The sequence below is a fragment of the Neopelma chrysocephalum genome, unplaced genomic scaffold (genome assembly GCF_003984885.1).
Source record: "Neopelma chrysocephalum unplaced genomic scaffold, ASM398488v2 Primary Assembly neopelma1_22, whole genome shotgun sequence".
NCBI lineage: Eukaryota > Metazoa > Chordata > Aves > Passeriformes > Pipridae > Neopelma > Neopelma chrysocephalum.
In genome coordinates, this window is record NW_020897689.1 from 21022711 (window position 1) to 21089822 (window position 67112).

Below are 67112 nucleotides of genomic sequence, written 5' to 3' on the forward strand. Positions count from 1 at the left end.
AAATTCTAAATTCTGAGTAATTTCAAACTAAAATCTGAAATGAAGCCAATAAAGCAAGTTCTCCATATCTTCACATTTAGGTCATATACATGTCTTTGAAGTCAATTGTGTTACAATCCTCTAAAACAGTGTTACTGGCCTAATTCTAATTTAAAATCCAGTTTTATGACATTCCATTCATTTCCATGATGTTTGCTTCTCATTTTTAAAATGAGATTAAAATCAAATCCAGTGAGGTTTGCTGCAGAAGGTCAGATAACACTGAAAAAGTATCTCCAGGCCTTTTTTCCTATGGAAACAAGTCTTCTAAATCATGTTGGTTCTTGCAAAAGTATCAGGAATGATATTAAACAGCAGTTGTATTGTCTTAATTTTACTTGTTTGGTTTGTGTCTTATAGAACGATCAGAATCTCTCCACAGATATCTAAGGTTGTAAAAGCAACTGTACTGAATTCAACTACATCTGGCCGAGTTCCCTCTCTCTTATAGTGGCCAATAATGGATCCAGGGAAGTGTATATCAACAAAGTAGGTGTATAGTGTGTTAGAGACGTTCCTAACGAGCTTATGCAGCCTACAGCAATCTTTGGCACAGTGACTTCCTGAGGAAAAATATGACAAGCTTGTTTCTTATGGCAGAGTGCAAATCAAGAGTAATTGTACTGAAGTTTTGTGGAGTTATAAGGGTATACAACCAACAACAGTAGGTGTACTTTTTTTTTTTTTAATAGGTCTAGGCAAAACACTTGATTTAAACATCTTCCTGTCCTTGTGAAGTTCAAATTATGTTTAAAAATACAACATTTTTATGACAATATCTCCTTACTTTATGGTGGTAGTAACACGACTAGAAAAATAAATAGTTTTGAAACATAAATGATAGTTATACTGAAGTCTGCTTGCAGTTATTACATTTGAATTAAACTTATTGATGTAAGAATTAACATTAAAATATCTTTAGTATCAGTATCATTTTTATGTTCCAATCATAACTTATATTGTAAACTTTAAAAGATGATTATTTTTTAAATAAGTACACTGAAAAAGAGTTTTAGACATATCTGTTATTCACTAAGAAGGTTCATGATCATTTACTGTCCATATAGTGCCCCAGATGCAGTGTGTGGACGGTGCTTTACAAATACAAATATAAGGTTCCTGCCCTGAGGAATTTGGAGCTTACTTAGAAAAACTACAAGACTAAAACCATTTAAGGATTAGGCACAGGAATAGATATAAAGAGACAGAGGAGGTCAAAAAGGTTACCTGAAGGAGGTGGGGTTTAATGGGACATTTGAAGCTCACTTGACTAGCAGGTAAACTTGTTCCAAAAAGAAATACTGCCATGCAAGATTTCTTCAAAATATTTTTTGAAGGCCAGTGACCTTCACAAAATACAGGAGATGGGAATTGATGTGCATGTGATCTGCTCATATCTAAAAATGATGACTTCCTATGACCCGAATTTCATTCCTTTTTGCTTGCAACTGGCTGGCAAGTTAGTTCCTGAATTTATAGCTTTTGCCTTGCACCAAACTAGTAAGCATTGCATGATTAGAGTTTTAATTTGCTCTAATCTAACTGTTTCTATTTACAACCTTGAAGCCAAATTGGAGTAATTGCAGGGAAAGTCACACTTTTCTAGAAACAAAAGACCAAAATTGTGGGACAGTCCTAAAACATCTCTTTCCTCTACAAACATGCAATGGGATTTACACACTCCGTAGCCTTTTCCTTTGCTCTCCTTACTTTGTGAATTCATCCTCTGTCCCTACTTAGAAAGAGATGGCTGTACCTGGTGGCCAGTACAGCACACTGGAGAGCTTTCAGAACATACCCTCTTGCCCAAGGGCCTTACGATGCTTCAGGCACTGATTGGGTTTTGTCATGGCTAATCCACTGAACAGCTTGGACATGGACTCTGCAAACCTCTATGTGCTCCCAAGGCCACCCAGATAAGACATTCACAGCCATGTGTTGTCTGCTGGAGCAGCTAGAATTTGTTACTAAACATTTAAATCACTGCTAGCTCATACAGCATCTATAAATCACTTATTCACCCGAAAATATAGTGCTGACCACAATTCAAGGGTTTTTTTTGTCATGAAATTTATGACTCCAGTGTTTTAGAGCTTAATCTATTTAAAAAAGAATTCAAGCCTGTGCTTTTTTTTCTTGTTACAATCGTCTTCCTTCTCAGCATGAGCAATTGATTTTGGTTTTGTTTTTTTAGCTAATATGCAAGACACCTGCAGTTAGCAGCAACAACCATGTCAGGTGCGACTGTGCCAAAAGTGTTGTGTAACTTCAGAAAGAAAATGTATAACTTGCTAGTTTGAAAGTATCATTTCATTATTTGATTTTTTATTAGCAAATTAATTTTACATGATGAATGAGTAATTCAGGTTAGTTTTAAAGGTATACAGAGATGAAAGGAAATCCCCTAGTTAAGAGAAATACTGAACTATAACAAACCATCTCCTGAAATGTATTTTGTTGGAAATGTATGAGAAACAGAACAAATGCAAGCAAAAGCACATACCTATCATGTTAATGAGGTACATTTACTACCTGGGTGAAGGGTATGCAATGCTGTATAGTATAGTAGATACTTGCAATCTTTGCTTTTGCTTTTCAGTATTTTATTGCTGACTTTAGAGAGTTTGAAAAAAAATAAAGCATGAAATTACATAACTAAATCATAACTGGACCTCAATATAAAACTTAATCCTTAGAAAAAACTATCATGACCGAAATGAAGTTAATATCATGAAAGCAAGTAGGAACCTGTTAAATTATGCATTTTAACACAGCTGTCTTCAAAAGGACATAAATGAAAAGGATACAAAAAATTATACTTAAAACCAGAAAAAATGAGTAAAAACTACAGACATTGTAAATCGTGCTTCTTTGGTGCCACCCAGACTATGGTTGGAAAGATGAGATTTCAGCTAATAATTATAGAGACTTATTCTTTGTTATAGGTTGGTATTCATATGAGAAACAAAACAACAAAGAAATAATTTAGAATGGCCAACAGCACATCATTCAGTCTCTATACTTCAGAAGGTACGCAAAGACTCACATGAAATGTGTTTACTTCACATTGCAGCCAATGAAAGGAAGGAAATATAACCTAATAAACACCTGCATTTCCCACGATATACTGTGTCTGTAGAAAAAGAAATAACAGAGGAGTGGAAATGTCTTTTTTTAAAATCATATCTTCAAAGACTGTGTTGGTATTTCAAATCAGATCAGAGAAACAAAACAACAACAAAACCAAAACCAACAAACAAAAAAAAAGGATGAAACGTGAAGAAGAAATGCTGAAAAAAATACAGGATTCAACTAATGGCAGTGGAAATGAAGATGAACAATAACCACAATGCCAAATGACAAGTACAGTTGCTTTCTCTGAGTAAACTGAAACAAGCCAAGACAGCTCCAGAGCATAATCCTGTGAAGCTACAGATCTGGCAAAGGTGGTGCTTCAAACACAGGGCTAAGGAGGAGCAAGCACAGCTGCAGCATACGCCCCAGTTCTGAGAAGTGGCCTTAAATATCCTTTCTGCACTCCAACCCAGCTTGGCTCTCCCTCTTAAGAACTGAAGCTGTTTCTGCAAGTCTGTAGTGGAAAAGCAAAAGCAAAAGGACTAGAAAGTCACTCTCATTGACAAAGCAGCCATAAAAGCAGATAATAAACCTTTAACTATATTTAGTTAAACCACACAAACCATTTTTTAAAACAGAGTTAAATGGGGTCAAATCTATTTCCCATATATGAAATTAATAAAAAGAAAATGCACCAATGGAAGTATCACCTTCTAAGAGGAGCTTAGCTTCCCTGTCAAGAAACACAAAACTTGCCTGTATGTTCAGTTTCTCCCAGCCACTTTCTAACCCAGTCTGAACTCTGATTTTATACTTATGTATAAAAAATAAGCTCCATGTGAACCTGTAAAGACCGTCTCTTAATTACCCAGGGCTGGAAATGGAAATGCACGTCTCCATAGCTGAGGTCCATCCCTACAGACCCGAATAAGCCCTTCAATACTGGTCTCTCTCCAATAAGGCAAAAAGCTGAACATGGCTCAGCTCCCACATTCCCAGGGCTTTCCCATGTACCTGCGTTTCTCTCTTTATTTTTCCCATGTTGAGCCTTTTTTTTCAACACACCTAATAAGCAGGGAGAGAGATGCACAGTTTCCATCAAAGTGACCCAGGAAACAGGGATAATTGCCATAGGAGAAAGCCAGGAGATGGCATCACTTCCTGTCACTTATTTTCTGGCTCACTAGAGGAGAATTTGATTCCAGTCAAAATGGGGATCTCAGGGTGAATTTCTAAGGGAGTTAAGGGCAGGGAACACAGGGGCCTGGGGCAGCAGGTGAACACAATACCCTCCAATTTGGGAGAAAGATGGAGGATAGAGAGATGGTGGACTGTTGGCAGGGTTACAAGAAGAAACTTTGAGATCTCTGTTACTGTTTTTTTCTCTGTGAAATTTTGTAATACTGTGGGAAATCTGGGTTTAGGTTTAGGGAGGATGTGTATGTGTGAATGTAAAATGTGAAAAGCAATGCATGCCTGGAAAATGATGACAATAACATAATATATATCACAAATCTTTTTAAGTAGAATTGTCTTATTATTTCTTCTGAAAGTTACCTATGAAATACATTTAATTTGTATCTCTGTTTGAAGCTAATTGTGAAGCTTCCTCACAAAGCCAAAGGAATAAAAGCATGCCTCTGTTTTTGACAGATGTGGAAATAGGATTGTAATCTTCAATATTGAAAGCAGTAGGGTAATGGGAGATAGAAACTAGCAAAAATCTTAAAAATAAAGAAATATTTTAATATTTATAAAATACTCCCTCACTTCCCCCTGAAAATCATTAGAACTGTATGAATTGTAGAACTGTCATTTTCAAACTACTGAACTTCAATGTCCATGACTTAAAGATGCTTTAAGAGTCCTACTTTGGTAAGAGAATCTATAATCAAGATTTTTAAAGAGTTTCTATCCTAAAGAACCTGTGTTGCCAGAAGGTATATTTTTTGGCAAAGAAGTTATTTACACAGACTGTTTACCATGGTGTTTACTTCTACTGATTAGTGAGTAGTGACTTCAGAGTTAGCAACTGGGTAATAGGACTGCTATTTAAATAGGAATTTCATGACAGTTTTCCAAAGCATGTATCTTTCTTGATCTCATGCATATATTGTAAAAGGTTTGTAGTTGGTCCAAAATTGTTGGCCCTAATTAATAGGAAAAAATATAATGGTAGTTCTATATAAGTAGGTCTAGGTAGACCCTACTGATCTGTGAATAAAATTGGATCTCTGAGAGATAAGTACTGTAACACAGGAGTCACTGATCTTGCTTTGTCTGTTGTTCCTTTAAGTAGGAACACATGAGAGTTTGCAGATCTAATATTTGAAACCCTACAGGAGTTTACTAATTATTTTTCAGAACCTTGATATGAAATGAAGAGATCAAAAGCTTTAAAGTACTAAACACAGTTAGGAAATACTACAACACATGAAATTTCCTCATGAATCTGAAATATCTGATAAAATATTTCTGGCATGTATATACTACTATTATTATTTCAAAATCTGGTCTTGCAGAAGTGAGAGGCAAGGCAAACTTCTGTACAGTGACTACACCTACAATGAATAATTCAGTTGCAAGAGCACGTGAGTCACCTTAAGATTTCACCTGACTGCCTGTTCCCTGGGATAAAGATTTTAGCAGATGCACTGCTACCCAGGGGAAGGTGTGGCTGCCGTCTTTATTTTTTACAAAATAGAAGTATTGATGTGGTTTGATCGGATTAATGAACCCAGATATAACTAGACCAGACCATTGGTAAAAAATTCCTTTGGGGGAATGGAACAGAATTATATTCTGAGATACCACAAGAACACCCCCCCAATAGCTTATTGGAGCTATAAATAGTCTCACTGAAAAATGTGGCATAATTGCTTTCAGATGGTACACTGCTCTGGTCCTGGACTAGGGAAGGTAGCTGGGTACAGAATGGCTGCAGAAGTAACATTCCGCTTTTCCACTGAAAGAAGAATCACATCTGCTATTACACAGAAGGAGCACTTGATTACTCCTTCTCCTCACAGAGATGGCTAAACTCAACCTGACTTCAAAGAGTCAGGACACCAATGAATTGTAATGGAGAGGACTGGATCCCTGACAGCTTCTGATAGATCTCCACAGAACATTTCCTGGGCAAAACACAAGGCTGCCAACAGACTCTTCACCTTGAAAAACAACCTTTCCATACCAATTTAGAGGCTAGAATATTTGCTAGAATAGCATTTATTAACCTTAAGATTCAAAATTCAAAAGATTGTTTTTCTGGCAATCTGAGGTAACTGGAGTGAGTCCAGAGGAGGGCCACCAACTTGATTAGAGGGATGGAGCACCTTTCCCATGAGGAAAGGCTGAGAGAACTGGGATTATTTCAGAGTGGAAAAGAGAAGGCTTTGGGGTGACCTAATTATGGCCATTCAGTACCCGAAGAGAGCCTTCAAGAAAGATGGAAGGAGGCTTTTTACAAGTGCTCGTAGTGACAGAACAAGAGGGAATGGCTTCAAACTGAAAGGACGTAGGTTTAGATTAGATATTAGGAAAAAAATTTTACTGTGAGAGTGATGGGGCACCGGAACAGGTTGCCCAGAGAAGTTGTGGATGCCCTATCCCTGGAAGTGTTCAAAGCCAGGTTCAATGGAACTCTTAGCAGCCTAGTCTGGTGGAAGGTGACTCTGTCCACAGTAGGGGGGTTGGAACTAGATGATCTTTAAGGTCCCTTCCAATTCAGGCCATTCTATGATTCTATGATACTACCCAAAATTTATTTAAACCTGCTGTACACTTCTCACAAGGATTTGTAACTCTTTGAATAAAATGGACATTTAGAAATCTTGGTAGATGTGCCACAAACTACACTTTTGTTTTGAAAAGCCCTAATATTCATGTTGATGTATAATGTAACAGGCATATCTTCATATACCAAATGTCTAAACCACTCTGTTGCATATATGCCAGTAAGTTCAGTGTGTGTGGGTATGTTGATGTGCATATGTGAGTGTTCACACAAATGGAATGGTACAGCTTACCTTACTTTACAACACTTTACTTGTCAAGATAAACAGTTGTTTGGGGAATATACTGTAAAAATACTTATTTTTATGAGGGTTGTAGGTGGACATTTCTGTCATCTTCAAGATTTTCTTTTTCAAGTACAGGACACCTTTCTCAAAGGTGTTCTTTTTAAACATAGCCAATTCCGGAATCACAGAATTGTTACATTTGAAGGGACCACAATGATTCATCTGGTCCAACCTCTGTGCTCAAGGAGGGTCATCCTACAGCACATGGCACATGATTGCACCCAGTCAGTTCTTGAATATCTGCAGCGAGAGAGACTCCATGACCACTCTGAGGAATCTGTTCCAGTGCGCAGTCACCCTCACAATAAAGAAATTTTTCCTCATGTTCAGTTTCTGCCCATTGCCTCTCGTCCTATTGCTTGGCACAGTTTCTGCACACCTGCTGAGATTCAGAATAATATGACCCTGAAATACAGCCAACAACTCACAATACGACAACATACATTTAAATGTTGAATATATAACATTGCTTAATAAGAAATGTCAAATAACTTCTTCATTCTTATTAAAGGCAGAGTGCAATTGACCTTTTCTTAGGGGACAAGGTAGATATTACTGTGTGGTTCTATCTCATGCCTGGAATAACCATGTTCCCAAAACCATTATCCCAAAAACTTTCAACATGCTATGTATATTCCCGATTTTAATACTGGACACATACATTTCTTCCCTTCTGTGGTGAGTGGGCAAATCAAAGGCCATTATTACTTCCTATCATGGAGATATAAGGGAGTGCATGGGACTACTTTTGTATAACAATACATGTCCTTTTAGGAAAAAGTTATACATTTAAATACAGTAAAAACTGTCTACTTACAACTGAGTATATAAGCAGATAAATGTTATAAAGATCAAGAATATAACTGTAATCTGATTTTGGTTTCTGAACTCCAGTTCTCCAACCAAATGCAATGCAAGTGTGGATCAGTAGAGTAGACAGATAATTTTCCCATTAATCCTTAGATAAAAGGAAGGTCTAAGTTTTGTGCTGTGCATAATATCGCCAACGACTTCATTTACATTAGCGGTAAAACTATTCGCTTAATTCACAATACTCAGATGATGTGACATCAGTGCAGTGCTCTTGCCTATCCAATAAGGCAGCTAAATTACTGATCAAATACTCCTTCTAGTATTACATTAAAAGTGTAACCACTTGCCTATTTTTTAATTGAAAATCCATTTTTGACTGTAATCTCTAGTTTACAAGTAACTATACCATGGCAGATACCTCTTCACATTTCTCTAACAGTGAGAAGAAAAAGAGTTTCTAGAGTTGTATGTATCTAATTTCAAGGCATTGCAGAATATTTCTCATTCCTTTTGTTATTACTAGTCATACGAATGTGAAATGCAACTATTTTCAAAATTTCTCAGTCCCTCTGTGACATTTAGGTTATGTGTTCCACACAACATATTTTTTCATCACTACTCATTTTTTGATTCAAGTCATGATAAGAAAGGCAGATATTTCATCACGGATTCTCACTGTCACTGGGTACACATGTTCTGCCAATATCTTATTCGGCTTTGTATGTTATGCAATATAAGAATACTTGTTAAGCGTATGTAAATAATCTTTTTGAATTCCCTAACCAAAAAAATGTCCTAATCTTGAAAACATTTAGTGATATGCATAAGAACTACTAGTAATCTCAATGACTTACAGTTTAGCATGTGAAGAAATGTTTTTGAAGCTAGAGGACAAGAGTGTGCTTGAATTTAAATTGCATTAATATTCATAGCATATAATATACAAAACGTATAAATTATAAAATGGACTATGCATAAGCTTTCACATGTGTGAGCTTGCAGCCCATGGGAAACATCAATAACAAACTTTCTTCCATACCATAGGGCTGCTTTCTTGCAGGAAAAGATCCTCAGCATACTGTGATTCTTGTAACTATTCATCTGACACTGTAAGAAACTTTCAAATCAAGAAGGTAGTATGTACAAGCATGCAATTGTTTGACATTGTTTCTTCTTAGTCAATAAAAAGTGTAATAATATAATAATGGCCCATCTTCGCGAATGAAGATTTGGGGAAAGGTCTTTTACCTTTCCAGCCTGCGCAATGGATTTTTTAGGTGAGACACAGCATGCGCTGAACTGAGCCCACCCTTTAATCCTAAGGTTCATCTGCCGGGGCCAAGCAAGCTTGGACAATGGCAGTGAGGTCCTCAGGACGTAGGTTTGTTTAGAGTGACCTTCTCATAGATGGATGGCCTCACAGGGCTAATGGGTTCCATCTGCCTGGGAGGGACTGGGAATCGAACCTGGGTTGTAGCCGTGAGAGTCCCGCATGCTAACCACTAGGCCACCAGGGGTCCCTATAAAAAGTGTAATTTTTTTATATTAGGTCTTTTACATAAAGTCTTCACTCCTGTCCCTCAACAATAAATCCACAGAATGTTGAAGAAACCTCAGTTCTGTAGAACTTTAATGAATTATAAATATTGGTTAAAAATGTCTTGCAGTGACAGATTCACTATGTAAACCCAGTTGTTGTGCACATTTTTTAAAAAAAAAAAAAGAATATATCAGATATGGTGCTTTTGCTGACTACAGGAAAAATTTTCTAAAACTCCTTCACAATTTCAGTTTATTTACATTGCAATTTTAAACCTCAAACAAATAGAAAGAAAGCAGCAATGGATGTTTGATCGCAGACCCACTTAAATTCAATAAGTAGATTAAAACATGAATTATCACATTACATTTTCATCTTGTTTAGAAAAAATTTTAGGAATTTAGGAGCATGACTGATTCAAAGGTATCAAACTATCATAGATTTTAAGGTCAGAAGGGACTATTATTTCACAAAGGTCAAACTCTGTAATCTGCATCAAGCCCATTACTACTATTTGAAATATGTTAGTGTCAAATAATCCTTAAATTAAAAGCAGAGAAGGTGCTGGCTATTAGGACTAGGACACTCTGAGTGCTTTAATCACTAAGCTCCCGCTTGATTCCTTTCATTGTCCATTCCTGAACAAGTTGGGCCCAACCTCAATAGGAAAAGTAGCTCCACCCCAATTAACCTGATATTTAGAACAGTTGCAGAGGAAATAAAAAATATGTGGCCTTAATTCTGCTAAGGCTGGTCAAGACATTAATTTAGGATTCCCTAGTACTATTTTAGTTAAGTACATGCCTACTTGCCTTGGTCTTCTGTGGGTACAGTGTGTTGTCAGCCCTGCTCAGGTCATCCATGGAGCTCTTAATGTGCCTGCTCCCAAATTCATCTTGGCATGAAGGGTTTGGGCACTTCTGGGAAAGTAAAAGCTCAATGTTCCTCAAACTAGCAAAAATTAATATTTCTAATGCCGTTTGTATTTAAATATAAGTTAACATTAATATTTCAAACACTCCATGGTAAAGTCTTTTAACATCTTTGATACAAGATTGAAAAACATTGCCTTGTAAAAATTAAAGTTGTATATCACGTTTGAAAGCTAGAGTGTGACTTCATAAGCTGATTTATTTATACATAGCCATGTGTTTATTGCATAGCCAGCAACTTTAGCTATGGTTTGTTATGAATGTTTTGAACTGGTGACTGAGTGTCCAATAATAGGAATTCATCATTTTGTTTTCAGAACATACTGAAAGTAAGAAACAGTACTATTGTTCTAATTTATTTTGTGTGAAGAGAAAGCTCTCCTGAGGGCATGCAAAAGTAATAATTTATATTCATACAAATTATTTTCAAGGCACTAGCATTTTCAGACTATTAAAGGTATTTACAGACATAAATGAAAGCTATTTGGAGAAAGCTGATACTGAACTACCTACTAATAGAATAAAAAAATAAATTAGAAGTATGCATTATGTTGAAATAATGTAAACTCACGTACCTTTCCTCATCTCCCCTTTAATCATGCAATATTATCGCATGCATATTTCTGTGCAGGTATATAGTCTTTAATACCATATTTACAACATAAACAATTTTAAAATTGTTCAGATCTCATAAGAGACAATAAAAAGAATGATTATATTAGCTTTTCTATTTTTGGGAAAAAAACTTACCAAATGTGTTATTACTCTGTTGACAGTATAAATGTGCTATTTTAAAACTGAACACTTCTAAATGACTACATTTTTCCTAAGGAATAGTTCTTCTGTGTAGAGTTATTTTTTAAAGAAAGTAAACCTTATATATTTTGTCAATTAGGAGAACATTTTTGAAACTTTTGTTGCAATGGAAAGCTGTTCAGTGATAAACAGTTGACAAGAAGGAAGCCGATGAAGACATGGTGGTTGAAAGGCAAATGATTGTGGTATATCTGGTGCAATTATGTATTTTCCATTCAGTATCAGATTCTAACTGTTCCATTTCTATACATATGCTAACCTGGATATGCAACTTTCCTTTCACTGAAAGGTATTTTATAATTTAATGCAAGAAGAAACTATATATTTCAGCCAAAGTTTTAAAGGGTACATGACAGCTAATGGAACACTAATACATACTAAACACAGAAGACTTCATCCAAAAATCTGTACCAGGTGGTCTAGCCTTTGCACTGAAGCATACTACTGCCAGGTAACTGCTTAGCAGCAGCACTTTAAAGTAATGGTGCTGATGGTAAAAAGAAATAAAAAAGAAATAATAATAATAATTTAAAAAAGTTGCTTTCAAATTACACTCTTGTTATAATTCTGATCTTTAATAAGCATTTGCATTCACTTTCTTCCTGCAATCAACCACATGGAAAGAGTCTATTATTTTGAAGAGACTTTTGAGATTTTTCTGCCTAACTGTAGTCAACCAATTGTGTTTTTATCTCACTTGAGATAATACTATGATAGTCGATATTGCTGATATGAGTAAGGCCTTGGAATGAACCTACATCAAGCAGTTACACATTTCAGAGGAATTTGATTCACTTTAAGTCTTAAGGAATGTTTCTTAATACAAATATATTGAATTTATTTTCAAACAGATATGTCTGAATGTTAGCTTTTGACACAGAAAACGTGAAAGGATGATGACTCAAAGATTTGAAAGATGATCCAAAGAAGTGAAAGTTGAGAGTATGCATTGAACCAGGTATTTTTATTCTGCTCACTCAATTATAGAAGTCAAAATCATAACTACTTTGCTCTTATTTTTCTTAATAACATTGCTTGACTACTTTGTTGATGCTGACCTGTAAATACTTCTCTTATGTACCTACATGATTGCCCTGGAAGAGAACCAAGTATACTACAGGTGTTTAGGCATTTTCCACAAAAATTCTAGCTGCCTCTCGAAAGAAGGACTTAACAGATAGGTTAGTAGGTATTCACTCAAGTGAAACCATAAATTACTGGAAATATGGCAGCTCTCAAAGATATGCTTTTGTCACATTACTCTGCATTTGCAGGAAGCCTCTGCTAAAAGTTGCTTCTAAGTGCCATAAATACCTGCCTGGATGTTTCATCTTTTTTTTTTTCTGGAGGACTACTTTACCACCAGACCACATCACACTCAGCCTTCAAAACAGGGAAACTTGGCAGCTCTGCTTCTTACTGTTTTTGTAGAAGGCTAGCTCTTAAAACTGTTAGTGGCGCAGACTGTGTTTACATGCAAGCAGGATGTCTTGTAAGCAGTTGGTGCTGTTCTTGCACCAGACTTGTGTTTGCCTCCATTGCCACAATCTGTGCTGGTCCTCCCTCCACTGCCACCCCAGGCGGGTGAGCCAGGCTGGCTCTGGAATGGGAGAGCAACCCCCAGCCTCTCTTGTACACCCGTGCAAATCCTGGGCATGTTTCATGTACACAGAAATAAATGCTTAGGGTAAAAAAATAACCACAACACTTAAGCTAACTTTAAGTAGATTGTTTTTTCACCCATACCAAGTATTTTGCTGTTTTAGCTACAATGATTGCCCACATTCAAACGTAATTGCTCATGATGCTTTGAGGTTCCAGTGCAAAATCTCACAGCTGGGTGAGGTTCAGCTTTCTCACCCAGCTGGCATGACTGAGCTTGCCTTGCTGAACTCATCAGAAATCATATCACTTGCTGCAACTCTCTTAAATTTATTCAAAACATCTTTTCACCAATTGGATGCATTTGTTTTAAAATGATATATTTTAGACAATTAAAATAAATAATACAATACACTTATAAAATCTTATCAAGGTATTCTGCTGTTAAAGAGTGGAATATTCAGATGTGATATAGCACATTCAAAAAGATGATAAGCTTATGGAAACCATCTATATATTTTCCCAGTTCTAGTAAGTGTGAGATGACAGGTTCACTTGCATCCACATGCCTGAGGTATGTGGGGAGTTTGACGTTCTTAGGTGGCTAAACACTGTTCACATGAAGATCAAGCAAAAAAAACATGAGAAAACCCACACAGTATCATGTCTTTCTTTTTTGTTTGTTTGTTTGTGTATTTTTGTTTTGTTTTTTACTTAACCAAAGTCATAACGATATATGCATGTACTAGATGAGGGTACAGACCCTTGAATTTGCCTTCTGTAGACAAGACAACAAGTCTAACCTGAACTTCATTTTCTTCACAGTCTACTTACCTGCTTACAGACTGGAAACTACTTAAACTAAATCAGTTGGACTGCTGAATAATGCACAATCACTGTGTTGGCCTAATTCTGCCGTGCCCCGTTAGCCAACAGAGGACATCAGTTGAAGCAAAAAGGCAGTCACTACCACAAGGACAGCAGTTTTATACCAGCTGAGAACAGCACAGCTGATGAAGAAAACTGGGCCTCCCCATTCCATTTATAAACATGCTCCAGGGGTCAATGTTAAACACACACAGGAGAGAAGTATTGAGAGCTTTTTGAGGTCTACCAGCACCTAAGCCACCTTTTTTTGATTCTGTTTAGAAAAGGAGGGGAGCATAAGTTTTGGTATGGAGGTGTCCACCCCTTCTTCATGCTATGCATGCATTGGGATTCTCCTGGAGTCTCTTTCCCGTCTGTGAATACCACTCCTGAAATGGAGAGAGGTGCTGGCTACCCGGTGAGCTGAGGCACTCCTGTCTGCCCTGGGGCTGAGACTCCATTAGGCAAACACTCCCGGCTCAGGGAGTGACAGCTCATTACCAAGGAAAGGAGGAGGAACAAACATTAAAAAGGCCTTCACTACTCCTCTACCTTCCATTTTACCTTTTTTTTTTCTACCTGTGCAACTTTCCTCCTTGTGTTTTTGCAATTTTCCTGCTTGTTTTCTTATTTCTGCGTTTATGAATCATGTTTGTAGCTTATGCTGTGACATTTCTCAGACTAGTATTTATTTCTACTTTACCACTGAAATAAAAAAATATTTTTTTTTTTAAAGCTGGCTTTTCAATGTAGCTTTATTTTTCTTTGGTTCATTTTTTTTGCTTCCTAATTATTTTTGTGTTTCTATATTCTTTGATTAATTTCATTATTTTATTTTGCTTCTTGCCCAATCTTGTTACCTTACTGCCTCCATTCATTCCTTTTGTCTCCTTTCTGGATTTCTTCCCCATCTTTCCATTCAGCTCTTCCCTCATATTCCTCTTTTACTCAACTGTCCTCTAATTACTCTGTTTTTCATAATTTTCAGGCAGTGTCCTAGATGGCTTGCTCAGCCTTTCAAGCCCTGGGAATGGGAAGAGAGAGGACTGGGAGGAGAGAAAATGAGGAAGGAGGCTGACTTGAACACACTGTTGTCCTACAGGAGAAAAAACACAAAACTGCTATCTTTGCAAAGTCCATAAACACAGTTTGACTGACTCACTATACGCCATACTGAGTAGCAACCTCCTTTCCTAGGATAATGAGAGCCTTGGAGGGATGGTGGTTCCCTGAAGTATGAAAACATGAAAGAGGACTTCCCCAAAGCCATTGGGTGGAGCACAAAGGATGTGGAAAGACTGGAGGGCTGGAGAGTAAAGATGATGATAGATAAAGATGAGGAATTCAAGCACCATGAATATCAACAATTGAATAAGTTGGCACTATAAACATTTTGGCCTCCATTGAGTATCAACTGGTGAGGCTGTTTTGTATCTGTGAGTCTGAATAAGTCTAATGCTACAAATTCTGGAACGAATACCTTAATCAGTATACAACAGCCAAGCATAGGATGAGTATATTACAAACTCAGTTCATATTAGCTTAACTGGAAAAAAGACTTTTTTATTCTTAAATGTCTGAGAGAAAAACTTTACTGCAGGTGTAGTTTTTACAGGTGGATAAGTGATACTGTATAAAATACCTCAGTAATACTGATAAGTCACTTCAGGGATCTCTACTTGTGTGTTTGAACACCACCATTTATGTCAATAATGTCTGACATCTGTATTCATAATTTTTCTTTCTTTTTCCCTTTTCTAATACCAGTTCTTTGGATGGTTTAATAAATCCAACTGGATGTTATTGATTATCCACCTATATTTTCTTACTTTTCTTCCTTCATGCATTCTGATTAGCACATTTTCATTGCAGCTCACTGTAATGGAAAATTATGAAAAAATGTGTCTCCCTTTAAAAATTGTTTGCTAATTTTTTGATAAGAAAGAAATGCGTGACAAGATTGTACTCTTCTGTGACCATCTTCATGTTTTTACTTAGTCTTCTAAAAAGTGAGGACAAACTCATAAAACAAGGAAGTCTAATTTGCAATTACTTTACAAAGATTTGAATTTCTATTAAAAGCTCCAAGAAGCAATGTCAGGCCCATAAGGAGGGTTGTCATGACCATATTTTTGATTCCAGCAAAAAAGTAGTTGATGTTATTACCTGAAATCTGTAGGACCAAACCTTTGTTCTAATGTTTAGTTTAATTATTCAAACAAAACTCAAGAAGAAGTTTCAAGATGGAAAACCCAGGAAGGTTTCCCCTGTAATGGACAGCTCATGCTGTCTGTATAGTTGTCCACCCTCATTATGCAGGTCTCTCTCTGCTGGATCTGCACACATCAGTGAGAGGTATATATGCTAGCAATGTTATAGATTGTATGTGATATTCTGATATAATATGAACTTCAGTCTGCTTAATTTTTGCACAATTAGCTAACAACAATACAGTGATGTACCAAAGATAAAAGCTTCTTAGCGTCATTTGCTCATAGCAACACAAAGAAAGAAATTAAAACAATTTATTTTATTCTTTTTTAATAAGATGTTTTTTCTTTTGAATATCAGACAAAGTAGAAATCAAATGTAAGAGAGAAAAGATACATAAGCCAAACTGATTACAAGAAAGAGTATACTATACAAGAAAGGGTATATAATATATATTAATTAGACTGGAAAGTATTTTGGTTTTGCAGCCATCTATCTTTATAATCACAAAAACCATCTAAAATAATAAATGTTAAACATGTGCCGAAACTAATGCACATGTATCAACTTGTCTATGCTTACAAATGGAATAATTTAAACAGAACATGGTAAGGGAATTAGAGAAATAAAGAAACAACCACACCTATCCTTGTAAAGCATGTAAAACTGAATAACATGAAAGAGCATGAGTGAGTGAAAGAAAATTGTATGTGCGTGTGTATAAACTACTTAAGGTGGTGATACTAAATTAATGTATCACTAATGCAGGGTGGATGAGGTGGACCTGGTCAGCTTCCTCTTTCCCCGACAAAATAAGATGTGATCAACGCATTAATTAGACAAGCGTTTCATCTGTTAATTACTCTGTTATTGTCAGAGTTTTAACATTTCTTGTGAATGCAAGACACAATGCTGAGATTTTACAGGAAAAATCCTTATGACATTAAACTGCTATAATTTCAAGATTTTAATAATGGACAAAGTCAGGATGAGGGAACTCAAAGTGAATGTTTTTGGGATTACAAATTTCTACAAAATGTACTCACACAATATAGAAATCACCAAGGGTCTTCTTTCATAGTTTCTGTAGCCATCAAACTAGAACCTCATAACAAAATTATATAGAGCTTGAACATGATCTTAGTAGGAAGAGTGTGTCTCCACCAATGCTAAAAGATCAAGTAGACACTGAGATATTTAATTCAAAATTCAAAGTTTTGCCCTAGTTTTTTAAGTTGTACACGTATTTGCAGATTTTTTGAGCATTATAAAGTAAATGGAAAAAAAAATTACCAAATGTAAACCATCTGGCAGCAATATGCAAAGTGAAATATGTGAAATTATCAATAAGTATATACCTACTATGCAATTTGAAAACATCTTTTGTAGTCTAACAATTCTATGTATATTCTAGTACATATAGTGAGACTTGGGAATGTTCCAACATCAAGCAGAGAACCTCAACCACGTCCTGATGAAAAAAAAATCATCCCACCTTCCCACCATCTCTTCTCCTCCTCTGTGTGCTGATTTTCACTGGATGAGAATTTGTGTATGTGGACAGCCTCTTGTATGACATATGCTACATAATACTATGCCACATATTTCTTTGGGCAAGTCCAGGGCCAAGACTGCAGGAAGAACTGTGAACACCCAAGCTCATCAGTTAAATCATGGAATCATAGAATGGCCTCGGTTGGAACAGACCTTAAAGATCATCTAGTTCCAACCCTCCTGTCATGGACACACCAGGTTGCTCAGAGCTCCATCCAACCCGGCTTTGAATGCTCCCAGGAATGGGACATCCACATTGTCTCTGGGCAACATGTTCCAGTGCCTTATCACCTTCACAGTAAAGAATTTCTTCCTACTGTCTAGGCAAAACCTAGTCGCTTCCAGTTTGTAGCCATTCCCCCTTGTCCTGTCACTACATGTCCTTGTACAAAGCCTCTCTCCACCTTTCTTGTGGGCTCCCTTCAGGTACTGGAAGGCTGCAATTAGATCAACCCAAAGCCTTCTCTTTTCCAGGCAGAACAAACCCAATTCTCTCAGCCTTTTCTTGTTAAGAGAGGTACAGCATCCCTCTAATCAACTTGGTGGCCCTTCTCTGGACTTACTCCAACAGGTCAATGTCCTTGTGCTGGGAACCCCAGAGCTGGATGTAGTACATAGGGTGGGGTCTCACCAGCCATAAATGTTACCAGTGCAGCCATAAGTGTTACCAATGCCTGCAGAATTGCATGAGGATTTTTACTGAACAAACACAGAGAATGTGCTGCTAAAACTATCTCAAGCATAAAAGTGTTTCTTCTTTCTTCAATTGTCATTAAAAGTTTCAGTTGGGGTCATTTTCTTTTGTGTCATATAGTGTACGGAACCAATCTCCATTCAGAATTACAAGAACTTAAACAGAAAACTTTTACAGTATCTGATCTTTTGACCTTTCCTACATTATAGGTCAACTTCTCTACCAATAGGCTCAGTAATTTGTGTTTGAGTAATACTTAGGCATCCTTTTGGGCTTAAGAAGCAATTATTCTGAAAAGTCTCTGGTTTTGGTTTAAGATCTTCAGCAGCTTGAGTCTCCAGCTCCTTCACTCCTCTTTTTTTAACATGCTGAGCTTTTACAACCTCTCATTGTGTAGCGTATTTACCAATTTTCAAACCCAGCAGCTCACTTTCTGTCGCCTTCAAATTCTTTAACATAAGAACTAGGTACTTCGTTTTAGTACTGTTTTCACCAGTATTGGATACAGATGTAAATTTTCTGGCTTTTCCCCCCCAGTCTCCACATATCTGAGGATCATATTAGCTCTTCTTTGTTGACTCCTAGCATTGGAAACTTGTGTTCAGTTGCTGCTTCTGTATATTTCCCCTACTACAACATGAAAAAGGCCAAGGTGCTCCACACTTTCTTTGCCATTGTTTTTGTTGGTAAGACCTGGCTTCAGCAGTCCCATATCCCTGAGACCAGAGGGAAAGTCTGGAGTCAGGAAGGCTTATCCTCAGTGGAGGAGGATCAGGTCCAGGAACATTTAAAGGTACTGAACATGCACAGATCCATGGGACTGAGTGCTGAGGGAGCTAGCTGACGACATTGTAAAGCCACTCTTGATAATCTTTGAAAAGTTGTGGGTATTGTGGGAGGTTCCCAAGGCTTGGAAGAAAGCAAATGTTACTCCTATGTTCAAGAAGGTCAAGCAGGAGGATCCAGGCTATTATAGGCTGGTCAGACTCACCTCAATGCCAGGGAAGCCGATTGACCATGTAATCCTGGAAGGCATTTCCAAATATATTAAGGATAAGAATGTGACTGGGAGTAGTCAGCATGGATTTATGAGAGACATCCTGTCTGACCAACCTGATGAAGTGACTACCTTGCTGGACAAGATAAAAAAACAGTGGATGTTGTTTGCTTTGACTTTAGTAAGGCTTTTGACACTGTTTCCAATAACATCCTTTGACAAAATACTTAAGTGTGGGCTAGATAAGTGGACAGTGAGGTAGACTGAAAACTGGCTCAACTGCTGGGCTCAAAGGGTTGCAACCAGATGCACAAAGTCCAGCTGAAGGCCAGGCACTACTGGAGTACCTCAGGGGTTGGCACTGAGGGATTTGATACTGCCTGGCATCTTCACTACTGACCTGGATGGTGGGACAGAGTCATAGGTAAGACGGAGTCTGTATCCTCAGAAAGTTTGCAGATGACACAAAACAGAGGACTAGCTGATACAGGAGGGTCGTGCCACCATCCAGATGGGATAGGCCAAGGCGCAAAGGAGTCCAGCAAAGGGCTACAAAAGTGATTAATATGTGGAAATATCTGACTCTGACATGAAATCAGAGGGTGAGAGAGTTGTGACTTCTGAGTCAGGAGAAGTCTCAGGTGGGATCTTGTCAATGTGTATAAATACCTGATGGCAGGAACAAAGAAAGTGGACCCAGGCTATTCTTGGTGATACAAGAGACAATGAGAAAATGAAACAGAGGACATTTCACTTAAATGAAAGAAAAAACTTTTTACTATGAGAGTAGTCAAGCATTAGCAGAGGTTACCCAGAGAGTTGGTAGAGTCTGCATCCTTGTAGATATTCAAAATCCAGCTGGACACAGTCCTGAGCAACCTGCTACAGCTGGCCCTGCTCTGAATACAGGGTTTGGATAAAATGATTTCCAGACGTGTCTTCCAACCTCAGAATTCTGTGATTTTGTGGTTCTGTAAATCACCACTTGACAGGGTATAGTATTACATTACTAGGTGCAGCTTAACTGTGTTCTTTCAACAAATAGGCACCTTTGATTTTAATGTAATTTTTTTTTTAATTATCCAGATATGGTTCAAGTAGAAGAAAACTTTAAAAGCCTCCAGGGGGAATTTCCTTAGTCTTTATTAGTTGGCAATTCCCTTTACATACCACATCTTATATTATAATGGTATTCTAGCCTTGGAAAAATTGTTACAGAAATACATGGAACAGTGCAAAACGATCATGTTAGGACCAAAACAAATATGATAGTGTCTTATCACAAGATAGTGATAAAGACAGAAGTTTGAAAGAGCTTTAAAGATGGGTACCAGAGGCTTCCATGTAAAGCGACAGGGAAAGTAAGAGTCATAAATTACTGAAAGGGAAAAAAAAGGTTTATACTTTCATTTTTTAAGACTGTATCATTTTATATACTGTTCCCTCCCCCTTCCCCCCAGTAATCAAAGACAGAATTGCCTCGTTTTATATCATGTAATATAGGACAATAAGCTGAGATCCCTAGACAAGTAGTGACTAAAAGTAGAGAGTGGCATCTCCCAAAGGTGGATCCCCTCATTGCCAAACTTTTTTGCAGGGGGACCATCTTACCCTACAGAGGAGTGAGGGGAACTTCGTAGAATGTGTTCACGATTTACTGTGAATTCAGTATTTAAAGTGCAGAAGAAAGACTCTTGGAAAGTCTTTCAAACCAACAAGCACCAGAGGTAAAAGTTTCTAGTAATTTCAGGTGATTGGTAACAAAATAAATGATTCATAGTTCTATGAATGCTGTTTTGAGATAATTATTTATCTGAGTTATGGTAGGATAAAGACTGGGTAGCAACATGTTTCTGGGCATGTATATCTCAAAACTAATCTCAGAACTGGCTTGAGGCACCTCAACAATGCAGGCAAAACTAGATGGGGGCAAAGGGCATTTCACATGAGAGTGAGCTGGGATAGGGGAAACTGGGAGTTTGATCAGACATTGGATATCTGGTGGGGTAGGAAGGCTAATGGGTTACTCAGGAAGCAGCAAATGAGGGAACAGGAAAGGCCTATGTGGATTCTGGGGCCTGGGAGAGCTCAGCGACTTTCCGGGCTATGAAGCTGGGAGAGGCCTGAGACAGGACATGGAGTTTTCAGAAGGCTGTAGTGTGTCAAAAAGTTCTGGAAACTTCTTTTTTCTTCCCATTTTTCCCTTGAAAAATATCTCATTTACAAGCTGTTTTGATTTAATAATTCCCAATCCCCTGCACAGAGACATTTTCAAATGTTGTATTTCTCAAAAATCTTTTGTATCTGCATATTTTACTACTCTCTAGGAAAACAAAAGTGAGTAAACCCTTGGAGTTTACATTGTTCCCAATAGGAGGGCATATTAAAGGATACTTTGGAGACATGTCCTAGGAAACTTTTAAATGCAAACATCTGTGTGAGACGAAAATGAAGAAGTAAGCTAGAGCTGTACAGATTTCTAAGTCAAGAGAAGTCACAGGAACATTGGGACTTACTTCTTTTCTTCTAACAAAAAATGAAATGCTGTAAAAACAATGCTGTAAAACAATTCTCTGCCAACATCTCCATTTGCTACCTTCACCTATATATGAAAAAGCAAGACTAAACAATTAGTGAAACAGAACGAAAATAGAATGAAAATGTCTATGCACAGCCATCAAAAGAAAGACCTTTCTGGGTTTCCAATGCAAATGACTATTTTAGAGTCTCAAGGCTAGTTTAATGCATGTCATTCATTAGCTGAAGCTTTAAATTTCTGTATACATTTTTAATTTTCTTTATACTGTTTGCGTACTTCTCTCTAACACACTATAAATCCCCTTCCCTAGGATATTTGTATTCAGCAAAGGAGAGCAAGGAAGCAGACTAGATGTAGCAGCAAAAGATGCAGTAATAGAATTACAAAAGAATAAAGCTACAAAACTAGTACGAGCTGTAGTAATATTTTCAAAACCTGTTTAGTCATTCTACTTTCTTCCTTGTGTCTGTAATACTATTTAATTTTTTTTCTGACATGCCACAGTGTAAAAATAACACCAAAAGCCTGTTTTTATTTCAGTATTCAAGTTTTATTTTTTGATTATAAGAAAATTAAAGTTTAAAGACATACTTACTTATTTTAAATTCATACTTCCATTTGTTAAAATAACTCTTCGATTTTTTTCTAATTAATCAGATGAACACAAATAATAAATTTACACAGAAAAAGAAAGGCAGGAAAACCATTTTCAGGCCATTCTCTGTTTGTATATAAAATCCCAAATGGTTGTGTATAATTTTTGTTCTGGCTTTCATTTTCACTGGCAGTTCCTGAGTTTTTCCTTGTATTACCGATGTATATAAAAATGCTGAAAGTTGTCCTAGAGAATTTCCCTTCCAGGAACGTTCATCTTCCAGAAAAAGTTTTCATCTGATGCTGTAGGAAAGAGAACAGAGGAACATGTCTACAGTTCAATGACATCCACATAGATTATAGCTCTGTCTTCAACAGAAACTTGTCTGAATGACAGACTAATGTATTAGAAACTTAGGTACATCTTTTACCAGAAAAATAGGAACACGCAACTTTGAACCAGAGCCCCTCATTTGCCTGAACAAATTGTGTTTGAGTCATTAATTGGAATTAAACAATAGGTATTGTGGACAGCTTTCAATGTCAGAATGCCTCTTTTGCTGTATTCCAGCAAGGTTCTTTCATTGCTTCTATAACAATTATCACACATATTCTGATTAGAACTCTGTATCATTAAAATAGATGTAGAGATTTAGGTCTTTGATGTTATATCCTCTTACCCTCTGTTCTATTTTGTCCACATCACCATACTGCTACTCTATTATCTTGTTTTTATAACTACTGCATCATACTACAACATTACTACATAGAGTATAATCAAAGAAAAGCAGTTATAAAAAAGTGTTAGTGAATCAATATTTTCTGTTAAAAATGATGCCTAATATTTACTGTCATGCTTCAATTGGAAAATTTTCTGTGATAATCTGCATTCTAAAAGCATCTTTATTAACATAATTATATATTTTAGGTCTAAATATTTGCCCAAGGTTTGTTAAGATTACAGAAAAATTTTAATGTTTATATGTATAGATATGTAAGAGATATATATAGATTAACTCCAAAAAAGTACTGCTGACTTAATTTTTGCAGAGCTAAGAACTAAAGAAAACATATCAGATTCTCCTCTCAAAGTGCCTGAGCTTTCAGCATTGCAAAAATCAAGGTATGGGAAATCACACCAGGCTAAATGACAGAGGAATACAGTCCTTATCTTTTATGTTCGGTAATTTAATGAAGTTTTAAGCAAAGTCCAGAATACATGTAATGTCATGAATGCAAGACAAATCTCAGCTTATTAGTGAGCTGAGAGGACACACTGCCTGATGTGGTACCATCAGCAAATGAGCAAGGATATGAAGTCAAAAGCGGAGGGAGTCAAAGGGAAAGAAAGAACATAAAGCAGGAGTCAGATTTAGTCAGTATAGAGTAATTGTTAAGTATCATTTCACAGAGTAGCATAACAATGTTCTATCACAGTGGTAGTATTACATTCCTACTGTTTCAGTCCCCTGTCTCAGTTCTAAACCTGTCCCAGTAAAGCTTGACTTTCTGTGGCTTTCAGAGCTACGGAAACTCTCAGAGTTGCTCTACCATATCACTGTGTTTTCCAAGTGAATGCTACAGTTAAAGCATAGGAGAGAAATCCTGGGATTTTTGCCATTGATTTCAGCAGGGAAAAGTTTTGATATCTGAAGGTGTGCAGAGTCCTAACCATTGAGACATGTGCAGCTGGATTTCAAAGTACAGAATGCTTAGGGAGCCATTCCTTCATCTTCTGTCACTGGGCATAACTGAAAAGAGTCTGGTTTTGCCCTCTTTGCAAAGGTGGGTAAACACCCACCCTTTAGGTGTTTATATACACTGCCTTCTCTTCTCCAGGCTGAGCAGTCCCAGAACCCTTGGCCTTTCCTTGTATGTGAGGTGCTCTGGTCTCTTTATCACCCCTCAGGCCCTTTGTTGAACTCTTTACAGTATGTCCATGTCTCTCTTGCACTGGGTATCCCAGAACTGGACACAGAACTCCAGGTGTGGTCTTACCGGTGTCTGCCAGGACTCCCAGGTCCTTTTCTGACAAGGTGCTTTCCAGCTGGGTGGCCCCATGCATGTGTTGTTGCATGGGACTGTGCTTTCTCAGATGCAGGACTTTGCACTTCCCCTTGCTGAATTCATGATATTTCCATCAGCACATTTCTCTAGTCTGTCAAGATCTCGGTGGCAGCACAGCCCTCTGGCACATTAACCGCTTCTCTATGTGAATGATGACACTTCCAAGGCCCTGAAAACACATATTAAAGGGGAAAAAATATCAGTATCAGATGTTATATGGGTAAAATATTTTTGCAATTATCTGACATACATAATACATACTTGGTCAACTCAGTATGAAAGTAATAAAAACTAAACAAAATCACTCTTTTGTGTTCTAAGTAAAGCAGTAGGCTCTTCATGACTGAGAGCAGCAGATAGTCTCAATGAAGTCTTTTATTTTAATAGCACGCTGGCTTTCCTTGCTATCACTATTTTCACATGCTTGAAAAATTCAGTAACAGCAAGGTCAACAATTGCTGTTTACTGGGTTTTTTTCTTTGCCCAGACCTGTTGGTTTCTTTCTCACTTGACTTTCTTTGAAAGTTACAGCACATTTATTTTGGTCTTAATTCAGTCACAAAGAAGAAATTGGGGCTTGTTGGTTTCTTTTAATTATGAATGAAAATGTAACTACATGATCTTAGAAACTGTCACAGTAAAAAATTGTTTAGCAAATATTTGGGCATCCCAAAATTACTTCTGCCAAAGTATAACAGACTTTTAAAAACAGCATTCATGAGGAAGTTGCAGTATAGAATTGCCGAGACTCGTTTACATTATAAAGCTTAGCTAGCTCTCCAGTATCACAGTGGAGAATGGTATTATAGTCTGTAATCATTGGTAATTCCAAAAGAATCCATTAGAAAATGTAGTTCATCTACCTGATCTTGCACATCCACTGGAAAACATTACAGAGACTTCTTGGCATTTGTTACAAAAGATTTAGATTTTTAGTAAAAAGTTATGTCTTGGGATATGCTCTCTCTACATGGAGAGAGAAGGAATGTTGCTTTGGTCTCTGATATAAGAAAGATTCAGAGCATGAAATATTTTAAATTACCTGATGCAAAGAAATAAAGTATCAGGCATTCTAGAAAAAGATGCAAAAACAAAGGAGAAATTCCAAGACAAGGGCTAATGATACTCTTATCTGAGGGGAAATTACTTTCTGATTCTAAGTCAGTGATTATGGATGTCTTATCCCTGGCTGTTGCCTGTCTTTAATATCTTTCAAAATTAGAAGAAAGGGAATTAGAATTTCCCTGCAGCCTATGTTGTGCATCAAAACTTGTAAAAATTCCTTCCTGTCTTATGTACAAATTAAGTGAATTCCTAATCCATGGGATAAACTGAATTCCATAAAAGACACCACAGCAAATATTGCCAATATATTAAAAGCAAATATGAGCCTGTAAAACACTTCATAAACTTCACGAGCATCATATTTAAACAATGAGGGTTTCTTGCCTATTTTATTACTCCATTTGAAAAGTACATACAGAGTTTCATTCTTTTAATAGTTACTGACCTTATACATCCAGTGCCTTCTGTATGATCATTATGCCTAAAAAATCTCCATCTCTAATGATTATCCAAGTGAATTGTAAAGAATAATTATAACTAAAAATATTAATTATAATTATTTTAAAGAAGAATTATATCTCCTCTAAAACTTCAACTTTGATAGCTTAAATAGCCTTTTAAACTTCCTAAAATACCTTTTCCTATTATTATATTAGCCTTTCTCTACTTCCATTCAAATTTATAATATTTTAGAAGCATGTATGATAAAAAATGGCAATGACATCTTTAAAGAACATCTTGCTAATACTATGCACTACAATGCTAAAATTCTTTAGTCCTTACTGAAAATTATTTTTGTGATCTTAAAATGACTCCCTGTCATTCTAAACATGATAGTTCTGTGATTTTCCAGTAAACCCAGTTCCTTCTCTTGAAGTGCCAACTCCTGTTGGTAAGCCTACAATTTAGAGTAAAAATTCTGGATTTAGTCCCTACATGCTTTACTTTCTACTATGCTATTTTATCCTACATTTGTAATTCCAGTTCATAATGTATGACCTACCTGTTCCTATGGACACTGGCTGGATTTTTCAAGTGTTGCATACTATGAATTAATAATCCAAACATTGAACTAAATTTTTTTAAGCAGTATCCATGTGGATAGCTTTCTTGTTGTTGCAGTCTTCCCTTCAGCTATCATGTTAATCATTCTATAGTCCTTGTCTTAATTTCCACTTTCATTTCCTTTCCTTTGATATCAACTACAATTCCTTTGAATCGCTGTTTAATTTAAACCTACATTATTGTTTTCATTAATCCCATCTGAAGGTTATAAAAGAAAGATATAGCATGACAACCTACTTTTGCCAAAATAATATTGAATTTATCTTATTTAAACTCCATATTCTTGGTTATTCTTCCTTATGAAATTTACTATAGCATATTGTATTAGGGAGAAACGAAGAATTCTTTTGGGTATTCTACTTATCCTTTTCAGATACATCTATCTCACTTGATCTTCTTTAATGGGAAGTAATAAATTATCACTCCCCAAAATGCAGCTTCTTTTAAAATAACTGTTATTGGACATCATTCAGGCTGTTCAGATTTCACACAATATAAGCTTATTTTTGTATTCACCATGGATGCCATCATTTCAATTTCCTATCCTTGTTGGATAATCTTTCTTTAATTGTATATATAATTTTTTTCCGTTAAAAAAGATCTGTGACATCCAATGTCCCTTAATCTCTACTTGCTCCTCATAATATGGCCCCAGCTGTTGCCTTCATATTATCTGTATAGTACTGTGGTTAGAAAGCTTCCTACCATTTCCTTAGTTGCTTTGAAGGATCTACCTCAGACAGATATTTTGCCTTTCTCACAGTAATTTTGTACTTTCTGACCCATAGACTGATAACCTAATTTCAGTAAATTGCCTGATTACCTACAAGTCCTGCATAAGGCACTTAATGGTCCAGGCAGGTCCATATTTTTTTCCTATCTACATAATTCTGCTTGAAACTCAACCCAGATTATTGAAATTTTATCTTCATATGATTCCATGTCTCATTCCCATTTTAGTCCATAGGCGCCTCTTAATTGCATTATGGCTTCAAAATTTCAATCTGAAGCTTTAATTATTACCAACCTGTAAGTGAACGTACTGTGGGAATTTTAAACCTATCTGTGCTCACTCATTCCAAGAATAGTGTCTCAAATTGCTTTTCTTTCTCCCCAGTACCTACTCTTAAATTAAGATTTGTGGCTTTTAAAGTAAATATAACATGGAGTTACATTCTTCTGCTTAGTAAAGAAACCTGTACGGCACTGTCTCCAAGAACACCTGAGCTGCTATCATGGTATGATTAGTACCTAGGACCTATTAGTCCTTTTTTGTCAAAACTGTGTTTAGGAAATCTAAAATTTCCCATAACTATGTATTTTTTTCATAGTTTCTAAGACTCTTCTAAACTTTGTTTTGCAGATTATAAAAAGTCTTAAACGTGTGGCAAGTGCTCTTGGCTTTCTTTAAAATAACATCATCAAGTTCTTTCTCACTAATTGTTCTCTTGCATGAAAGGAATATGAATATAGGAAGTTTCAGTTTTGATACCTGACATGAGTAAAAAAGAAGTCATAGGATTAGTAAAGATAGTACATGAAAAAAAAGTTTGATGAGTAACACTCAAGCAACTCCCACATCAGCCCCTCCTATGCAATTTTATTAAACATCTTTGATGTAAGACAAAATAAAGCTGTGCAGAAGAAATGCTTCCTGTTTTAAAACATTTGACAACCTATTTCCATTCTGTTTTCCATTTAGATATATATAACTAGGAAAATAGAGAAGAAAGCATGATCTTAAATCCAGACTTTAAATGTGCCCAATGTGCTCTTTAAATAATAAGCGAACATTAGTCCCATAACACCTAGCACCCTCACCTCTGCTAGATTTCTAGTAAAATTCAACAGAGAGACTTTATGAGAGAAAAATAAAATTAAACTGCTTTACCATGTCCTACTGAAAGTCCATTATAATCACAGTATCTCTCACAGCAAATAGAAATTGATGTTTAGGTGGGAAGTATAAGAAGCAAAGCATTTGTGGCATGGTCTTTCCCCTGTATACTCTCCAACTCTGCCAATCAGCTTTTAGGGACTTCCAAAGTCAAGCGTTCAGACCTGTGTCTCTAGTAACCACTGATGAGCACACCCTGTGCTATTTTTTTTCTTATCCTTTTTTGTGACATATTTATTCTTCTTTCCTTCATAATATGACAGTACTGAGTACACCACTTGATCATTTACTGCACAAATAAAAATGCCTGCTTTTATTTGTTTTATCTTGATTGTATCAGCATTTCCCTTGATACCTTCTAAATTCTCAGCTTGCAAGAAACTGTTTAGTCAAACATTACATTACTATTTTTCTCTATATGTCATTTGTTCTGTTGCAAATCTCTGTCATAGTCCATTTCCTCACATATCTGACCTATTACCCACTGCCTTCTGTTACTGGTACTAGATTTAGTTTCATTATATGAAAAACAGTCATTTTTATTTCCATTCTTGATAGCTTTCTCTGCCTCTTGTAGGTGCTTTCTGAGATGACTGGACGAGTGTGCAGTATTTTCACAGTGTAAATCCATGGATTTACACAGTGGCATGATTGTGTTTTTGATTTTGCATTCTTTCTTCCTTTCCTGATAATTTTTAAGGTTCACTTGCTTTTCAAATGCCCCTGAGTAATGACTTGAGGTTTTGTGAGAAAAAAAAGAATTACTAAGTGCAAACAAGAAAAGCTTGCTTATGTACAGAAGGTGCATTTTATTATTCTGTGATGTAAAACTGATATAAATTAAAATTTAGATATACATTTAAATGAAAACAATTTCAAAATTGGAGATTTAATCTTAAATTTCAGAGTAGGCTTGCATTTTCTTATAAGAAAAAGAGAAGTGCAAAAGTGTGAGGCTGTAGGCTCCAGTGTCTTATTCAATCCAACCCTCCTGTGGGAATGAGTAATGTGTAAAGCTTCAGACCACTGATAATAATTATTCTCTAAATTAAAGATGAGCTTTAACCCATCCTCTTTGATGATTAAGAAAGCCAAATTTTCAAAGCTAATTAGTTTCTCAGTAAGGGTCATTGTTGTTTATTGTTCAGGCACTCTTAAGGTAATTAGAATGCCTGACCTAAATTAAGCACATTTTGCACATTTTATTAACAATGCACAGCAACAGGACCTCTTGGCCAAAATACATGCTGTGCCTCTGTCTTCTGAGATGGCCTACCAAGGAAGCAAATTTCACATCCAAGGATGCTTCCAGCATAAATATCTAGCTGCACGTTCTTGGTGGCTTGACTAGCAATGGTTGCACCATCCCGCTGCATGGGGAAAAGTGGCTTCTATGTTTTCCAAATCCTTTGTTGGTATTACATTGCTTCATGTGTTGTGAGGAACTGAGCACAGCAAAGGAGAGACAGGAAAGTACTCTGAACTACCTAAGGAAGCAGTAAGGACCGCTCTGCCCTTACTGATTGAGCTGTTGCATCATTTGCTGTTGCAGCAGTAGAAAATAGCTGATTTTTACAGAAAAAGAGTAGAAATCATAAATTATTGAATGATTCTTCCTATCAATAAAGATATACAAGATATACAGGTTCCAACCATTAGCATTTTAGAACTTTCTGAACCAAAGTTGGAACTGCTTTTAATATCCACGGTCTAATTATTCTGATATTTAGATTATGAGAAACAGTAAGCAGTCCTTCCCAGCTCATCTTCTCTGTATTGTTACCAATTGTTTAACCATACCCTTTCTTTTTCCTAAGCTCAAGAATCCTGCTCAACTTAGTCCTCATAACTACAGTCTTCTCTTGTTGCTTTTTTTTGTACATGTCATTACAGAGAATATAAAAAATTAAACATGAAGAAGTTTATGTTGTTTCTTTCAAAATAATTACTGCTGGTTTACTTCCCTTTGATTGACATTGGTCAATGAGCTCAAGATATTTGCAGAAAACTATCCCAAATATATTCTCACTGAGGTAGCAGCCAGGCTAGAGCCTGAAATTCTTTAATTAACTTTAGTTAATCTTTCCATTGTTACATTAATTTAAAATTTCAGCTATCAATTCCGCACCTATTCACTCAATATGGTAAAATTCTTGTGTAACTTTGGGTAGTTAGCCTTAGATACGGCTGTCATGAACATGAATTCTTCATTGTTCCTGTGTTACTATTAATCTCCTTCCCCACATCTTTATGAATAGATGGTCAGGTTCCAGCTGTCAACCTCCCCTACAACACAACTTCCATAATTCTTCTTTTCCCCATTTAAAACCGCCTATGATCACAGCAAAACCTCTCCTTCTATTGCAATTTTAATTGAGGATTTTTTTTTTTTGGTGATAGGCTTCATCAAATGTTTGGAATTTTCCTGCACTGACTGAATAGGTGAAACTTACCAATATGCTTATTGAGTCCAGCATTACACTATGGTTGATTTTTAAGATATAACTTCCCTCTACAAAAGCCACGCTAACTCTTCTCCAATATTTCATATGTATTCATGTGGTCATCAAGCCTACCATTTAATAATCCCATATGCCAAGTGGGCTCCAAGATAATCAAATTACATGTAAAATTTTTTCTTGTTAGATATTTTTTCCCCAAGACTGTCATGCATATCAATGCTATAAAAGCTTTACTTAAAACTGTTGGAGGATTCATTCTGCAATTATGTGACACTGTTGTGGAAATCTGTAGGGTCTCTGTGCCCAAAGCAGCATGACAAAAGAAATGCTTTTCCCCCTTACATTCTTATTGCTTGGCTCTAGACCAAAGAATGCACTCATGGGAACTTCAAATATAAGCATATCCATGCACGCCAATGGTCAAAAGCACGGCAAGGGAAGAAAGTTAATTCAGAGCTCCAGCCACGAGAGATTCCTCATGATCAAACAAAAGCCTTGAAATCTGTCTGTAAGCTCATGGATACATAGCATATAGGGCAGGGATTTACTGCAGTTACGCAACGTAACTCTTCCGATGGGCAGACCAGCCCATTTTCAAATTCCTCTCCGCTGTACAAATGCTTCCTGGTGATGAAGAAGGTGTGAATGACTCTAAAAAGTGCTGCGACGAAAAGGCATTTACTCACTCAGGTGGAATTTCCAAATGGATTTTTGAACAGCAGAGCAACTTTGATGCAACTGACACTAAGGAAGGCTTAAGATTTTCTGGGAGAACATCACGGTAGCACAGGAGTACACAAGAGACAAACCATGTTGTGTTAGATGCAATGGCCTATCCAGCCCAGTGTGCTTTCTCCAGCTGTGTCTGTAAGCCAACAACCAAGATAAGTAAGAACAAGGCTGCCAGCTGACACTTCCAACAGCCTTGGGCTGAGGGTACCATGATCCCATCTTGTTACTATTCCTGCCTAAATCTCTCCTTTGGGTATTTGCCCTGTCTCCCTGAGAACTCCTGCAGGCTTCTTGCAACCACAGCAGCAGCATTACTTTCAGTGTAGGGGTCCAGTGTGTTACTGCAAATACTGATCGGTACGTAGGAGGAGGAAAACACGAGTGGTACGAAGCCAGGCCAGACTTTTAAGATTGTTAATTAGGGCTTTGAAAGAGACAGTCTGGGTCAACCCACTCTAGGCATCTATTCTGACAGATGTGGGTTTGTCCCACACTGACACTAAATAAAGAATTAAAAAGCTTAAAAATGAAGTTTTTGCCACAAGGTTAGTAATATGGCTTATTAGGTTTGGATGGAAATTATTGCAGGTCCAGACAATTCATTCCTTTTCTATGTCCACAATTGCTTGAATGGAGCATAACGAATTAAAATAGTTAGAAATTAGGCCCTGTGCTTCCCACCAGGCTGCAAACCCCACTATGGCAAAGTGAAGGGTCTGGTGCAGCTGCAGGAGACTGCAGGGTCTTACCGTGTGCTTATATGAACACCTGAAGTGGGACATGCCAGGTGAAGGTAACTGACAGCTGGGGATGTGAGGTTGCTTCTTAAGACAAATTGGGCTTTACCAGTTATAACAAAAAAATAAAGCATTACTGCCCTTTTTCCTCTGGTCCCACTGAATGTGTGTGATGGAATTCAGTGCAATATTATTATGTTTATGGTGCAACCATCAGCAGAGCCAGCCTATAACACCAACATGCCATGGGGTTCTGCAGTACATAGTTGTGAATGTTATCACAGGTCATCATAGGTTACCACAGGTTATCGCAGTGGGCCCAGAATGCACTCGTGTGTAACCAATCCATTGGACACACACCTCTGTGGATTGCCCACATGACTAGAATGGGGGCATGGCCGTGTTTTTAGACATTCTAGCATTCTTATGCCCACACAAATGTGCACGTCCCACTACAACCGCCCGATGGTTTCACCTCTCCCTTTCTTGCCACCTACAGTCACTACTGGTGACCTCCAGCAGTGAATGTCTCACACTTTCAGATGCAACACGTCACTGATCACCCTCATTTGCGTGAAATTGTAAGAAAAAGATAGGACTTTTAGGGAATTTTTGCTTCTTACTTGTGCATTTCAATGTAAACATAAGTAAACAAATATTGGAATGTAGCTATCAATCTACTTGATCTTCTTTTTGAAGTGCTTTGTGCCTGGCTCATAAAAAAAGCTACAAATCGGTAATAATTGCTTCTGAAGCAGAGCGTAGAACAAGAGGTAGAAACATTACACCTTGCTTCAGGCTAAAAGGTCTTTGAGTGCAGGCTATTCCCATGGGAAGCCCACCTTCTGTGTGTGCAACCTGCGCCTCTGCGTTTGTTATTGTTACTTCGGCCTTGATTCACCTGAGCCACTCTGAAACCCAGGAGCCACAGGTGAGGACCCGCGGCTTCAATCGGACCAGCACAACCGTGCCGAGAGGAAGAAATTACGCTGAAAAGCCGAAACTTTGCTCACGGTCACCACCCGGCAGTGCCTGCGACATGGCGGCCGCGGACTGGAGCCGTCCCGCGGACGGGACCCGCCCGCGCGGAACCTACGCCCCGCGGGGCGCGGCCTGGCGGGGAGGGGAAAGGAAGGGAGAAGGAAAGGGAGAAGGGAAGGGAAGGGAGAAGGGAGGGGTGGGTGCCGCGCCCAGGAGCGGCACGCTGGGGCGGGGGGCAGAGCTTCCCCGGGCGCGGCCCCGCTCCGCTGTGCGCGCAGCCAGCGCCGCGGCGGGGCGGGTGGCGTGGGGAGGAGAGGGGAGGGGCAGCGCCTGGCCGCGGAGGTGGGCGGCGGGCGGGCGGGGTGTCCCAGCGCCGAGCCCGGGACGGGCATTACCCAAAAGGCGGAAAAAAAAAACCGAAGGAGTAATTAAAGTCGCCGCTGCCGCGCGCGGTCCCACCCTCCCCACCGGCCGGCTCCTCTGGCAGACGGGAGGGGACAGCAGAGACGGGCTGCCGCGGAGACACGCCGCCACCTCCGCCTCCACCTCCTCCGGCTCTTCGCACTCGTTCCCTCGCCCGCCGTGGTAACACCGACGGCGGCGGATCCCCCTTTCCCGCGCAGCCCCGCGCACCATGGCCCCCGCAGCCCCCCGCCTCGTCCTCGGCCTCCTGGTGAGTGAGGGAGAGGAGGCAGTGGGTGGGTGGGCGCCGGGGGGAGCGCAGCGCTCCGGCCGCTCGCTCACCTGGCCGCGCCGCCGCGCCTTCCCTCCGCGCTGTGACTGCTCCACCGCGGGTGCGCAGCGCCAGGACAGGCTTCTGAGCTGGTGGTCTCTGGCGGGCTCTTTATTCCAAACCAGCTTTCCCCTCGGCGCGGTCCTTGCCGGGGTCGCGGAGCAACGCTGAGGCTGCGCGGCCCCAGGGCGCACCTCGGAGGTCTTCGGGGCAGGGAGGAAACCGGCGGGTTGCGGCGTTCGCTTTGGGACAGGGGGTCGGGTGGCTTTTGGACCGTGAGTGAGGTTACGCGACGGGCACACCCTCGGGTCACTGCGGCTGGTTATTCATAGAAAAAAATTAAACCGCGGTTCGTTTTATTTAGATGTCCCCCCTCTGCCTCTCCCCACCTGGTTGTCCTTTTTCCATGGGAAGGATTGTGCCACAGTGGGGAGCTTGTTGAGCTCCTCTGGAAGAGTTAGCTGTGCATCGAACAATTTCAGCGATTTCCTTTACCTTCAGTTTATTGTATTTGCGCATAATTACCAGCTCCGGAAAGGCCATTGCCGGGGAAAGCCGGGGAGTTCTCTCGCTCATTTTCTTTTTTTTTTTTTTTTTTTTAACCTACAGTGGATGAGTAAAAGTGATTTTTCTTTTGTTTCTTACCCCCTTTCCTCCCTATTATCATTCTATTCACAGAAAGTGGGCAGGTGATCATTTGAGCCTGTGAAAGAAAAATACTCGGTAGTGTTGAAGCACTGAATTTATTAGTTTTATATTAATTACGTATGTATATTTTAATGAAAGTGTTACTATTCCGGACGCTATGCATACCTGCCTTTGCAAGGATATTAATAGCAAAACCCAAAGAAATGCAAGCAACTTTACTCATACATTTAATTAAAAAAAAAAAAAGAAAAAAAAGAAATTCTTCTGTTAAGCAGAAAAAAAAACACCCAAAGAAAAAAATGCTGAGGTGTCTTCTTTGTGTAAAGTGAAAGGACATCGCAGCTTCTTTTTACCTGATGTTTCCTTATGTCTTTATGTCCGTGAATAATTACCACTTACTTTTGTTTAACTTCTCAATAGTTCTTTGTGCTGACATCAGACTGAGCTTGGCATTACTATTTCAAAATTAGATGTCATTGATTCTTGAAATATTTTAGAACAGTATAATAAGATATGATTTCAATAACTTAAAAATTCATGTAATGTCGTTCAGGAGAGAGTGTTTTATTAAGTGCCTATTACTAAAGAAAGTGCCTACTAGTACATAAGCAGAGATGTTTATTTGTATATACACATATTTTTATATCTGCATATATACATATCTATAAGGAACTGTATGAAGAGCTCTTATGATGCAGACACAGCATATATTGTTTTTAGCTGATCACAGTTTTTCTAAAGGTTCCTAATGTCTTAAAGTGTTTAAAGTATTTTTATTCAAATGTTTTCTTCATAAGCATCACAAGTAATTTTCAGAATTTCCATTAGCTATTTACTTCTTTATACCTTTAATCCTAAAGGAATGTGCAAAATAAAAGTTGTTTTCCTTTTTTGCTAGACTTTCATCCTGAAAGAATAAATGCACAAAAAAGGGTGGATAGATTTATTTACATTTCTCTATTTCTTTATTTAATTGGCTGTGTGATTTTTGGATTACAATTTTAAACATAGGGATAGAAACTAGGCAAAATATACACAGATATGATCTGAGATCAGGACTCGCTCTGTGCTGAGGAAAATCTTTGTACCTCTGTGTGATTCTTTTTAGAAAAAGGTCTGGTTATCTACTACTCATTTGAATTTTGAGGAGGACCCCATTTTGTAACTGGTTATATGGGAGTGGACTGCTGTAATACTTGACGTTTTATGTCATATCTAATTGCTGAAGCTAGATTTAATTAGTTTGTTGAGAATGTACTTTGAAGATGCAAAGTGATATGTAAGTGCAAGTGTCGTCATGTGGTTTTAATAAGACACTTGTCCCTTTAATGTTCAGCATCACCACAGTTCTACCAAACTGAGTGTTGATGGATTAAACCTTAATACTTAGAGACCTTGGATCTAAATTGGCCAGGAATACTGTTGGAGGGAGTGCATGGGGAAGCTGTATTTTATCTTTCCTCTACTAAAGGTGAAATTTTCTAGTTAAAAGAAACTCTTGATGTTAATGTCGGTGCTGCAGTGATTTTAGAAAAAAAACTGAACACAAATCATGGACAAGTCCAGGAGTAGTAGTCAGACCTTGTTTCCAGTTTGAAACTTTATATGCTATGCTGCACAGTACCCAATTTTTTTAGCAAGGAGTGCTTTCTGTGCTGTTTGACTTGCTTGTCTTAACAAACAAAGTCAGCTTTAGTGTCTAGTTATTATTTAAAATATCACGTAATTATGTGGGTTTTTTCCTGATTTCTTAATTTATTTTCTAGGTACTGAGTTTGTGCTGTGAAGCTTGCAAGAAAGTAATTTTTCATGTTCCTTCTGAACTAGAGGCCGACACATTAGTTGGCAGAGGTGAGAATCTGTGAGATGCCCATCTTAACAACACAACATTGCACCTTTGCTGGAGATGCTATGAACAGTGGAGGAGACTTTTTTAATGGAATGAATGGATGACTGGACAGCCAGTTAAACAGCTGGATCAGCCTTTTTATGAAGGATACACCCTGTGTTTGTTACGGATTTGAACACTGGCTCTGTGCATCCACTTGACTTTTGCGTAAACAGCTATTGTTAGGTTACGATATTTATCCTAAAACTAGAATGCCAGAGTTTAATGTTTTCAAAATTTGGAATCTAAGGTTTAGTATTCAAATAAGTGGCTTGGTATTTCAAGGTGCACCCCTCACCCACAGTCATATGAAGAAGACAGTAAGTCATTTGGACAATGGAAAAGATAAAAAAGAAGACAAAACCCACATAACCAGGCACCAAGAAGCTGTTGCTCTGTGAAACGTGGATGTGACTGCTCAGCAGTGCTGGAGCATTCAGGGCATACAAGGGGATGTGTTGCAGAGGTGTCCTGCATCATATCTGGCTGGAGAAAGCTCCTGTCTGACTGGATGGTCTGTCTTGATTTAGGGCAGCATACAGGTGACTGAGAGGAATAGGAGAGACCAGAAAACACCCCACTCTTTTTTTTTTTTTCAGACCAGTCTTTGAAAGGCAGCTTTAAAAGGCGTGGCATAGGAACTGCCTGAGACTGAGTTTGAGGATTCAGAGGTGCCCTTTATGAGTCCTACCACAACAGAGGAATATGCTGCAACTCTGCAATCTTAATCCACATTCCTACAGAAGGATAAAATATAAATAATAAGTGGATTGGTAGTTTATCTTAATGCAAGTGCTCAGAAAATCTAGTGGAAATTCATTGACCTTATTTTTAAATTTTAAAATGAAGAAGCTTGCTATAGCTGTGTGAATTCTCATAGACTTCAACATTTCTCTGTGTAAATAAACTTGGATTTATATAAAAATAAAACTTAATGTTATTGCACTCCTTTGAAATAAATTGCATAACATTCAACTTAAACTTTTTTTTTCACCCTAACATTTAACAAAACCATTATAGCTCAAATGACATTACTTAAACATTTATTGAGAAGTATTTTGCATTTATACAAGGACTATATCTTGACACTGAAATTAGTCAGGATTTTCTTGGTTGTTGTAAGGTTTTTTGATACTTTTAACTTAGATCAGAGGCTTAAAAAAAAAAACCACAAAGCTATAGCTAACTGAGCATAGTGTTGACTCATAAAACCATCAGAAACAAAATCTTCAATCTGGTATTTTTGAAAATGCAGTCCTGTAATATGCAGCAGTATGAAACACATTTAAGTAAGGCAGTGCTATTCTTTTCAATACTGCATTTTCACTGTACAGGTGAAAAAGGGCAGGAGTCACTGCTACAGTACCACAGAAAGTGTAGCAAATATTTATTTAAACAGATAAAGGTCAAACTTAAGAGAAAGAAGAAATCATATCATATTTAAAATTATGCTTCACATCTGTCCTTGCAGTTTTGAAAGTGAAATGGAATATAGTTTATTGAAAATATCATCTGCATATATGGGATGAAATTCTGAATGTACTTTGAGAATTTTGCAATCAGCCTTGATAGTGTCCCACCCACTATAATAACATTGAAGAAGTATTGAAAAGTTCTGATTTGGAGAACATGACACTGAGATCTCTTGTACTCTGCAAGGATCATTTGTCTGGAGTTTGGGTCTCTTGCTTTCATCTTTTTTAGAGTGCCAAATCATTCTTGCTTAATGCTGTGGTCCTATTGCAATTCATTGGAAGTACCTGATTTTTCTCGAGCTGTAATGCTGAATTACTTGCTGGTAAACCAAGTTTATTGAAGTGTGTAAGAATTTATTTTAGCCACAACTGATAGCAAATGCAGTGAAAAATATCTGGAAAGTATGCTAAAATTACCTGGTATTTTCTATAAAGGTGGGATTCTATCACATACATATTAAAAAATTGCTAATAGTTTGTTCTAGAGTTAGTCTTTATCTCTCCCATCTGTCTGCCTCGTAATTTAAAGGCATTTGTCCTCCCAAGACTATTAAATCATACAGTACCAGTCAGTGCTTTCCTCCTGAGGGCAAAACTTCCAAGATGTAACGTCTCCATTGGGTATTTGCATTAATTAATCGTCTTCACTGATATTGTAGGGCATGGAGCACAAGGCAACTGTAATAGCTACTGATCAATAATGGACACGTCTACAATGTTTTTTGCATTTAAATGTATTAATTCATCTCCGATGCTTCAGTACTTTTACCAATGTAATAGTGTTTTGTTGAGAGATATCCATAATGCACCGATGTTTTTTAGGAGCCACTTGTGAACACAAGGGTGGAAATTAATGTAAACTGGGTCAAATCTGAGTGCATACATGGGTTCTAGAATCTGTATTTGTGGTGCTTAAATACTGAATGAACAAATATTTGAAGCCTCTGTCAGTAAATGTAATTTTTACTTAGGGCATGTTTTGTTGTTTTATGAGGATGTTATTTTTTTTATGTTTGAGTTATTGCCTATTTTTCTTGTAGTTGATTTGAAAGAATGCCTTCAGTCTGCAGAGTTTATCAGTTCCACTGATGGGAACTTCAAGATTCTAGAGGATGGTTCTGTGTACACAACATCTGCTCTTTCTTTGTCTGCTGAGAAAAAAACTTTTACCATATTGCTTAAAGACATTCAAGAACAAGTTGAAAAGAAAATACATGTTAGCTTAGTGGAAGAAGAAAAGAAGGTGAGCTGCTGATTTCAAGATACCTTACTTATTTGAAATTCTGTTTCATAGAATACAGCTTCATGCTGGGTAACTGTAGTTGACTTTTGGAATTCAAATAATAGGGCAAAATACTGGTACAGAGTGTAATTTTATTTAGCAGATGTTGATTACTGGGTTTCTTAAGTCAGCAGATTGCCTTTCTCAAAGGGGAGATACTAGCAAGTAACTTAATCAGGAATGTCAAGAATCTTAAAAACCATGTTTGAGGAATTAAAGCAGATTTTATTCATGCAAAGTATTACAGCAAATGAAAAAACTTGGAATACTATCATAGGTATAATCTGAAATTAAGACCTTGGAAAAAAAAAAGGATCAGTAGGAGGACTGCAACGGGGCGGGGGGAAGATGGAGACACAAGATGGCAGTTAAACAAAAATATACACGGTTAAGAATAAATGGATATATTCTTATATCTTTTTTTATATCCTAGACCCAGACACAGAAGACCAGGCATGCTAGAGATACAGTTCTCAAGCGAACCAAAAGAAGATGGGGCCCTATTCCATCCGTTATGATAGAGAACTCACTGGGACCTTTTCCTCTACAAATTCAGCAGGTACATTTTATACAACCCCCAATTTTATGTCCCAAGCTAGTTATTTATGTGAGTTTGATGATAAAGAAGAAAATGAACTGTCTTGTGTTCCCTACTGATATTCCTGCTATTACTCCTCTGTCTTGTTCTGTCCTGTTCATTGTATATCTCATGGTCTTGTAGCTGAGATAACTTGTGATCATAATTGTTGGAGCGAACTGGAATTGTGCAAGAGTTGAAAAAAAGGAGAGCAGCGTACTATCAAAGAGAGCTCTTTTGTCCTGGAAATCAGTGAAGTGTATAATTACAAAAAAAACCCACCAACAAACAACCCTCCACTAAACGTTGCCCAGAAAGAGGTTTTGTAAACACAGACTGGGGTAAATTTTACCTGCATGTCTACGTTCTTTCTGGAGCTTGAGGTGTATGCCTTCAGCCTTGAAGACTGAATATGGCCTGTATTATTCGGAACAGTACTTACTGGAAGAAAACAAGTAGGCGTGAAAGAGAAATGAAAGAACTGAAGTTATCATAGATCCATCTAGCCTTCTCTAGATTACAGAGTGGCTGGGAGCAGATGTGTAGAGACAAGTGTAATAACAGAGTCTGTGCAGAGCAATCATTCTTCTAATCTTACCTTCCTAACTTCTGGCATCCAGTAGGTAAGGAAAGTATTTTTGTAGAAGAGTATTTATAAATAGATAACTAATGTTACCTCCTTAGTGCTTGTAATGAGATGCAGAGAAGCTGTCTGAATTGGCATATGTCTGGACTATACTCTAGGTCGTCTTCCTTCCTTCTCTCCTTCCTCTGCTTCCTCCACTTTTTCTTCTCTAGTTGCAAACAAGCTCATTCTCAATGAATGCAATAAAACTAAAATCTCTTGATCAGGACGAGGATGTGCCTCGTATATGCAGTATTCTAGAGAGATTAGATTTCAAAATTTTTTTTTTGCATACTGTCATTTCTTTAATTGTTTGATAGTTGTAAACATTTATGAGTTTTATGAATTAACTCCCCTTCTCATGTACACACATTATAAAGGAAGGCAGTTACATGTCAGGCTGTTCTCCTATTCTGTGAAATTTAAGCTGCTACAGAAGTAAATCAAGTTTGGTGGGTTTTTTTTTAAGAATTCCTGTTTGTGCTAAATGTGATAATGAAAAGGGGAAATTGTATTAAAATGATCCTGCTGTTTTTCCTTGGGCTTAAAAACGTCTTCTTATAGGTCCAGTCAGACACAGCTCAGAACTACACAATTTATTATTCTGCAAGTGGACCAGGAATTGATCAAGATCCAAAGGGTTTATTTTACATAGAAAGAGAAACTGGAAATATCTTTGCTACTCGTGCAGTAGACCGGGAACAATATCCAAGCTTTCAGGTACAAGCCTAAGTTGTGTAAATACAATTACTTTTTTTTTTTTCTTTCTGTGAGGCATTTCTTTGACAGTTGGGTTATGGGGGAAACTAGCAGCAGACAAGATGTGGAATCAGCTCTTGTTCTGAGTAATATCCTTGGTGTTGAAGAGATGAAATCAGTGACCAAAATAGCTGGTCATCTAGACCTTGAGAATAGTTTTGCTTTTCACTGCTTAGAGTAATTGCAGCATAAAGGTAGTGGGCTATTGGGTTTACATCACTTTTAGGAAGAGTTTTTAAGGGGAGGTTGAAAAGGTATACAAAAATCCAAAATAATGATAAACACTAGACAGCTGTGGGTTTTTTGAGTCTCTCTCAAGCTGTTCAGTTCTGATATTTTGTTAACAAGGTGCACTGCTCTCTCTACTGGCTGAGAAGTGTAAGAAGGCAATTAGTAGAAACACCTTCTAGTTAGGTAATTTTGCTGCATTTTATTGGATTATATTATAATGGGCAAATTGCTGTCATTCTTGGTTTTGCTTTAAATAGCAATATTTCTGTATAAATTCTGGTAATGCTGAGATTGCCTCATGAACACCTGGAAAAAAACGTGTTCAAGAGATTTGGAAAAAGTCTTTGATAGAGTTGGGGGGGATGTCAGGAAAAAAGTGATTCAAATACTTGTAGCGTGAGGAATGGAAAGGGGGAAGATCAGAAGCATTTAAAGGTTTTGTGTTGCTGTCACCCTAAGATACCTATCACTTTCCCTTCCGTGTGTCTGAAGAGCCTGGTCTTGAAAAGGGTATGCTGTTCACATTGTATTTTATTTTATTGGCTCCTTCATTGAAGTAAAAGTGTAATAATACTGCCTGTTGCTTAAGCACTGAATTTACGTCCTCCAGATCATTTGCTTTGCAACCACTCCAGATGGTTATTCACCAGAGGTACCACTTGTGCATACAATCAGGATAGAAGATGATAATGATAATGCTCCATATTTTACACAAGATCTGTTTGAGTTTTGTGTCCCTGAAAATTCCAAGCCTGGTAAGAATTGTTTTAAATCTGTGAACACACCATTACTCAGCTCAGTAACATGTCAGTATAATAGGGTGTAATCTTGCCTTTTAATCAATTTCAGTGGGATTTCCTGAGGAGTATTTTGTTACAGCAGAGGCTGAATTTGCAAAAAGCAGCTCAAGATTTCTTAATTATTAGAAATTCCAAAATGTTATCTTCATCATAGTGAAAAATATTGTTAAAAGAAATTTTTAAAAACTGAGGTGATTCAGTGTTCTGTAATGGTGTAAGAATTTCAGAACATTATTATTTTTTTTAATACAAAAAACATCTGTTTCCCTGAAAAGTTTTTAGAAGTTCCCAAAAAGGTGGTATTCTAAGGTGTAAAATGCCTTTGGTTAAGCTTGCAGCATTTGTCCAAGGTAATGAACTAAGGTGAGACTTTTCCTGGGAGAGGTAGAGAAAGTCTTGCTTCTGCCCATAGCTGTAAGAGGCTGGGATTTGCCTGTTACTGACTTCATGTGTCTGTGTAACAGGCAACAAAAGCAGGGAGAAGAAAGGTGGACCCCAGACAATAAGGAATGCGAAAGCCATGGTTCGCCATTCCTCGCCCATCTCCTAGGGTAGGGCTGTAGGGTGGGGAAAGTCTAACTTGCTTCACAAAAAAGGAAACAGTGTCTTCCCCATCACCCCAAAAAACCACTTGCATTTCATTCTCTGAGCTGCTCTACTTCTTACTGTGTGAGTTACTGATTTAAAGTGAAGTTCCAAAACCGCTGGGGCTATGGGGAGGAGGGATAGCAGTGCTCTGTGTGACGGGATAGTGCAATTTGAATCAGGTCAGAAAGCTCTGAACCTCCTCATCCATCCCCCAGAAACACCTTTTCAGCTGTTTTAGAGATGCTCAATTAGAAGTCACTGTCAAAAACACTAACTGAAATGTAAACTTTCAGTGTTTCTTTGGATTATTCTTTCTGACAGCTGCAATAATCACGACTTTGTCTAAGAAGGAAAAAAATACCCATAAGGTTAAATTAGATAATTTTACACTATTACTGTTTTTTTACTGCTATTTACTGTGTTTTAAATATTATTTTAATTTATAGCTAAATGACCAAGTAGCTATTTTCATATGCTTAAAACAGAAATACCTGTTCAAATAGTTTTTTTATTATATGCAGATTTTTCTGGAATAAAAATTCCTGTATTGTGTTTACAGGTGTTGTTGTTGGAAAAGTGACTGCAGAGGACAGAGATGAGCCTTATACTCTGCATACTACATTGAAATACCGCATTGTGTCACAAAATCCACCAATTACTCCAGCGTTTTCTTTACATGGTGACACCGGTGTCATTTCTGTATTGCTGCCGCAGCTGGACAGAGAGGTGATCTTTCCTGTAGCCTCTTTCATGACTTATCTAGTGCACAGAGATAGCTTCTTAACCCCTCTCTGCTCTGCCCTTGTGAGACCCCACCTGGAGTACTGCATCCAGCTCTGGGGTCCTCAGCACAGGAAGGATGTGGACCTGTTAGAGCAGGTCCAGAGGAGGGCCATGGAGATGGGTGGAGAGCTGGAGCACCTCTTCTAGAAGACAGGCCTGGAGAAGAGAAAACTCTGGGGAGACCTCATTGCAGCCTTTTATTACTTAAAGGGGGGATTATGAGAAAGGAGAGTGACTTTTTACATGGGCAGACAGTGATGGGACAAGGGGAAATGGTTTTAAACTAAAAGAGGAGAAATTTGGGTTAGAGGCTAGGAAGAAATTCTTTACTCGGTAGAGAGGCACTGGAACGGGTTGCCCAGAGAGGTCGTGGATGCTCCATCCATCCCTGGAGGTGTTCAAGGCCAGGTTGTACAGTGCCCTGAGCAAACTGATCTAGTGAGTTGAATCACATGGTATGGGCAGATTGGAACTAGATGATCTCTATGGTCCCTTCCAACCCAAGCCTTTCTATGGTTCTATGAATTGCTTGCATGGGAATCACCATATACAGCTTCTGTTACCCACTTTTGTTACCCTCTCTAAGGAACTTCTCAAGCTTTTCAGAGACCTGTAATTAGTCCAGAGAGTTTCTGCATAGATCTGCCGTATTCTGTCTAACCTTGGCAGGGGACTTCCCATGGCTCTGCTGTTTGACCTATGGATTTTTGCTCTTTCTGTGTCTATGAATCCTGTAAGCCACTCCTTCCTCCTAATTAAGTTCCATTTGCAGTGCTTCTTGCTTCCTTACAGAGATGAACCAGTTTCTCTGGAAGTAGTCTCTTATCCTATATTCGACAGAAATATCTCCAATATTTGAAACCTAAACAATACTATATTATTTCCTAAAATTAGGGTGCCAGCCATTTATTCTTATCAGCTAGCTTTTGAGCAAATAAGATACAGGATTTTTTTTTTTATGGAATGTCACGTGAGAGATTTTTTACACTAGAAAAAACTGACAGGCGTGTGTAATTCAAAATAATATTTCTTGCATAAGACAGTCATTCTAGAAAAGAACATTGCTACAGGCACATCTTTTCTGAAGATAAAAAGAGTTACTTTATGGTATATTTATGTTGTTGCATGGCTAAAAATCCACATAAACAGCATGTTGCAAAATTTGCACTTCCAGGTACAGTGCTCAACTTTTTTAGCAAGAGAAAAATGCAGTGATCAGAAGCATCACTGTGATTACTAAAGAAACTGTCACAGTGACTACTTGAGGGAAGGAAGGGAGGATTGAAAAATTAGTCCACTCCATATCTTTTAAAGATAAACGTATGAAATTGAACAGGAGATTTCTTTCCTGCACCGGAGAAAATGAATGCTTCTTCTAGGCATTCAGAACTGTAGTTACTGTCTTGATTTACAAACTCCCTCATTTTATGCCTCATCTGTCTTTACTGTGTTGTGTCCTGTCCCCTGCTCCTCTGCCTGCACCATTTCCCCTCCCTGGTCCCCTTTTCCATGGTTTTTCAGGTATTAGTAAGGCTAAAAAAAGCTTTCTGCTGTTGACTTGTTGACTCAAGTCAGTGATTTAGGTGAGCTGCTTATCAGAGAGCCCCTTAGAACTGATAAGGACACCGACTCCTTCAATGCCAGACCTTGCCAAATGGCAGGCATTGCCTTATCATATATAGCCCAAACAGAGGCTTGATTGCAGCACTGTTTTTGTTCATCCTTAGTGAAACAAGGGGCATACATTGAAACACTTTACCTCCTGGCAACCTAAGGGAATACTCTGTTGCTTCAAAGGAGAGACATAAATAGCAGGTGAAGGTGCCTCATCTGTATTTTCCAAAATTTCAGGTTTTGGAAAATAATGCTGCCATTGTGAGAAGCTTTATTTGATACAGGATATATCCTGCATGTTGCCCATGGATACTGAACTCAGTGCTGCTTAGCCACTGAAAAATATTTTGCTGCTTTTCCTTTTGGAACTATATGGTAGAAAGCCCCAAAGCTAATTGCCTCATTTTGTTGGGGAGTGCTGAATTAAGAGCAGAGTTGTGGAGCAGGGGTGAAATATTTAGTTCTACTCTTGTATGTAACTACGCGATTAAAAAAGTGAGCATGTCAAACTTCTGTATGCTTTTATTCTTCTTTTCAGCTCGTTCCCAGTTACACTTTGTTAGTTGAAGTGAGAGATATGGCAGGTCAACCTTTTGGTTTGTGCACTACGGGAACAGTGGTTGTAAAAATCGAAGATACAAATGACAATGCACCATCCTTTAAACAGATACAAGTAAGTGGATAAATGAAATGTCAAGATAATGATTAAAAAAAAAAAGGACTATTTTCATCCCCTTTCTAATTTCCTGATGGACTGTGCTTCAGATGAAGCCTAATGCCCTAAGACAGTTAATGCCAATATAGACGTTTGAGAATGCCCTGTTGGTTGTTGTACTGTTTGGTAATTAGACCTATTGGTATATGAGTTGTTTTGAGTCATTTACCTCATGTATATTGGGAGAAAGCAGATGTGACTCTTTCATTCACTTCTCCTGCAGTGCATAGTTTTAGAAATCCCATAATTTAACCATTTTTTTGTGGGGGAAAAACAGATTCACTCCTAATGTCATGACTGCATTACCATTTGACCAGCTTTTGGCTACTTCAGTGTTGCAAATGAAAATGCACTTGTCAGTGAAGTAGATGCAAGGATTTTCACTGAGATTCCTGTGATTTTCCAACATATTTTTTTCTTCTACAGAAGTATTTAAGCCACTTCTTGTTCACTCATAGCTATAACTCAGCCTTATGGCTTTGCTTATTCCAACCATCTGTATGATTCAGGACAGAGAGTATGTCTCAAAAACCATGTACATAGCTCAAATACCACAGGAGATTTTGTAATATGAAATTTATGAAAAATAATTCATTATTCATGAGGGATACATGTACTTTACCTTTTCCCTTCACTACTGTAGAATATCATCAGTAATATTAATTGAGAATTTCTTTTATTTGCTCTTCTTGAGCTTGTAGAGAATAACAAAACTCTTTAAAAAGATAAAAAAAATAAGAAAAGTCCTTTTATCCTTTGCCATCTAAGTAGAGAAAATGTATTTCATCCTTCTTGGCTTTTCTTCAAGTTCTTGTGGTTAGTTTAGAGATATATATATATTTTTAATTTGCCCAATGCTCTTTCTAATTCTCAGCTTGATCTACAACTTATGTAACTGAGGGGAACTGTGCTAATTTACCTTTCCTGGAAGAAGAATTCTAGAATTAATTATGTCAATGACAGTTTGAGTGTATTAAGAAGCTGAGATTTCAACTGTGCTGGCAGGAAAGGGTTACTGTTTGACCTAGGGTGTAAGGGAGGAGTGGGGAAGATAGCTAATGCATGAAAACAAAAAAAATCATTTCAGCAGTTTGACCCCTTGGGTTTAAGTAGTCTTATTTAAATATGGTGTTCTTCAGTCCTCCATCTGATTTGAATTTTTTTTTTTTTGATACTCCAAGTATGAAACACGAGTGGAGGAAAACAGAGTGAGTGTAGAAATACTGAGAGTCTCTGTTGTTGATCTTGATGAACCTGGTTCGCCTGGCTCAGGAGCAGTGTATGAAATTATAAGAGGAAATGACGATCAGGCCTTTGAAATTACAACAGACAAAAACACAAATGAAGGAATACTATGTGTTGTCAAGGTAAGTAAAAGCTAGAGGAAAATTTGTGTTTCTTCAGGTTTTGCTTTTAATAATATAGGAATCATTTTTATTCCAAGAATATCTGTAACTGTAAGGTTTATCAGACTTCTGACCTGAACACTCTTCTAGAGCAGATTACACACAGCGATTGGTACATAACCTGCAAAGTTCACCTTCCAGACTACTCCTCAATTTTGTGTGCTCAGAATCCAAGGAATTCCCTCTGGTTTGTCATTTCAGAAGAGCTTGGTGCTTTTGCCTTGTTCCACAGTTGTTATTTAGACTTAGTGATGTAATTTGAGGAATGCTTCATGGCTGTTTTTTTTAACAGAAACAGGAGAGTGGCAAAGGAGGGGAAGGTTGAGCACCTTCTCCAGTCTTGTTTCTCTCTTGGAGTTGAATTAAACTTATTATGTCAGCATAAAACTCTCCAGATTTTATTTTGCAGTGTAGTGACTTCTGGTTTGCTTTTCTGGGGTGTGAGAGAGTACACATACGCTACTTTGTGTGTTAGTTTAGTTACTTGTTATACCCAGTGCTTTACAGATGTGAGGTAAAAGATCCATGGCATCTGTGTTCCAGCACATCCCTTTGCCTTTTCATGTCTCTTTTTCATCATCTGTTAAAACTGCTGTAAAAGGTAACTTTTCAGGAGCAGAGAAGATTGATGTTAAAATTTGAAGATGTAAGTTATAGAGGTAGAGTTGCCAGTAATATTTTTTAGTTATTTATTATGTTTTTTTTTACCAGTAATCATTAGAACTTTTTCTTAAGCTCTGTCCCTGGTATATGAAGACAGTTGAAATTTCTTATATTTATTATTGCTGCAGTAGAGTAGAGAGTATTGTGACTTTAGGATAAAATTAGCTCTATTAAAAGCATATGATGACCTTGGAGAAAAATGGTAGGTCTGAAAAATAAATGGTAGCTACTTACTGTCAACCCTATAAATTCAGATGTATTTGTAGGTACTGGAAAGAAGTGTGATTGACTAGCGGTGGAAAGGAAATGTACGTAAGCTAAAATAATGGCCAACTAGATATGGAAGAGGAAAATACCTCACCACATCTAATTGTTTTCTTAGTTCTACTAGTAATTCAGTAACAGAATATTCATATAAAATTTGGCAGTGGTGCTGTTTGTCTTATTAGGGGTATTTCCTCAGGCTGTTTTCTTTGACTAACTTAGAACTTAACATTTTTTTCAAAAAATCACGTCCCTTTACTGTGTCTCAAAATGGATGTTCAAGAAGGATAGCTGGTTTCTTTTGTAAATAAGTGTGGTACAGTTTTATCTGTTTAATAATTCAGCAGTAAAAGCAATACCAAGTTTTGTATTTGTTTGAAGGAAAAAAAACAACACCCCACCTTTGTTACAGGGACTGGACTATGAAAGTGCCAAGCAAAGGGTCCTTGTGATTGGAGTCAACAATGAGGCACCCTATCTGCTGGCACCACATTCACAACAACTTTCCCAGAGCACCTGCTCTGTTACAGTGCACGTCTTGGATGTGGATGAGGGACCAGTGTTTAAACCATGTCTGTTGCGCTTAGATGTTAAAGAATGCGAAGATATTGGGACGGCTATTGGGAGATATGTAGCAGAAGATCCAGAAACTGGAAATAGTGAAGGCATAAGGTATGAAACAACCTTACCTACTAGTTTTTTTGGAGTTCAGCATGGGTGGGATACAGGAAAGGGGAAAAAGTTGTTGATGCTGTATATATGTGTATGCACCTCCACACCTGTGAGAGTGTATATGAATACATGTATCTAAATACTTACATCTGTACGTATGTGTGTGTATGTATGTTTGAGATCTTTGACAAGACAAATTATTCTTGACAGATACCGGATACCACCTGGACAATGTAATTGGATCAACATAGATGACAAATCGGGTGAAGTCAGAACTGTTAAAGTCTTGGACCGAGACATAGGAGAAATGAGACGAGGCCAATGCAATATCACAGTCCTTGCAATAGACAGAAGTGAGTATTGAATGTTGTTGGCATTCTTTGTGGTCTGTAACAGATGTTTATGAGCATATTTAGTGTGGGGACAACTGTAGTGGTTCAGACTAGTGGCCCGCCTAGTCCATTGTTGTGTCTTTGGGATAGCTCCACCAATTGCTTAGGGAATATTACACAGCAGAGAAAGCCTTTAGAAAATCAGGGCAAATTCTCAGTGTTTTGGAAAGTTATCTGTCCCCATTTAAAATCCTCTAGTAATTTTAAATTGAGACATTTTCCTATGGATTGTGTTCTTCTATTTCTCGACTGTTGTTTTTTAAGTGATAGCACCTGGCAGCCGTGAACTTGTCAACAGGGAAAGTTGAGAGAACATTTTGAAAAGAAGTTGTTGACATTGCAGCTAAAAATTCTATATCCCAGTTTGCATATTAAATATAAATAATATGAATTTAAATTGTTTACAACTTCTGTTGTGTATAAAGATGATATATGAATCTGCAATCAACTGTTTCTAGAGAAAGGATTAAAAAATAGTCTTGATGTAATTTCACTGGAATGCATATACATGCATTGATCATTTGTGTATTGAAAAAAATGTAATTAGGAGGAAGAGCTCATTCAATTCTTGCATGTAGATTTTGGTGACAGTGCCACTGATGAACCCTGCTACTGCATGGTGACTTAGAGGGTAGAGGACAGAAAGAAGCCCCACTGTTTCTTAAAGTGTTTGTATTCCCAGAAGAGGTGAGGGCAATGAAAGTGTAATTTATTTTCTCCTTCCAGAAGTTAAAAGGCTGGGTATCTTCACTTTTTGCTTTTGACTCCGATTGTCTTAGTGTCCTTTACTCCTGGTTTATGGGCTCTTCCGTCTCTATTCCTCCTGTTAGAACACCGTATATGCCCACAGAGATACACACGCTCAACAAAATACGTTGTCTGCACGTGCAGAATATAGATATTTGGGAGCTGTTGATTTATCTGCATCCAACCAAGCAAAGAGAAGCAGCCAAGAGAGAGCCCTCTCTCTGGCTAAATCAGCAGTTGCTTTCCACCTTACTTCTAAACTTAGATATTAAAGTTGATGATATTTCATTGTGAAAGTTTGGACTAGAAATTAATATGTGAATGTTAGAAGTAAGTGCTGAAATTAGTTATTTTTATCTCACAGATGGTAAAACAGGCACTGGAACAATTCAGGTTTGCATCGTGCCTGGGAACAAGAATTTCCCACGAATCGCTCAAACAGACTATATAATGTGCAGAGACAGAGAACCAATCTGCCTTACTGCACAGGACGATGATGAGGCTCCTTACAGCACACCCTTTGTGTATCGCATAACTGACCGTAACTTGGCTTCCATGTGGAAGATAAATCTACAAAACGGTACGTTAAGACTTGTTCTCCTCATTTAGCTATAGGTTAAAAGGTGCTGAAAGTATAAATCCTTCCACGATGTAGTTTTTTTGTCAACACATTTAATCTATCTTTAAACTAATGCAGATCTGGTAGCAGTATAGCTGCAATAGAAGGGAAGATTGTGGTTACGGTCACATTTGTGACAACTGAGTTGCAGGTATTGTTGACACTAGATCTGCTTTTGTCATTTTTTTTACAGATAATTGTGCGTATCTTTCACCAAAGGGTGATATTCCATTTGGAATTTATGATATTCCTGTAAGTGTGATGGATAATGGAGGAAAGGTAGGAGAGACCACTGTAAGAGTTAACTTCTGTGATTGTGTTACTCCAACCGAATGCGATGGCAGGAGCCGTCAACTTTCTGGTGGAAATGTTACTCTTGGTCTCTGGGCCATCCTTGCAATGATCTTAGGATCGCTGTTATTGCTGCGTAAGTACAGAACCTGATTCAAATTTAATTAAAACATTTTTTATTTTGACAATTGTATAGCTCTCATCACTGATTTAATGTATCAGTAATGTATCACTCTTTTTGTATCAGTATCACAGGCTTCTTGCTCTCATCTTATGCTGTAGTTACTCTGTGGCTTTTTGTTTATTCATTTAAGTATATTTTGTGTAAGATGTTCTGTATGTTCATGCTATTGAGGCCAAAAAACTTGCATTCAGTGCTTGAACCAAAAGAGGATGGTATTATAGTGCTTATCAGGTCAAGCAAAGTTTGTGAGTTCTAGAAACATATCTGTTTCTAGAAATGCTGAAATCAATTTCCTAGAGCATTTTGTGATCTTTCTTGTGTTGTGAATTAAAACATGGAGTATCTGAGACATTGGATTTCACAAGGGATTTTACAAGAGCCCATATAATCGTAGAATCATAGAATATGCCGAGTTGGAAGGGACCCATCAGGATAATTGAGGCCATGTATAGGACACCCCAAGAATCCCCATATTCCTGAGAGTGTAGTCCAAATGCTTCTTGTACTCAAGACAGGCTTGGTGTTGTGACCACTTCCTTGAGAAGCCTGTTCCAGTGCTCAACCACCCTTTGCGTGAAAAATGTTTTCCTGATATCCAGCCTAAACCTTCCCTGATTCAGCTTCATGCGGTTTTCTCAAGTCCTGTCACTGGTCATGAGATTGAAGAGATCTTTACCTGCCCCTCCAATTCCCCTCACAAGGAAGTTGTAGACTGCAATGAGGTCTCCCCTCAGTCTCCTCTTCTCCAGGCTGAACAGACCAAATGACTTCAGTCTCTCCTCATACGGCTTCCCCTCAAGGCCCTTCACCATCTTTGTTGTCCTCCTTTGAACACTCTCTAATAGCTTTGTATCTTTTTTACATTGTGGTACCCCAAACTGCACACAATATTCAAGGTGAGGCTGCACCAGTGCAGAGCAGAGTGGGACAATCCCCTCCCTCGACTGGCTGACGATGCTGTACCTGATGCCCCCAGGACAGGGTTGGCCCTCTTGGCTGCCAGGGCACTGCTGACTCGTATTCAACTTGCCATCGACCAGGACCCCCAGGTCACTTTCCGTGGCACTGCTTTCCAGCATCTCATGCCCCAGTCTGTATGAACATGTGGGGTTGCCCCATCCCACATGCAGAAATGTTGAAGGACAGGTTGAATACTTCCAAAGCAGACCAAAACCTTAAATATATGTTGTGCTGCTGGAGTTGCCCAAAACCTAAAAGATTCTGAGAAGGGTAATATTGCTGATAACCAGTGAGGTCGTAACAGTGATATGCAAAAGCAAAACCAGATAATTTTTTTTTAGCAGAATCAGATATAGTCTGACTAATAACATCCTTTAAAATGATAGAGGACATGTTACAGTAACTAGTATTTCAGAGTTTGCATTGGTTTGGTTTTTTTTCTTACCTCTTTCATTTCTGTGCTTTTCTGGTAGTAATTAAACTGTCCTGCTCCTGTTGAATCTCAGCAAGCTGTTCTTACTCAGGTAGATAGAAGACTGGGACCTGGACATGCTGTGAAAGCTAGATAGATCAATGTTTTATCTCAACAGGCCAGGTACCAAAATTTGTGATATAGCCTGAAGGTAGAATTTTCAGATGTGGGAACTCTCAGTAGAGAAACTGTGTGAAATATCAGCTACCTTTCTGTCATTGCCTCTTGACTGCATCCTTTTTAAATGGATCCTTTATTTTGTTGGCTAGGTTTTACCCTGTGTATCCTCTACTCAGTGCTGTCATGGATATCTTCTTCCCATCTGTCAGCATCAGGAAGCAAACTGCCAGAATCACTGGTGCAGATCTTGCTGACAGCTGATGCTACAGAAGCTAAATTAGCTTGAAAGTGGCTCTTGGCCAGTTTTCACAGAAATTTTTATTTTCAGACATCAGATTGCTCAGTGGGCAGTTAGGCAGAACTGTTCTGTTCCTTTGGGCTTCTTTATTTTTAAGCTAACAATTTGAAAAGTGAAGAAAAAAGAATGGTTCTCTGAATGAAAGGTATTAGTTGTACATGATTCTTTTATGCAAAGTCATTTCTGGGTGAGTCTTCATGACAACAAAAAGTAGTATTATAGGAAGAATGAAATGAATACAAGGAATTAAATAAGATTGTTCTGTAACATAATGCTGGAAGCCCTCCAGGGTTCTGCTGACCTTTTGTGTGAAACAGAAGTTTCTGGTATTGGGACCTTTAGCTTGCACATTAGTTCCTTATGATATAATTTGACATCTGCATATTCACAGATGAAAAATGTCTTATGTACAACCTTGTTGTAGGCATAAGACATGATTTTTCACCTGGATTTGGTCTAAAGTTTTTGTTACTGTTTAATTGTGAAGTCACAATACTTTCATAAAGGATACTTGCATTTCTTTTGGGAAACCAAGATGTGTTCTAGAAGAACGAAATAGTTCAACAAGGCAGTAAAAACACCATATACTTTTTGAAAAAAATGTGTATATATACAGCTTTGTGTATGGGCATTTTTGGAAATTAATTACTTTTTAAATAATTAATGCTTTGATGCTTAGGCATTTAAAATTCACTATGCAATGTAAGTAGATACCATAATGAGGTAAAGTTTATAGTATTATTTCCTTTCCATAGTAATCCTGATCACAATTTGTGGCTGCTGTGGCCGTGGAGTAATGCACAGGCAGGTGACTGATGATTGTGCCAATCACAATTTAATAATTTCAAACACAGAAGCTCCAGGTGAAGAAGTGATGGTAAGTTGTCTGTTTGCTTCAATGTAGAAACTTGTAATTAAGATGTCCGTAGCATTGCAATTTAAGAACAGGACCATCTGCAAGTGAGTGATTTGGTAAAGGAAATAAGCAATCAATGCAGGGATCATTAAATGTGCATTGTTGTTTAACAAGAATTTGAAAATTGTTACTTTAGGCAGACTTGGTAGTACTATACCTTTAAACATACCTTGTAGTTGTTAGCCTGACTAGTTGTAATTCTTCCAGATTTTAAGTGTTTGGTTGGAAGTTTCAGGTGAACCTTTTAACTACTTCAGTCACTTTCCACTATGAGATTAGATGGAAACTTACTGTTTTGCATATGTTGAATGTGTTTATGGCAAAACATTATTGTTTTTCCTTGGAGAAGGATTTTTAAATTTAGAAGGTAGCTGTTGTAAATTGCAGGTACAGTTTCTGACCTTCCCCTGAAAAATGACCCCAAATACAGTTGATTTCATGAACCATCCATGTTCATGAAATTTTTTTCTTACTTTTTGGCATTTCAGTCTGCCATGAACATCGTTCAGTCAAGGACTGTGTTCATACACAAGAATTTAGCTCTTCAGACTCTTCCTCTTTTCTGTTGTTCCCCATGTCCTGACGTTGTCCTCCCTAAGAAAAGGAGAAGTTTAAAAACAGTAGTTTACTTCATGTCAAAACCCAAGAAACCCTAAGAGTGACAAGTGTCAAATTCCCTGTTGCCTATGAAGCATAATGTAGTGCCATTATAAGATAGTATATGGATTATAGCACATTTCACTGGGATTAAAACTCAGGTTTTGGATCTCATATCATATTTAAATGCAGATTTTCCCTCTTCCCCCTTGTCATTGTATCCTTTCCAAAGACGATTTACTGATCTTTTTATGCTAAGTACTAAGGATAGCCTTTTATTCAAAATATCACAGTGCAGAGATGGAGACTTCTTAATTTTCGGTTTTGACTGGTTTTGATTGCTGTTTTATCTTTTGAATTAAAAAAAAGGAGGAAAATGTATCCCCACTATTGCTTTTTTTTTCTTTTTTTGGTTAGGATCACAATATAATTCCTCTACAAAATACATGTGATCAAGGAGGGTATGGAGTGAAAACAGGAGATCAGCAAACATTTGAAGTGGTAAAAGGAAGAGGGCATACCTTGGAATCAGCCAAGGGTGGTGGACACCAGACTCTGGGATCAGTTAAAGAAGGAGGAGGACAGACTATGATGGATACATGTAGATACTCCTACTCAGAATGGCATAATTTCACACATCCTCGTTTAGGTGAAGTAAGTAGTCTGAAACTGATTTATTTTTTGAAGTGTAGGTTATGGTCAATATATACAGACTTTTCAAGCAAGACATGTAATTGTTCTAGAAAGGTGGCTTTCTGGTTTTGGTTTCATTTAATTTTTCCTCTGCTTTGCTCATCTGCATCCCCTTTGGAATACTACCCTTTCAAGAAGTCATCCTTGACATATTTCAGACATTACTGTAAAATACTTTCTTGGCTTAAACTATAGGCAGTGTGCTATTTTTCATTTTGAATATTTAATAATTTAGAATAATTACTGAAGCTTTTGTGAGTTTTTCTGAGAATGTGTTTGCTTTTATTCTAACTGCTTGCTTTGTACTAATTTAAACCTCATGCTTACCTTAGCAATGGAGCAGGAATGAATGTACAGCATTAGAAATGCAGTCATTCTGTGCCTTGGAGATCAAAAAACATCTTCACTACCTGCCTAACTAGTTATGTGTAAATCAGTCGTTTAATTTTGAGTGGATTTTAGTGGCTTGACAGGTTATTTAAACAGGTTCTTCCTCTTTTATTGTACATACATGACTAGTAGAAATGATTTCTTTATTAAATACTTATATTTTGTAGTCTTAATAATATAGACCAATCATGTGCATTTTTTGTATGTAGGAATCCATTAGAGGACACACTCTGATTAAAAATTAATCAATGAAAGGTAAATCAAAAAGAAATTATTTTTATGCAATATGTTTAGAATAACAATTTAAAGAAAATAATAAGATATGTTCTCTTCCTATCCAGAAGGTGCACCTATGCAGACAGGATGAAGAACAGAAGCATTCTGAAGATTATCTCCTTTCATATAACTATGAAGGAAAAGGATCCTTGGCTGGCTCTGTAGGCTGCTGCAGTGATCAGCATGAGGAAGAGGCACTTGACTTCTTAGATCAGTTGGAACCCAAGTTTAGGACATTAGCAGAAACATGCATAAAAAGATAAATGTGCCTTTCACAGTGCTGAAAAAAACCTGTAAATAAGTGGCTGTCGTACGTTTGTGATATTAGGTAATTTTAAATTGATGGGGGAAGAGGTTTATAAAAATTTATATAGACTGGTGAGAGTGTAAGCAACTCTTGCTTTAAATTTACATTTTCTTATACTGGACACATTCCATCACAATAAGAACTCAAAATATTTTGTCTTTAGGTTAATGTAGTAATGCTAGTTCCTACTTAGATTACATTTTGCATTCTTTGTGATTACTTAAAATGCAAAACTTGGTGTTCTTTTAATTAATTGTTCAGCTTCAAAGTTTTACTGTATTTGGCTTTGGAGAAGGAAAGCTTTTTAACTCACTGTTTCTTTATTTTCTTTTAATTTTATAGAAATGAAACAAGAACTTTGTTGGTGGATATCAAATACCTTGTTAATTTTTAACTTATATAAACTGAGATACAAAATATTTTTTCATTTTGGACATAAGAATACTCATGAATATATTAGAAAACTTGACATTTTGGTTAAAAATTAAATATATATATATATTGTATATATGTAAAATAATATTCAAAAATATATTTTTCTCCTAATGGGTTACCACCCATCAACCTTGCTATCCTAAGGGATTTATGGCATCACCACATAGGGTATCAGCATTGTATGCAAGTATGTATTTTTCTTTTAGAGAAATAAAAGGTTAAAAAAAATCGCAAAATAGAGGTAACTATCATATTTCAAATGAACGCAAGACAAATCTTATGTTTACTTCACCTAAGTTTGTACCTCAGTTTCTTGTGAGTTTTGGCATAGTGTCATTGCAGAAATGATGACCATTGCCGAGAGTTTTATCCAGTGTAGCTACGACTACCTTTCCATTTGCCCTGTTATGGACTTCATTAACTGTTTCTTTTTGTAAGTAGAACTTGACAGAAGATACAGCTCAAATGGATTGAGCATATTCTCCATTAATAATGTGTTTTAGAATATCTTTTTATAGAGATGCAAAATTACACTGGGATAAACTGTCTGTTTTGAGTGTAATATGTGGTAGTTGTAGAGGTGAGCATTTGCAAACATCTCTGGCAGAAATCATCTGAATCCCGTTTCTTATTTTACTAGATTAAGCATACATATACACTATATATATATATACACACAGACACACACACAAAAGTCTGAAGTACCTTTGGCAGATGACAGTAGTGGGACCTGAATGCTGTCATAAGCAGCAGGTGCAATTTCACCTCTGCTTCCCAGATTTTAAATGTTTCTTTTTTTTTTTAATATTTGCACTGCTGGTTAAGTAATTTGTCCTCTGCACTCTGGGAATTCTCTTGTGCCTTAAAAGAACATCTCAGTGCCTATGAGAAACTTGTGCAATTACTTATTTCTGTTGCTCTAATTCTGCTTTTAGGGTTTGCTCTGTAAACATATGCCTTAGGGATATTTTTAAATATTTACTATAGCTAATGATCTGTAAAAGGAATAATTACTAACAGCCAAGAGTCATGATGCTCTAAATCTCAGTTGCTGCTGACTTCCAGTGGTTGCAGTTCATTCCACACAAATTATGGTCAGTGAAACCCCATAATAATATAAAAACTTACCAGTGTTATAAAATAGTACTTTCAAAACCTTATGTTTCACACTGTAAGTGGGCTTCATTGTATTTCTGGTAAGAACTGGCTGTGGTTAAGAACTTCGTAGACCAATGCTCAGTGTATTTTAGTGCATCATTTGAAAGTGGTAATGAATTCATCCTGAACTAGGTACACTGCCAGTGACGAGTGACAGTCATCAGCAGCGAAATACTAGATGAAAACCAATGTGTTACAAACTTACTTTATTCAAAGAATGTGTGCTAACACTACTCTTCTGAACACTGCTCTTTATCACTAACATAAACAATTTTTTCTGTACATGAACAGTCAGATCTGTGACTGATGTAAGTCAAGATTGCTCTGCTGATGCCAGTGAAGCTATGCTGACTTTATGCCAGGTGAAGATCTGTCCCCTGGTGATTATCTTGCTGCTTTATGTCCTGCATCTTTATGTTTAGTTATTGGCTATATACTTTTTAAGGTAATATTAATATCTCCCCCTTCCTCTCTTAATGTTTGCTGGTGTTTTTGTTTGTTTCTTTTTTTAAATTATATAAAAATCCTATGGTTCAGAAGGACCTAGAATAAATAATAGACTGGACTCTTTTGAAAATTACTTGGAGGGTGGTTTGGAGGAGCCTCTGGGAGTATGGTTTCTTTCCTCATGAAATATAATAGTAATACTGTGCTGAAAGAACAGACCAAATTTTTATGAGCTGAAATTGAATTGGCATTGGCTGTTTTAAGTGGATGGTTGCTAACTTACCACCCTGGAATTAAAATAATAAATTATTTAAATCAAAGTAATGTTTTTCTAATCTAATTTGCCTTAAAAATGTTTTTGTTCTTTTTTACATTTCAACAAACATAGATAATTAGTTACTTTAATTTTTGTCCATTTTTAAACAAAGTAGAAATCTGAAATCACTTCTACTTGTTTGGCTCTTTGAAAAATTAAAGTTCTGAATTGAACCAACTATTTCTGTAAAATGAAGAGTAGAAATGAGATGCTTTAAAAAATGAATTGTAGAACATTATTTTCATTGTATCTTCTAAATATGTGAATGGGAACTTTGTATAAAGCATTAAAGTTTACAGATACCAAGTACCAGATAACATTTGTGTAAAGCTTACAAATGGAATATGTTAAAAGGTATAATTCACTTGTTGTTACTGTCTTGAATCGCCTTAAAAATTGTGATTTCTTCTCTTCAACTAGGTAATTTGCAAACTACCTAGCAGTGTCAAAATTATCTTAACATCATATTTTTAGGTATATTTTGTACAACAGTGAGTAATAAATTTTTTTCAAAATAAAAGGATCTACAAAAACTGTTCATTTCTTGTACATCAACCAGTTTATGAAGATAAGCATGCCTATTTCTGAAGAGGATTGGATTTATAAATTTTAATTGAAGTGGTTTTGTGACATTATACTACTGTAATACTAGTAGTACTTGTCCTTGCAGCAGGAGCCAGTGGTGGGTTCTAGCTGGAGTTTTATGGCACAAGCTGGTCAGCTGTCTGGGTATTTACTAGTGCTTCCAAAATGTTCGCAGAACAATCAACGAATTCAAGACCTTAAAAGTACAAAGCATTACTCTCTCATCTCACCGGTAAATTGTAAAAAATACGCAGCTCCTATTTTCGAAACCTTCATAAGGAAAACCAATGGCAGCAAATAACACAAATTTTCACGTTTGGCGCATAAAGCTGCAGAATATCAGTATTGTAGGGACTATGATCAGGGGACCAGTGGAATATCAGGTTTGGCTTCAATATCTGGCTTCAAGGAAAGAGGGAAATTCGCAATTGGCTGAGGTTGGAAGGAATCTCTGAAGGTCCAGGTTGGGTCCAACCTCCCTGCTCAAGCATGGCTGCTTACAGCTGTTTGTCCTGGAATACGTGGATTTTGAGTATCTCCAAGGATAGAGACTCGACAACTTCACTGGGAAACCTGTTCCAGTCCTCAGTCACTTTCAAAGTAAAAATGTGTTTCCTGGTCTTCGGATGGTGCCTCATGTGTTCTGAGCACCCCTGAGAAGAGCCTGGCATGCACCTTCCATTCAGGTATTTATATAAATTAATAAGATCTCCCCTGAATCTTCTCAAGCTGAACAGTTCACATGCCTCAGCCATTCCTCATAGGAGAGATGCTCCAGTCCTTTCATTGTTTTGTGGCCCTTCATTGGATGATCTCTGGTATGTCCATGTCTCTTTTGTTTTGAGGAGCCCAGAACTGGACACAGCAGTCTGGGTGTGGCCTCACCAGTGCTGATTAACAGGGAAGGAACACTTCCTTTGACCAGGTGGCAGGACTCCAGATGCAACCCAGGATGTCATTGGTCTCTTTTGTGGCAAAGGCACATTGTTGACTCATGCTCAACATAGTGTCCACCAGGACCCCCATGTCCTATTCTGCCAAGCCGGGCTTTCAAGCAGCCACGCTGCTGCTTATGCCCCTCCAGCTGGCATCAGGGGGAGTTAAAATGCCCCATGAGGACCAGGGCCTGCAGACGGGAGGCTGCTTCTGGCTGCCCACAGAAGGCCTCATGGTCAGGGGACCCAAGAGCAGACACTCACTACCTTGTCACCCATATCACCTGCTCTTTAATCCTCACTCATAAGTTCTCAGTGGGCAAGCAGTAAACTTGTTTGGAGGGCAGGTCGGGTTGGCAGCTGGGTGTATCTGGCCCCTGAGGCGGGACCCACTGCTGTATCCCACTCGCTGCTTCCTCCTGATGCTTCTGCATGGCTCAGGGTCAGCTGGTGCAGATGTTTCTCTTGAGAGCACACCTGATTCCTCCTTAGCTTTGAGGGCAGTGAACCTGCCTCAATATTCACTCCTTGTCAATAATCAGGCCATTGATATTTTTCAACTCTTATAAAGGGTGCTCCTCCTTTCAGTCCTGTGTTTTCTGGGACTGTAGGACTATAAGGGGAGGATGAGTATGATCACATAGGCATCGAAGAGGGTCTGTGGCACTCCATGCTGCCTCATTGAGCAATCAGCATCAGAGGGCTGAGCTCAGCATTTATGTGCTGGCCCTAGTCATGAGATGGAAGGCGGTTACATCCACTGCTCTGAGTGCTGGGGTGACTGAGCTGTGGAGAAGTGGGTGGGAGGGGAAAGGAAAAAAGGCATGAAACTGAGCTGAGTTACCTCAAGTTGGACTATATTTAAGCATTACAATGAAAATGGGATTCAAAGTCTCCCACTGATCTTGCATTTTTCCTGGTTTTGTGTATTTTCCCAAGGGGGCAAAGCATTATTTTATGAGAAGGCTATTACGTAAGGCGCTGTTCTTGCTCTTTTAATCCCACTCAGAGTCCTCTGAATGAATCTAAGGCAAGCTTTTTAAGTTAGAAGGACTATGTTATTAGAACAGAAATGTACTGAGATGAGAAGGGCACCGGTCTGTCTAACAGAATTACTTATACTGAAAATAGACTACCATAAAATCGATCGTTTGCCATATTTTTTTTTTTGGCCTTACAGCTTCAGTGGTTTATCTTTTTTTTATTCCTTTGGCGGGGGGACAGTGTGTGTTTTCCCATGAGGTATTGTTGAATTCCACTGAAATATTTATTGATTATTACCCTTCAGTATATATTCAAGTGAAATAATGTGAATATTCATGAAGCTTCTGTAATATCATCAGATAAATCTGTGATGTTAAAAAAAGGTTATGTATAAAAGTCAGATTTGCTGGATTAAAAGTTGCCCAGGTAATACTGATGATCGGCGTATCTAAGCAAGGTGATCTAAAGAAGTAATGCATTGTTTTGAATAGTTTTAAAATATCTGAAGTTTTATTTTGGCTTAAGCATGTTGAAAACTTTGTATGCAATGCTTTCCACCAGCAAGTACCTTGAAGAAATCTGTGACCCCAAAGTAGTAGCTACATAAATTATGGAGAACCAAAATTATTTATGTTCAAGCAAGTCCGCAAGCAATTTGTTCCATTCTTTGATCCCAGCCTCCTCATACTATTTTAGGACTTGTCCTCTTTAACCCTAGCCTCTAGATCCCTCTCTTACCCTAGTTTTTCTCTTCTCCTTTACTTTATTTGTTCTCAGCCCTGGCCTCGGATCATGTCTCTGTGTGAATACTGGTATCATTTCTTACCTCCCAAAAGATCTGTTTTATCTTTTTTTTTCCATATGTCTAACATGTTTTTTGCAATTTACCCTCTTTTCTTCCAGTCCAGCTTTGATGTCAGGTGAGTGGGCTGTCTGCACACCAGGAAAGGCAGTACAGGGTATGTGAGGAAAAGGCAGATAGCTTAGCAAAAGCATCTAAAAATGTAGACACCTACAAATGAGGTAATCATCATGCAATGAATTTCTAGTTAGGAGAGATTCAAACAACGGAGTTTGGATCATGATTCATTTAATCTGAAGATAAAGCTCTCTATTAGGTCAGATGACCTCTGTATCTAATTTCAGTTACAAGGCCTATGGTTACAGTGACAACTGAAAGGAAAGCCTTGGTCAGCTTCAAAGTTTTGTAGATGAAGCACACTTCAGAAAGGTCATTCTTTACATATGAGCCAACACTCATAAATTGTCTGCAAAGTGCAAATCAGACTCATGATTTGATCAAGTGTGACAGGCATGATACCAATACACATAGACCTGACAGCAGAATAATCCCTGGGAAATAGTCAAACTTTTACTTATAAAGCTAGAGATACAGAAAATTTTGAAACAGAAGGCTATGTGTGGGTTTTTTCCCCCACTTTCTAAGAAAGCATTAGATTCTTGGGCTGAAGTTAAATATGCTGTTGAAAAAAAACCAGCCTCCACCCGATCTCAAACAACGTAGATTTTCAGTGCAAATGATCTTTATCTAGAGAAATTATTATGAGTGATTGAAAGTAGTCTTGGGCAAAGAAGGAAGCGTTATGCAACTTTTCAAATACAGGTAACTTTGCTGGATCAACCTGTAATTAAGTTATCCCATAACTACAACCAAACCATGACAAACTTATCACATAAATGCTAAACCAGATCAGGTTTAGCAAATTACAGGAGGCTGTAATTTGACCAGATCAAAGAGTATATGGTGAGGTTTTATGATCCACCTGTGCTCTAGAACACACAAGCTATTGATACTTTTTCCTTGCCTCCCTAACACATGGTTTTAAGATCACCTTATATCTTGGGTTTTGTTTTGTACACAGCTCAATCAGTCACTACGTCAGCAACAAAACTAATGAGAAGAAGTTAGACGTATAACACTAACATGAAGCAAATACACTAAGCCTTTAGATAATAGTTGAAGGATATGTGATTTTCTCATGCTACTGTTAAATTCTGTAGTAATTGAAAGAGCCTTCACTGATGACCAGTGGCTGTCTATGTTACTGAAGATAAAGTTTTAGTTGTTTCCTCTCAACTTGAATTAACTGCATGATATCTAGAACTCCAGACTCACAGTGCTGTTAACAGCCAGCAAACATTTACACAGCAAATAGTCTTTTACAATTAAAAATGATGAAAAAAATAACAATACCAAAATGAAAATTCAAAGATCATACCGTTATGTGAAGTAGCACTACAGACAACCGTAACATCTGCAGTTTTAGGTTTATTAGTTTTTATCTTACAGAAATTGTATGGGAAAAAAATGTTTGATAAAATATTAAGCCTCGTGTTCAGTGTAGATTCAAGACAGGAAACCCCAAACTTTTTCTCAAACTAGTGATGTCTTGTATAATTAATTTGTTTCCTAGGCTAGCTGTCTTGTTTGTGTACTGGGGAGAGTATGGCGTGGGTCACACTGGTCTGTAACACGATTATCAGGAAAAAAGAGTGTGGTCCACTTTTACCAGGAAAATGGTGGCAGGAAGATGTTAGAAATAGTTATGTCCTCTTTGTTCTGTGTAAGGCTCACTTGACTTTGAATGAAATCAGGTGTAAATCTATAGATGAAAATCAGGTGTAAATCAGATGAAAATCTATTTCCCACTTCATATTTGCATTGGCACCCCATTTCAGTACTGTAGTTCCATGTAGTAGAGTAAAGTTTAATACACAGTGTGAAGATCTCTGAGCTACAGCTTTTGGAGGAGTATGCGCTTCTTTCTAAGTACCCCACAGAGTGCTTAAAAGAACATGTCCTCTGCTTTTGGTACTCCTTTTACAGTATTCACCCATTTCAAACATGCAAGAGGACAGGCCAGCTGAAAGGCTTACTTAAGTATGACCTGTTGGCAGGAATGCGAGTTCCTGGCAGCAATATCCGTGTCATTTATTTCATCCTTCCCTGTAGCAAGGGTGCATGTCTCTGCACTATTCCCAGTCTGTGCCCTGGCTGCTGAGCCACAGGCAGGCATGGAGAGAGGTGCCAAGCCTGGAAGAACATGCCAGGTCAGCTCTGCTCTGCATCATCTTTCTGGAAAAGGGTTTGCAGGGAAGAGCAGAGTCCAGCCAGCAATGTAATATGTACCTGCCAAGAATGCAGTAGTATAAATTTTCTGAAATATGATACAGTAAGAGAAAGGCTGAATCTCCCAGTGTCTCCTGTGACAGTTTGCTGGAGTAAATTGCAGACTGCCCTTTGGACAAATACAAAGTTTGGAATTCATTTTCTAGACCAATAAATACTTTTTATCTTTTTCTGGGGACATATACATGCGCACAATAAAAGATACATAAAAGAAGAGGAAAATATGTAGATGAGGTGAATAATATCTTTGATGTAATTTTAACAGGAAGGATGAACCATGCAAGCTGTTAGACAGTTAAGCAGTTCCAAGGCAGTTACTTCTGCTTGAAAGATAAGAGATGGTTTAATTGGTCAAAACAGGTCAGGTGTTGTGATAAAACAAATTACTGATTGGTTGTTATTGCAGTTGAAAAGCAGTTTGATTTAAGCAGGAGATAACCTGTACAATCAGCTGGTCCTGGAAGCAGTGGTTATGTTTTCAACTGCAGATATGTAACAAGGTGTGGGACACTGGCTATCTGTTTCACACACATTATGTGCATAAAAATCTGTGAGTGCAGAGACTGACAGACATGACTGACAGAATACTCCCTTTACTGACATTTGTGCATGGAGCGATTAGTGCTGCGCTGTTCACTGTTAACAAGGGCCACAGCTATGATTGAAAGTTGTTTTCATTAATGATAGCAAGATGAATGGGGTAGAAACAGGAAGTGCAAAAGATAGTCAACAAGAACAAGAACAGAATATTATTCAGCAGTTGGTATGATAGAGAAAGAATGTACTGTGATGCATGCAAATTCAGACATTAGAATAACAGACTGATAGTCAGCACATCCATCCCAGGATATACAGAGTATATGTTTCCTCTCTATGGCCCACACTGTGATGGACACTGCAACAAAATATAGGAAAATCATTCAACATTTGTGCCTTAATAAGCATCTACATACAATCTGTTTTAGAGAGAATGAATCAGAGAGAACATTGATCAATAAGTGTCATGAGAACAGATCTAAATTTTAAACCATGATTTACTCTTTTACTTAAACTGAAACATTTTTGTAGAAGTGAAATGTGGAATGAGATAAACATTGCAAGACAAGACTGAAATGGAGTAAAAAAAAATTTGGAAATTATTTGTCCTCTGGATAGATCTGTTGATTACAAGGGAGCAATTTGTCCCTTTTAAAATATCATTTAAAATCCAACAACTGGGTCATTTGCAAGATAGTGCTGAAAATTGCTAGCACAAGGTAGGTTTTCCAGAACCTCCCAGCACACTCCATGAAAGAGTGACCAGAGTCCCAGAGGCTGATCCAGCAGGGGCTATAGGAGTCTCAGACTACTTTAACATTACCAAACAATGTCACACCAACACTGGATCAGTAGGTTAAAACACTTGGTGCCAAGGCTTCTACTTATTCATCAAAGATGATTAGGGCAATTTCGGGTGGCCTTAGTCAAGATTTAGCCTTGTTCCCTGACCAGAACATCCTCTTCCTGTGATTAAAGGCCCTCTGAGGGCTGTTCACCGGTTGAGGCTTAACGTCTTCATTAGGAGTGATGAGTGTATTTGATGTACGCATAGAGCAGAGATTTTGGTTGAGTTTTCTTCAAAGCAAATCCAGCTTGCTGGTACCAAAACTGGTTTGAGAACTGCACCAGCGTGCAGTAAGTGTGGGTGACTGGGACATTCATGTCAAAATGCTCTAGAGAAGCATGTCAATGCAGACACTGCTCTGATGACTGGGGCACTCTTGCCCAATGCAAGGGTTGTATGACCCAGTAGTTTGTTAAAAGAATGTGAGATCTGGCATCTGCTATAAACCTCTCTTCTGTCTGACACAGTAAGAAGCCATCCCTAAATTAACACTGCATGAGGTTCTTCAAGGACTTCTTATCGCATTTCACTAAATTTAGAGATACATGAAGATATCATATTTTTCTAGTTGCCTTCAGCAACAGCTACCATATTTATCTGTGGCACTCCACATGGAAAGACAGGCTCATTCCAATAAAAGCAGAAAGACAGGTTTAATGTTTTAAAAGCAGCAAGTGACAAATTTGTTGTCATAATTTAAGGTCATATTCACCCCAGGCTGTGAAACTCAAATGCACAAGGAAAACAGGATTTGTTTGTCTGGATCAATTAGTAAGCCTGTAGCTGTGCAGGGACTGGTGAACATCTTGCTAGCAAAGCACAGAAAACCTTTGATGACATAGTAGGTGCAGAATCTGGGATAACAGATAGCATCATATTAAGAATGAAAAGAATATTAAAAGTAGTTAAGATCAAGGCAGAAGGCACATATCAAAACGAGTTAGCTTAAAGGTAGATAATGGTTGTGTGAATATGAGTTGTTCAAAACAATTTTCAAGCCAAGTTTAAAAAAAATTGAAGATTCTCATCAACTACACCTTTGAGCCTACATAAAAATAATTTTAATGCATTGACTAAGTAATTATTCATATTTACAGAAGAAATACTGTGTTCTTCTCTTAGTATTCTGAAATGAACATTTTCTATTTCTTGAAACAGTATTTCCTATCTATTTGTCTTCACAATTTACATTAAATACTCCTTTCCCTTCCAGGTAAACACAGGAAAGAGAAAAGCTATGACAGAAAATGAGCAGAGACAACATGTATTTCAGCAACCTCTTCAAAGTGCTAAAATTACTAGTTGCTCAATGAACAAAATTTCTGAAGAGAAGAGAAGAGAAGAGAAGAGAAGAGAAGAGAAGAGAAGAGA

At 37.7% G+C, this 67112-nt stretch overlaps 1 protein-coding gene across 5 annotated transcripts; it reads left to right on the top strand.

Annotated features, from left to right (window-relative positions):
- The first annotated feature begins 33673 nt into the window (after window positions 1-33673).
- LOC113963540 (desmocollin-1-like) lies at window positions 33674-59731 on the top strand. Of its 5 annotated transcripts, none has more exons than XM_027674740.1 (16): window positions 33674-34034; window positions 36509-36593; window positions 39146-39348; window positions 39821-39946; window positions 41154-41309; window positions 42190-42334; window positions 43527-43693; window positions 45903-46037; window positions 47261-47446; window positions 48825-49084; window positions 49295-49437; window positions 50588-50803; window positions 51036-51269; window positions 53923-54044; window positions 55098-55334; window positions 56105-59730. In XM_027674740.1, exons 1-16 carry the CDS (start codon window positions 33996-33998, stop codon window positions 56300-56302), a joined length of 2652 nt encoding a protein of 883 aa, XP_027530541.1. In that variant the 5' UTR covers window positions 33674-33995; the 3' UTR covers window positions 56303-59730. The 5 variants fall into 5 exon arrangements, with proteins under 5 accessions (XP_027530541.1, XP_027530550.1, XP_027530561.1 ...); XM_027674749.1 differs by having other exon boundaries at window positions 39827-39946; XM_027674760.1 differs by lacking the exon at window positions 56105-59730 and adding an exon at window positions 55973-56018.
- The last annotated feature ends 7381 nt before the right edge of the window (window positions 59732-67112 follow it).

What these genes read in the sequence shown, in the direction of transcription:
- LOC113963540 (XM_027674740.1), top strand. Translation starts at nt 33,996, where the DNA reads ATGGCCCCCGCAGCCCCCCGCCTCGTCCTCGGCCTCCTG. An exon ending in CATCCTTTAAACAGATACAA is followed by an intron (nt 46,038 to 47,260) that starts GTAAGTGGATAA and finishes TGATACTCCAAG; the next exon opens with TATGAAACACGAGTGGAGGA. An exon ending in GAATACTATGTGTTGTCAAG is followed by an intron (nt 47,447 to 48,824) that starts GTAAGTAAAAGC and finishes CCTTTGTTACAG; the next exon opens with GGACTGGACTATGAAAGTGC.